This window comes from Ipomoea nil, unplaced genomic scaffold, assembly GCF_001879475.1.
Source record: "Ipomoea nil cultivar Tokyo-kokei standard unplaced genomic scaffold, Asagao_1.1 scaffold0164, whole genome shotgun sequence".
NCBI classification, from domain to species: Eukaryota; Viridiplantae; Streptophyta; class Magnoliopsida; order Solanales; family Convolvulaceae; genus Ipomoea; species Ipomoea nil.
In genome coordinates, this window is record NW_017616592.1 from 335,135 (window position 1) to 407,223 (window position 72,089).

General features: G+C 38.9%; 1 protein-coding gene across 1 annotated transcript; it reads left to right on the forward strand.

Annotated features, from left to right (window-relative positions):
* Positions 1 to 37,678: 37,678 nt before the first annotated feature.
* LOC109175380 (putative F-box/LRR-repeat protein 23) lies at positions 37,679 to 38,466 on the forward strand. Its single transcript, XM_019324647.1, has 2 exons — positions 37,679 to 37,980; positions 38,256 to 38,466. The coding sequence occupies exons 1-2, from the start codon at positions 37,679 to 37,681 to the stop codon at positions 38,464 to 38,466; spliced, it is 513 nt and encodes a 170-aa protein (XP_019180192.1).
* Positions 38,467 to 72,089: the final 33,623 nt, after the last annotated feature.

Genomic DNA, 72,089 nt, shown 5'->3' on the forward strand with positions numbered 1-72,089 from the left:
CAAAAAATCATAAGCTCTCCCTTCTCTCTAAAAGCTAGACAGCTTTCTCTCCAAGCTAAATCTAGGGCTACCAAGATCTTCCAAGTTTGTCTTCAAGATTCCACCTTTCCTACTTTTGAGCATCTAGGAGGGTAAGATCTAAGCTCCTTTTGTGTTTTTAGTGTTTTCTAAGGTATCTTTTCTAAAGGTGAAATCTTTATGATGTTTTGGTGTGTTCTTGAAGTGGGTGTGGAAAGGGGACCTTGTTAGGAGCTTGTGGAGTGTTGTAAGTGAAGGATAAGTCTTCAAGAGGTAACTCATGCTCTACAAAATCTATTTTGCTTACCTATATGATGATTTGTTGGATTCTACATGTGATTTTGCTATGAAATGTGAGTGTTTATGCATTGTCTTGTGAAAATGCATATCTAGAGCTTGTTATTAGGGTTCATGTATGTCATTGCTTGGTTATTCCTTTGATTCAAGTCATTTTCTTGTATTTGGTGAGATTTGGCATGTTTTGAACTTGAATTTGAGCTTGGAGTTGAAAATCCCCGAAGGGATTATTTGGTACAGGGTGTGTACCCGCGGGCGAAACGGCGGGTAGGCGTCCACCCGCCGCCCCACCCGCGGGGTACATGGCCGGTAGGTGTGGTACCCGCGGGCGGAACCACGGATGGGGGTCCACCCGTGGGCCCACCCGCGGGGTACATATATGGTGTTGGTTGGTGATTTGTTCCCCGTGATTCTTTTGACTCGGTATTTGATGTTTTGAGTTCCCGGTGTTCTTTTGATGAACTATTTGAGTGTCTTCTTGATGTTTCGTATGTCTAGAACTATATGGTAGGATTTCATGTAGGTTTTAGTGTCTTGAATCGTGCTAAGTGTTCAACATTGTGATTCGTTTGACCGTGATGAGTCTTGTGTGTTCTTCAGAACTATGTTCAGTTTACCCGTTTGATAAGCATGCTAGTTCGGAGTTTAAATACTAGCGTGTGTGTTGTTTGTCCTTTCCTACTGTGGATGATGACTTGTGTCAATCATCGTTGTTGTTGGATTGTGATCCATTCCTTGATTGAGTATGGTTTCATATCTTTGTTGTGATCTGTCGATTGATTCCTTTTGTGGTGTGGTGTGTGTGGCTGTACCTGGATTGCACGATTAATGGTATGGGACATTAGTCACCAAGGTACGACAGTGGTCCTCGTGGTGGCCATGACGTGATTATGGAGTTTGTGACCTGAGTAATGGGTTCACGTATTTCTTGGGTGGCATGTGTTGCTGTGTGTGTGATCGGTACCCTCGTGTACTATGAATCGGTGGTCTTGTTGGTGGTTGTTGGTGGGGGACGACGGTCCCAAGAGGGAAAAGGTTGGACTTGGTTGTACAGGGGTCCTGGAGGTAATGGCTGGAACTAGACATAAGGTTGGGGGTAGCCATAAGGTTGGAACCGGGCATAAGGAAGGCATATCAATTCGTGATAGGTGATGTCACAAAGCTAAGGCTTGTGTAGCCGTTGTTGTGTATTTCTCTATTTGTGACGTGTGATGTCACAAAGGCATGTGTTACCAATGGTTGTGTCTTTACTCTCTTGTGTTATGTATGTCGGGTGATAACCTACTGTGTGATGGTAGATTATGCCTTGAGCCGTTCTTGTGAGTTGTTATTACTTCTTATTTTCTTGGGATGTGTTCCTTGTCTTTGTTGTGAGCGCTTAGAGTCTTGTGTTGACTTCTATTCTTGGTTTTGAACTTATATATATATATATATATATATATATATATATATTCCGTTTCGCAAATGATTTTGTATACATATATCCTATCTATGTATCATATTTCACATGTATTAGTGGGTTACCAGCATCATTCGCTGACCGGGCGTCGTCCCATATTTTATGTGCTTCTTTCAGGTGCTGAGTAGACGAGAGCCCGGTCTAGAGATTGTTAGCATAGATCCCTTGAACTTGAGACGTTTTGTCCTGTGTGCCGATGTTAGACATTAGTTCTCTTGTCTTTGAATTGTTTTGGATAGTGGATTTTGTGCAGATGTTTACGCCTGTGCGTTCACCTTTGGGTGGGCGTGGCATAGCACCCTATATTTCCTATATATTCCATGTTTAGTCTTCCATTGTGTATGTTTTTATGGCTAGTTATCTGCATGATTAAGGTTTAATTTAGCATGGAAATCAGGGGTGTTACAACAATCGTTCCCGGGTTGGACACTTGCAAGTTACACAAGAATTGTGGGAGATCATTGTAGGATTGTTGGAAATTCCCGTACTACATTTCAATGCATTTTTGTCGGGCGTACCATGCCTTCCTGTACGAAATGTCCACACCGTAATGTTGTCGCACATATACTTGGATGTGTTTGATTTTGTACTGTGGGTCTGCAGCGATCTTTTAGAAAATCAAATCGCTAATTAGTGCGCTGCTGCACATTCTGTCTGCCCCTCCTTGGTTGTATTGTACTGTGCAGTCATGTGTATCAAAGAACTTTGTCACCATCCATTGAGAAGATGCCCCGTGCAATTTCCTTGCTGATAATGTCCAGCCACAAGAAGGTATTGCATGGAAATTTGGACACGAGACTTTCCAATACTGTATGTTGATACAGCTTTTTTTAGTGTGGGAAAATCTGGGAAAACCATTCCGATGCAGATGACATTTGTTGAGGGGTCATATGACATCATTTATTGGTCATCACTCTCTGTAAACCCGTGGCTGAATGTCGTTGTCATTTGTGGTGTTGGAGAATGGTAGAAAGGAATAGCAGAATCAGGGACAGTTGTACCTCGACCACCATATTGTTGAGCAGTTTGTCCCATAGTTTGGAAGTCAACTGCAACTGGTTCATCTATGTCCTCGTCCGTAGTATAGTCACTGCTTGATGGTATTGACTCAGGTACATAACTCTCATCTGTCTCCAAAGAAGTTTCCACGATCGTTGAAGAAGATTGTGTGGCATGAGAAGTATAACTCCCGAAATATGATGCCATAATAAAATATTGAATCAAATTGTGTTGGTGGGTATTGAAAAATTGGTTGTGGTGTGAAGGGTAAATAGAAAAATTGGATTTGGATCTTATATGCGTGAACAGTGGTGAGGTTGTAAAAATAAAATGAACACAGGCGGAAGGTAAATAAAGGGGAAGAAGCAAACGGACTCAGCTAGTCCAACTGTTTCATTTTTTTTAATTTTTTTGAAGTTGGACTCCCCTAGTCCTACTGTTATTTATTTTGTAAATTTTATTTGTAGTTGGACTCCCCTAGTCCAACTGTTTAAAGTTCCCATCCACTCAAGTAATCGCCGGGTTTTTATTATTATATTTTAAAGAGAATATTTTATGTTCAGTTAATGATAATAAGCATACATTTGCGCCATTTTTTTAGAGAATATTTTGTTTTAAATAGAATATTTATATTCAATTAATGATAATAAGCAATCATAGTAATTTTTTTTTTTAATAATACACATTGAAGTAATGATATAAGGATACATAGTAATTTTTTTACTTTGAAAGTAGATGTTTACATTCTTCAATGATTGCATCAACTCTCATAGCATGTTCATGAGTCTCCCATGTTATTTCCTGCTGCATACGCTCAAAAATCTCGGCATTAGAAGTTTTGTTTTACATTGTGATTTGTGGTACTACTTGAACTGCATTGTCTTCCGACATCATTTTGTTGATTGTTTATGAATTTGTTGAAAACTTGAATGGCTTCATCTTTATTTACTGGTATATGATTTATATAAATAATTGTCGCTAAATCGATGCACTTGAGCTTTTGCATCCTCCCAGTTTTCATATATTCCTGGTTGTCGACCGATAAACACAACATATGTCTTCACTTAATATTCAATATCTTGTTAGGGGCGTACTATTAATATAATGAAGACAAATAAAACTTAAGAGTACGTACCATTGTAGTTTAAATCACAAGCTTGATGACTTGGTTGAAGTGGTAAAACTACAAACGATATGCTTATTGATGAGCAAAATAGATGTTTCCTCCTTTCCAATATGGTATTCAGGAAAGACATAAATTGTATGGTCTTCACGAAACTAAGAAATTGATGGTGCTTTAAATAAGGCTATTTTATAATCGATATGGAGTAGTCCAACTACACTTCAATATTTATTGTTTTAAATATTTAAATATTTATTTGACATGCTATGATATCACACTGTTTTGGGAGAAGATATAAGGATAAAGTTGCACTTCCCTAGTCAAGTCAAACTTTACAATATAATCTGCAATTTTGTTTCGAAAAAAGTGTTGGACCAATTATGGTGAAGTAAAGTTGTACTCCCCCCGTCCAACTTTACAATACAATCACAATTTTTTTTTTTTCGAAAATAGGCATGCAGAGGCATGCACCAACTTTATTGTTTCGAAAATGGCATGCACAAAATTTGGTTAATTATATTTGTACTTCCCTAGTCAAGTCAAAATTCCTGTTTTTTAATTCTGATGTGGGTAAAATCAACGTCCTCGCATTCACGTTTTGTGGACCAGAAGCCTATTATCCACATTTGTGGGATTTTGATATTTATGATTACACAAAATGAGTGTATGTAGCACATGTCGTAATACATATTTCCTTATGTTTTTTGCTGCATGTAATAAAATATTGACTCTTGAAAGTGGAATACTGTATGCTTCATTTTATGCCGTTTAATATTGTTCCTCCATTTTTTATTATTTTGTATTTTTACTACTATAAGTTTCTAACTTCCTCCATTTATTTCCTAAAAGTTAGCAGTAGTAGGTTGGCGTAATAAATGAATCACCCCAGATAGGTTGGCGTTATATAATGAATGACCGTAATAAAACCCAATCGCTATTTAAGAATTGAAATCAAGTAAAGTTACACTTTGGGAGTGCAACTTTATTTTCCACTGACTTTTTTCATTCCACCAACTCTGTACGTATATATCTATATATATCCGAGAATGTACTAATTCATTGTCCTTCCATTTCTACTCATCTTTTCCTTCGACCAACTCTATAAATAATAGAAAATGGATCTTTTTGATGATTTTGAAATACTTAGTGAACTACTCACGCCGCTATGGTGTAAAAGACATTTGTATCAAGCGATCACTATTGCGGGCAGAAAAATTGCGTATGCACGGTTAGATCATACACACTCCGAAACTAGGTATTTAACTTATCCAACTCGTGGATGGCGTCGATATTTACACATAATGCTAGGCTTAGCAGTACCCGAAACAATGTATTTTTCAAACATAGATGATGCAAAACGCTATGCTACGGTGATATTTCATACTCTGTGACAAATAAACTATTTGTCACGTATGTATATTAGGTCTATTCAATTGTTGTTGATATTTCTTTTTCCGAAACTTTGTTATTAGTCATTTTTTTTGTGACTAGCTTGCGATGGTCATATTCATTTGCCTGATGTCAGTGAATGCACAATTACGTGGTTCACAATCGAAGTCACTGTTGACCCACATATTACAACAATGTTATTTTAGTAGATATTTAATTGTAAACAAATAATCGTGCGTTAATTTTTTTTTAATAGAGAATTCCCAATTGTATGCATCGGCATCTAATGCAACATATGACGACAAAAGCAATGTTGTGGCACCACAAGCAATGTATACGCGTTTCTGTCGAAGATATGCATTTTACGGAGGAAATTACAAATTTCTTAGTGGAAAATAATTTATACCTTGGAGACATTGTGTTATTTCGACATACCAGTTTCTTCACTTTCGAGACATACTTATATAGCAGTGACTCCAACACTCCAAAGAGGGAATGTAATCAATATGGTGACTGGATAAGTAATCGTCGTTTTGATCGAGGTATTTATATTTCTTCATATGTTAGCTACACTTTGTAATTTTATTTTGGTAGTCATACATTTTTTTAAAATACTAGATTTTATCAATGTTAACGCAAGATCTGCAATACGACTAACATACTCGTTTGAACAACTTGAGCCGTGTAGGTCCTTGTATACAAAATTCGGTACTGTTTTCGCGGTAAGAGTAGAAAGTACATTCTACTTGACTAGATTTTATCAATGCATTTACGTACTAACCTCATATTAACACTATGTAGCACGATCGATTGAGCAAATTTATACATGACTCTATCGAATTGGATGGACCGATAAATTTATTTATTGGTGATCATGGTTGCAATAGGCGCTAGGCGCTAGTCGGGCGGTAGAGTAGCGCCTAGCGCCTAGACGGTCTAGGCGGGGCCTAAGCGGCCTAGGCGGCTCACTGAAAAAATGAAAAACAGTGCACGTGTGTAGGTGCATATATGTCATATTATACATACATACATACATACATACATATATATATATATATATATATATATATATATATATATATATATATATATATATATATATATATATATATATATATATATATATATATATAAATGAAAAAAATTAACAAGGTTGAGTAGGTCGGGTTAACTCGGCTAACTCGACAGAAATTGACGAGTTAACTCGGCGTAATCGGCCGAGTTAGGCACTAGGCGGCCGAATTAGGCACTAGGCGGGCGCCTAGGCGGCCGGTCTCCTAGGCGGGAGCCTAGGGGGGAAATCGCCACGGCCTAAGGGCGCCTAGCGCCTAGGCGCCGATTACTCGGTGCCTAGGCGGGATTTTTGTAACCTTGTTGGTGATAGAAATCTTGAGCTGTCATTCGAGGAACAGTGAGAGCAAATATATGATCATTTTCATTTCGAGGGCTGTGACGGTGTGGTATGCTTTAATGTCGAGCAAAACGTCGTACTAATGCTACCTATTTCCACGGCGTGTAACGTCAAAAAGATTTATCCGTGGTCAGTTACATATCAAATTGTGGACAATAAATACGGTGCAATCCATCGCTTAACAAAGTTAATGAGACCACTTTGATGTAATACTTACTATTGATCTCCTAATATGTGTATTCTATTACAAGTACTAATAGTATGCCTTGTTTGCTGAACCTTCAAATATTAGTATGCATTTTAATGACCAATGAATTTTAAAAACAAACAATTTAATTCATTAAAAAGCAATTTCATTCAACAAAAAACAATTTAATTCAACAACATGCAATTTTAATTCATTAAAAAACAATTTAATTGACGGTGAATAAACTCACCGTTATTTCTCTCCACATTCTCCGCATTCAAGCATCGCTGATTTCCGTCTATGGCGGCGCCACCGGGGGCCGCCGTGCCCCCTCCCCGCACCTTTGCCGATATACTTTCGACAACAACGGAGGCCTCGCCCCTCCGCCCGCCCGGACGCTACAAAGGCATGCCCGCAGTCACCTTCTCAGATGACGACGTGAAGCAGTTCTCCCAGAAGCTCCGCTTCGCGTTGGTTGGCAAATTCGCAAAAGGACGCCCTCCAATGGCTGATCTCCGCAAGGCGTTTGATCTTATTGGATTTGGCGGCTCCTTCTCCCTCGGCTTGATTGATCAGCGACACATTTTGATTAATTTCGATCACGAGATCGATTTCCAGCGGTGTTGGCTTAGAAAGTCCTAGTCGATCAAGGGCTCTATCATGCGAATCTTTAAATGGTCACCAGACTTTCGCCCAGATGTGGAATCTCCCATCGTTCCAGTTTGGCTCGCTCTGGAAGGCCTGCCGGCACATCTTCATGACAAAAGAGCCATATATTCGATTGCTAACCTGGTGGGAAAACCGCTAAAAGTCGACACATCTACCTTGGTTCATAACCGCCCTTCGGTGGCCAGGGTGTGTGTGGAACTCAATGTCAATGTGCCTCTCGTCGAACAAGTCTGGATCAATAACGGCTCTTATGGTGGTTTTGCGCAGAAGATAGTGCATGAATTTGTCCCACAGTATTGCCTGGGATGTCGAAGGTTTGGCCACCTGAATTCTGACTGCCGGACTCAGGAACCAACCCGCGACGCTGCCACAGGTCCCCCGAGTGACCCAATGCCCTCACAGCCGCAAGTGGTACCTCCAAGGAAACTGTGGCGACAAGTAAATCATACTCCAGAGCAGGCTATCATTCCGCCTCCGGCGGCTCCCCCTGAAATCTGCATGGCAGAAGCTCCACCAATTTGTGATGCTATTGTGGACACGATCAGCTCGACAACTCCGATAGTCTTACCGGAGGTTAACCTGGGAGCCGTGTTAATAGATGACCACTGCCTGCGCCACTCAGCTTCGTCCGTCTCTGTGCCTGGGCACCTATCTGATGGTGATGAAGTCTAGGTAAATCCGCTTAACCAAGCGCTAATAGACTCCTGGACGGAAGACAGTCGACGCTTCGCCTCCAAGTTGGGCAATACCCATTCACAAGCTTTTATCACGGTCACCAAAAAAAGTCCCGGCCTCGAAAAGACTACTCGGCAAATGTTCCCGCTGTTACAACCCGCCTGGCTGCGGGTAAGATCAACCGTGTCACTTTCTCGCACCGGTTAAAATGAACTTGTTAAGTTGGAACGTCAGGGGCCTACTCACCTCACGGCGTAGGCTCAAGAGATTAATAAGACGTGAGCGCATTCATTTAATTTCGATTCTAGAACCGATGATAAATAATGACCGTTTGGACAGTTTTGTGATGGAGTACAATCTGGACAGTGGATTTGCTTCAGCATGTTCCAAAATATGGTTACTTTGGGCTGATTCATGTGAGGTGGTTGTTTTGACTGATAATGAGCAGTTTCTTCATTGTAAGGTGAAGTATTTGCCGTGGCAATTTTCCTTTCATTATTTTGCAGTTTATGCTAAGCACACCAGGTCGGAAAGGGCGCATTTGTGGGACCAGCTGACCCCGTTACTCACGGGCACCACACCGGCTTTAATAGGCGGGGACTTCAATGTGATCTCGAGTTTGTCCGAATACCGGGGCAATGCTATCCCAGACACTAACAGTCATCTCTGATTTTGCGAGCTTCATTATTGACAACTCTCTGGTTGATTTGGCAGTTATTGGTAATTAGTACACTTGGCATGGGGTGCGAAATACGGGGCCGGTTTGGAAGCGGATGGACAGATTTTTAATGACACCCTCTATGCGGGACTTCTTCACAGACGTCAGGATTAGTGTCCTGGCCAGGACAACTTCGGATCACGCGCCTCTTCTGCTCAGCGGGGAAAATAATGCCTTCTCCATCCCGAAGCAATTTCGCTTCCAAAACATGTGGACCACGCATCCTGATTTTTTGCAAGTTGTGACGCGCAGTTGGTCAGCAGCAGTAGACGGGGGGGGGGGGGGGGCATGAGAGCGTTAGCTTATAAGCTTAAGCGGCTCAAAATTGCGCTGCGGGTGTGGAACAAGGAATCTTTTGGGAACATCTTTAATAGAATCAAGCACCTGGAGGCGAGGGTGTCCAGCGCAGAAGGGGCTGAGGCTGTAAGTCCTACGGGCGAGAATCGGGCAGAATTACATAAGTTGCAGGCCGACCTCGCTTTAGCTCTTAAGCAGGAGGAATGCTACTGGAAACAGAAAGCCCGGGTCAAATGGCTCAAAGAAGGAGACGCAAACACCTGATACTTTCATGCGGTTGTAAGGGATAGGCACCGGAGTCAGAGAATTAGTGCTATCAAAACAGAGGGTGGAATACTTCTCACCACCCAGCCCGCCATCCAAGCAGAGGCAGTATCCTTCTTTTCTTCTTTATTCACAGCAGAGGACTGTACAGGTATGGATGTCGTGCTACAATGCCTCCCGGACATGGTGACCGCTCTGGATGCTATTTGCCTGACGGCGCCGGTAACCCCGGCCGAGGTGAAAAGCGCCGTTTGGAATCTGGATCCTGACAGCGCAGCCGGCCCCGATGGTTTCTCCGGATCTTTTTTTAGACATTGTTGGGAGGTGATCAAAGATGACGTTTATAATGCGGCTCTGGACTTCTTTGCTGGAGTGCCTGTACCCCGGGCGATGGCGAGCACCCAAATAGTGTTGATACCGAAAAAATCCCATCCTGAAACCTTTGCGGACTACAGGCCCATATGCCTCTGCACGTTCATCAGCAAAGTGTTCACCAGAATTATTGCTTCGAGGCTTAGTCCTATTCTCCCGTCTCTGATTTCTAGAGAGCAAGCCGGTTTTGTGGAGGGGCGGAGTATTCAGGATAATGTTCTCCTAGCTTTTGAGCTTCTCCAGTACATCGACAAGAAATGTCGGGGTTCAAACGTGGTCATCAAGCTTGATATGATGAAAGCGTTTGATCGTGTTGCTTGGCTTTTCCTCCGGGCTGTCTTGTCTAAGCTCGGTTTTCCCCCGGCCTTCAGCAATGTTGTTATGGGTAATCTTGAGGCAACTCGGCTATCAGTTTTGGTCAACAGTGTTAGCTGCGGTTTCTTTCAGCCTTCTCGAGGGGTCAAACAGGGGGACCCGCTCTCGCCGCTGCTCTTCATTTTGGTTTCTGAGGCCCTGTCCCGCTCCTTAATTTTGAAGATTGGAGTTGGCATGGTCTCGCCTTATTCCTCGTCAATCGCCTGCCCTATAGTCTCTCATCTGGCCTTCGCGGATGATATAGTCATTTTTGCAAATGGGGCTTCGGGCTCCTTACGGACGCTGACAGGGGTTCTGGATCAATATCAAAAGGCATCAGGACAAAAGATTAATTTTAACAAGAGTTTTTTTGTTACAGCCAGGGCGTGCCCGAGCCACAGGGCAAACGCCATGTCCCGCATTCTTGGTATGCAGCGTTCTACGATTCCTTTTCGGTATTTGGGAGTTAATTTGTACAAAGGCCGGAACCGCCCCATTTTTTACCATCATCTCTTGGAGAAAATTGACAACAAGCTAGCCGCCTGGCATCGGAAACTGCTTTCCCCGGGCGGCCGTCTCACCCTTATCAAGCATGTTTTGTCTATGATCCCTCTCTACACAGCGGCCTCGGTCTTGGTTCCGCGCCAAACTGAGAGAGCTATTGAATCTAAATTCGCAAAATTCTTTTGGGGATCAGTGGATGGACGTCAGAAGCGCCACTGGGCGGCCTGGGGCAAGCTTGGACTACCAACTGAGGAAGGCGGCTTGGGCATCAGGCTACTAGCCCCCATGCAGCAGGCTTTCTCAGCTAAATTGTTCTATCATTTTTTGCAAGGGGGCACGTTGTGGAGCGAGTTTATGCGGGCTGGTTATCCAGAGGGCCGTGAGCGCGCAGCACCCTCTACCACATGGCGTCGTATGCAGCAGGCCAGAGACTTTGTCACCGAGAACATTGAGCACAGTGTCGCGGGCGCTCCAGTGTGGACTCTATCGACTTATGGGAATTTCACCATCTCATCTGCGTATGATGCCCTCAGGCCAAGGGGCGGGCACAGCTTATCGTCCACTTGTATTTAGGGCGGTGGGTTACCTTCGAAAATATCTATCTTTATGTGGAAGCTGCTCCGCCGTCTGCTACCTTACCCGGATGTTCTCCAGTCCTTTGAGATCTCTCTACCGTCGGTCTGTCCTTTCTGCTGGAAAGCCTCAGCCTCCTTGGATCATTGCCTTCTCACATGTGAAAGCATACACGGGGTCTGGTTCTACTTCGGGGATATTTTTGGCCTGCCGAGGTCCATCGCCAGTACGATCCGCTCACAGTGTTATTCCTGGTGGTTGCTGACTCCTGCGGACTCCGCCATGCAAGTCTATGCCCAGATGTTTCCATGTCTCATCCTATGGTTCCTGTGGAGAGCCTACAACGAGTGTCTCTATGAGGGTGTTCCTTTCTCGCAGGTCGCTGCCGTCGCCAAGATTAGGAGGGAATCCTTTCTAATCTCGCTGTCTCGCCCGCCCAGGAGCAGGGGTCAGAATGATTATGCCTTGGTGTCAGCAAGCCTCATTGCGGGCTTTGTCGCGCCACCTAGACAAGTGACGGTTTGGGTAAAGTGGCTTGAACCGCCGGTGGGTAGATTAAAGCTGAACACGGATGCAGTCTTCACTGAAGCTGGGGCAGCGGGCGGTGCTTGCATTAGGGGCTCTCGAGGCGAGCTGCTAGTGGCTCTGTGCTTCAGGCTAGAAGCATCCTCGGCTATGGAAGCAGAAATCATATCCCTCAAGCTGGCTATTCAGTGGTGTTCTTCCGTTGGGAGAATTCCTTATACGGTAGAAGTTGACTCTCTTGCTCTAGCCACGCTGGTCTCTTCGCGCGAAGCGATGGTTCCATGGAAATTAAAGGCTGCCATATCTTACATTCGATCTACGCTAGCCCTCTGGGGTTCGAATATTAGACATATTTACAGGGAAGCTAATCATGTAGCTGACGCTCTTGCAACAGCTAGTCTAAATTGTAACTCATCGAGAATTTTTACCTCTCTGCATGCTTTGCCTACTCAGGCAAAGCTGGCCTTTTTGTTTGATCTCAAGGGTTTTGCCACGCGACGGGCTATTCGTTGCCAATAAACGTTTGTTGTCAAAAAAAAAAAAAAACAATTTAATTCATTAATAACGGTTATAAAAAGCAAATTAATTCATCAAATAATACATAGGTTTCAGTTACTAATCCAATATTGCCGATCATAAAAACAAAAACAAAAACCCGTTACTAATCCAACTTAACCGAGCCATAGCACACACCACCCGTTATTCACTTCATTCATGACTATTAACAACAATAAAAGAATATTAGTTACAAAAATATTTAATAAAAACAAAAAAAAAAAATTGTATACATCGGTTTACCTAGTATGTCGAGTACCGGTTCCACAGCCAGTTGGACGTCGTGCTCTTATTGACCTTCCCAGCTGTTGATTCTCTCCTTCCAAATGTGCAAACGACTCTTGAGTTGACTGAAAAATGTTTCCTTCATTAGCAAGAAAGTCCATGAACTGGTTTCCAACTGGACTAACATTGTACGACGACCGATGATCTTGGTGATGATATACATCCTGCACTGGTTGAAAAGAAGAACCGTGTTGTGTAGGATCATAAACCGCACTTGATGGGGTTTGAAATGCTTGTTCACCATATACAGTTCCTGTAAACCCGGAATGTCCAAAACTGCCGAATTGGGATGTCGATGCGTATTGGGCGAAACCTACAGACTCTGCCGGATCTGGGTTAGAATGAATGGGAAAATAATCAGTGTTATTGCCCCCATAATTATATCGACTGCTCTGCCCATGTTCAAAATTCCGGTGCTCAGGTGTCATCTCTCTAACAACAATGGCCAAAGCAGACTCATCAATATCAACATCTGCATCTGAACCGTTACCCCCGGAATCATGTCTACCGGCTTCCGCCTCCTGTTGAGCTGTTTCAGCTAACTGCTAAGATAGCTGAATATTAGTTGCGTGCCTACCCCGACCACCCGTTGCTCGACCACGACGCAAATGTGCCCTATCTCGCCGGCCATCACTACGGGGTGGACTTAATGGTTGATCCGGCAGAGGGGCAGCCTCAATTTCCTCAAGGTTCATGTGCAATAGAGGCTCATACTCGGGCCGACCACGAATTGACGCGAAGTGTCAACAATATCCCTTAACGCATGCTCGTGCTCATCCCGATTGTTAAGTGCTTGAGTGCCACGTATGGTCAACCTTGTAAAGGTATGCATCTAATCATAAAAACCAAAATAATCAACTACTATTAAAAACATCATAACCATTTAAAAGATATGTATTCCAAATATTAAAAAAAATTAACATACTAACCGCTTCGTTGAGTGAAACCGCACACTGCACAAAACCCTCGTTTTGGTAATGCATCGGGTTACCAATGACACGGCGCCCATGCCGGTAATACCAAACCCGGTACGTATCATGCGCTTGCGGTTCAGCAGTAAGATTCATTTGTACGACATATTCATATCGTAAATTCCAAACAACAATATGCTCCTGATGTTTCTCTAACCAATTTGTACCTGTATTCCCACGTTGGTCAATGTCGTGCAACGCTTGCGAGTATACCACAGATGGTGGGATAACTTGCAACCCATGGAACTGCCTGCAAAATCACTCCGGATAATGATATTCCACAACATGATAGAAGATAAGTGGCACATGGGCTGTCCAAATCGCCGATCCGGCCTTGCAGTATAATGACAGTTCATCGATCAATCCAGCATATGGAGTAAACACGAACTGGAAACGAATATTGTAATTCCGGATTACTAACTTACGAATATATTATCAATACAAAAAAAATATGACTTTTTAACAACTTACCTTTGTTCCGATAAGCGATCGAATTGATCACGATATGCGATTGTGGTGTGATTTGGCACTATACCCCATGTGTGTGCGCACACCCACCTATAACAATAACATTGCAAACAAAATATAATATAATTCTAAAATGATTAGTACATGTAATAAGTAAAAGATACTTACCGATATGCAAGAGGGTAATCTGAGATCTCTGTGAGTGGCAGAACACGATGTGGCCGTACCATTGGCAACCTCTCCCATGCCCATATTTGTAGAAGAAGAAAACAACCACAAACCGTTGAAGTTCTCTGCTTAGCACCTTTGCACAAGGAACGGTACAAATATCCCAAAACAACCGATCCCCAGCTGTATTGTCCACATAAGTCAAAATTTCTAATATACTCTAGCAAGTATGTTTTATAAAACACCTTGCTTGTGTCCGGAAACAAAAAAAAACCATTTAATAAATGATAAATTAAACGCCGTGTTTCCAAAATCACCGATTCCTGTGTGCTACCCTAGTTTAACTAGCCAACCGCCGGAACCATAGTGCCATTAATCTTTGTTTTAGTCATGAATTGCGGTGCCAAATAAAATCCAAGCAGTTCAAAGCAATTTCTCACAACTTCAGCTGGTTCATAAACAGTATCGTCCCCTGACACTGGCAACCCGTCTACCTTCAGCCCAAATAACACTTCCGCATCTTGAAGTGTTATTCCAACCTCACCAAATGGCATATGAAAGGCAGGCACTTCCGGCCGCCATCGCTCAAGAAGTGCAGTAATTAGCCCATGGTCCAATTTAATGGACGTCAAACGAGAAATACCGTAAAATCCGGCAGTACGGAGATGTTCTTGCACTCGAGGATCAATTGCGGCATCGCACACTGTTACCATATTGTACCGTGCAACATTCACTTCAAAATCGTAGTTGGGTTCGGTCCAAATTGCCCTATTACGATGTTGCCTTTGAAACATTAGCACACTCTGATCAATAGGTCCAGGATTCACTCGGGTTGTTGTGCCGTAACTATCCTAAATAACAATCAATGATTAAACATTTTTAATCATGCCATATATTAGTATTTGTATCTAAATTATTATCATGAATTGTATTAATTTTTATTCATGCCATATATTAATATTATAAATTTGTATTTATGATAATCAAATTGTTATAAAAAAAAAATCACAAATTACATAATGATAAACTACATTATCTCTAATATTTATGTAATCATACAACAATTACACTACAATCATAAACATAAATTATGCCACAATCATAATAACAATCATGATATAGAAAAATTACACTAAAATAATAAACATAAATTATGCCACAATCATAATAACAATCATGTAATTAAAGGGGATCGGAGGAATTAAAAACAATCATGTACATAGCCACAATCATAATAACAATACAATCATGTAACCACTTAAGAGATGTGAAAGTTAATTACTTGGTGACAGGGGATAAGAACTGGGATTTATCTACGGTTCAAGACCTTCTGCCGAACCATATCTTGGACAGTATTCGTGCAATTCCGCTGGCCTATACCGAAGGTTATCACGATGCCCTCACATGGCCATACTCAGGTACGGGCTCCTACTCGGTGAAATCTGGCTATAACTTCCTTGCAGGTTACGAGGGAGAGGTGGAAGAGCATGGATGGATATGGCGTACTAGGTGTGCCGAGAAAATCAAGATCTTCCTATGGAAAATCTTGAACAATGGCCTCCTGACGAATGCCGAAAGAAACAGGAGAGGGCTGACAAACGACGATTTGTGTCCGCGATGTGGAGAGCAAGACGAAACATTGGACTATATCTTTAGGAGTTGCACTTTCGCGGCAAGCTGCTGGAGCATGTGCCAATCGCCTTCGACATTCAACTCCGCGGCTTCACTCCTATCCTAGGCTGGATCAAAAGCAATTGCAGCATGCTTGGAGACGACTCTAGAAAGGGAAGCTGGACACTTGAATTTCCTTATGTGCTCTGGAATCTTTGGAAAGCACGTAATGATTTAGTCTTCAATCACAATTGTATGCAGGCTAAAGATGTGGTCTCTCGGGCTTGCTACGAGGCGGAGGAAGTAGAGAGGCTTATTACCATCCACCACGGTGTTACTCTTGGTTGGCAGCTCTGGATTGGGTTGTCACCACCCCGAGGATGGCTCAAATTGAACACGGACGGAGCGCGAAAAGCAGGTTCGGGGCTGGCAAGTGCAGGTGGTGTTATTCGTGATCACACAGGCGCTTGGATTGTGGGCTTCATAACTAAGATTGGGCGTACCTCAAGTTTCATGGCGGAGCTATGGGGGCTGCTGGAGGTCTAATCCTTGCAATCAACAGAAACGTTTCACAGCTGGTGGTGGAGGTGGACTCCGAGGCGGTGGCAACAGTGGTTAAGGGAAACACGGTGTCACGTCCAGAAGCCAACACCATCCTCTTGGACTGCAAATCTCTCATGGACAGGTTTAGTGCTTGTGCCCTCATTCACACCCTTCGTGAGGGAAATCGCTGTGCGGACCACATGGCAAACCTCGGTCAAAGTGGCAACTGGGGGTCCATGATCTTTGAACACCCCCCAGACGACGTTAGGCACATCCTGGAGATGGACGGCCGCGGCGTTGCAACTAGACGAATCTCCTAATCCTTTCTGGGACCTACGGTCCCTCCATTACACCAAAAAATACAATCATGTACATAAACGGCCTAGTCTACGCGCGTTTCTGATTTAAAAAAAAAAAAATTAGAACCGGCATGGTTCGGAATGAGCAATTAGGAACGTTCCAAGCCAAACAAAACAAATAACAAAATGTAGGTTGCCTCATGAGTTTGATCAAACAATCAAAATAGTTCTTATAATCAAATAGCCCGATGTAGCAAAAATCATTTCCTTAAGATCACATAACAAAGTTCATATTTCCAAAATAGATAATAAGCTTATCAAACTAAGAAATATGCAAGGTATAAACCATTCTCAAAATAATAATTTTCTTAGTACATAACTCTTTAAAAATCATAAAATGGTATATTACCAAAGTAGTTTCAAAGGGATTGAAATGGCTTAGGTGGAAAGAACTTAAGTTAATAAGCATGAGGTTTAGAGTTCAAGTCTCACTTTACACAAATAATCCATTTTATAAAGCATATGGTATAGAAAAAAAACACACAATATGCTGCAAAGAGAATCAAACCGACGACCTAATCCCTGCACAACAGCCATAAACCACTCTATCGTCTCAACACATGTGTACAATTTCAGTCAGAAATAATTTAGCTTAATATCCATTCCGAAAACACAGTTCCAACGAACCCAAACACAATTTCCATCCAGACTTCAGTTTAGCATTTCATACCCAAAAACATATCATAGTCTAAAATATTTTTAACTCATACTAACCCTAAAATGGGTATCCAAAGTAGTAGAGATTCCAAAATAGATAATATATGGGTTTTGCAAAATAAGGAGAGAAGAATTAACCACTTACCTAAAAACATCCAAATCTTAGCTATTAAACTCGCCCAAATACTCCTAATATTTTCAAACATTAATCTTAGGGCTCAAATGATAAACCCAACTCAAAAAGAGTGAAAAAAATGGAGATCAAACTCACCTAGAATACTCCCATTAACTTGAGACCTAAACTTGAAGAAGATGGAGATCAAAGCTTCAAGATTTTTCATTCCCCTATCTCTCTAGTCAATTCTCCTTATCTTCTTTTAAAAGAGATCTTTCTCCAAGACCAAGGGATTCCTTAATCTTTAAGGGTAGAGAAGGGTAATTTAATAATTTTATCTAATATCAAATTTTAATAAGCTTTGACTCGTTGACCTCATTTACTAAACATATATATTTTTTTATTTATAAGGTTGTGGGTATTACAATCTCCCCTCCTTACACATAGGTCGAGAAGTATAGGAAGAATCACAAACCTGATTTCTTGCTATTGAACAATAAAATGCTTGCTTTCAAGCTTTGGCTTAGCTTTAATTGACAATGGTTTCCAGATCTGTAGCTGGGAAATTTGGAGCAAGTTTGCGAACTTTTGAGATACAGCGACGAGATATAGGAAATGAGAGGCTAAATCTCATTCTACTTCCGAGATAGAGAGACGAGAGATGAAGAAATCAGAGGCTAAAATCCCATTCTTTCTAGAGCTTTCTTATGTGTGTGAGTATATATATATAATATATACATATATATATATATATATATATATATATATATATATATATATATATATATATATTCATGTGTTGTAGGTATACATGAAACGTAAGTTTGTACTATTTATTATATACAATAATTATATATAATATATAATATATGCAATGACTATAAAAAATTCAAGATAAGAAAATTCATGTTAATGTTTTCATATGCAATGATCATAAATAAAAATTATTACTTCATATACCTGATATCAGACTTCTACTACTAAAAAAATCAGTCTTTGTTCATGGATGAATAATTATATGTAGCGACACCAAGAGTTAATAATGCAAATGGTCTCAACGAGATTTACAAATAAGTTTTTAAACTAGACTCAAAATGTAGTTTACAAAGAAATCTTTAATAATGTGTAATTTTTTGTTTATGAAACGCCAATAAATTATATTTTGTCTTTTTATTACATCTAAAATGTTAATGGTCCTATATCCCCAATATACCAATTTATTATATATTGCATCATAATATCATGGCCGTGCAACGCACGAGTGCAATACTAGTAATAATAATAATAATTATTATTATTATAATAATAATAATAATAATAATAATAATAATAATTAAAAATAACAATTAAAAATTAAAATTTTAAAATCAAAATCACTAAAAAAATTCTATTAATTATGTATGGGTAAAACAAAGTAGTTTGAATTTAAAATCAAAAGTATTAAATATGTTGAATTCAATGCTAAAATCGAGCTCGAACTCGAACTCGAACAATCAAGCTGTAGCTTGGGTAGACGGATTGTGAGCACTATATATACTTCCATTTCCTGATTTTCACTCTCAATTGTATTCTTTTTGTGGACTCATCAGGACCGTTTTTAATTTTACGTCTAAAATGGTACGTTTTGACTCATTATTTGTTATAAAATTATAGATTTGGTCAGGGCCGGATTTTAGGCTGTGCAAGCTGGGCTACCGCACAGGGCCCCCAACTTTAGAGGGGCCCCAAAGTTTAGAGGTCCAATGCTTAATTTTTACCTAGCTACTTTATAAATAAAAATTAAAAGTTTTCAATTAAATTTAAAAGGTTCTATGAAGAGATGGTAAAAATGTGTATTTGTTGTATTTTAACTTTAAGGTCAAAGGTGATTTTGGTAGGGCCACATTTATTTACTAGAACAGGGCCACCAAAATTTAAAATACGGCCCTGGATTTGGTTCATTATTTATTAGGATATATAGTGTTATTCGTATCCCACATTTCACAATATATTAATATATCTGCTTTGGCAACACATGTACATAAAGCCCTCAAAACAAGCTTAGCTTAACGTCTCACATGCAACTTTCATTCTTTTTTTTTTTCAACAGTTTGACAAGCATTTAAACATACACAAAGAGAGAGGACTAACCCGACGCCACTGGGTTTTCTAGTTCCACCCATCGGGAAGTCGACGGCGCCAAACATTCGGCCGTTAACGGCTTAGGTCGTGGGCCCTCAATCGCTCAGGTTGGAGCTCTCATGTCCGCCATACTTATGGTGCAAGTTCAACACCAAGTTGCTTGAATATCCATAGCCCAACAAGCACAAAGCCAGTACATACAGTCTGGAGCTTCATTGCTATCTGCTACAATTTCCTTCAATTCTCTGCAATTTCAATTCCCACATAAAAACGGATGTATATACACCCACATCAGAAATCGGTGAGGAAGGAAGAGAAGAAGAAAACGATTTTGAGACACAGACAATGCACGGTCGTTGCACGCTTGCCGGCGATGCTCACTTCCGCCATGGCTCTTCTTCTGCCACACCATCTACATTCGCGGAACACTATATTTAGTGACTCCGGAGAAAGGGGACGAAAGATACTCCGTATTTAATAAGAACAAAAAAAAAAAAAAAAACTCAACCAAAGCCCTTTAAAACTTCAACATGGACATCGAGGGACTTACCCCTTCGGTTAACATAATAATAATAATAATAATAATAATAATAATAATAGTAATAATAATAATATATAATATAATAATAATAATAATAATAATAATAATAATTATTATTATTATTATTATTATTATTATTATTATTATTATTATTATGCAACATTCATTTTTTAACAAAGTATTTCATGTCGACGGTTCGAGTTCCGCCGTGGGTGGAACTTCCAAGGGAGTTAACGGCAAACATTCTGCACAGGCTGAGGTTAATTGGACGATTTTTTCCAGAGCACACAGGTGTGTACTGCTTGGTGGAGGCTATGGCAAGACCCCTACATGTGGCGCTATGTGGACTTGTGGAGTCGAGTAACTCATCGGAATCAACCACGGGACTGGGATAAAATTTGCAGAGAAATAGTGAATCGCAGTGAGGGGCAACTTATTTCTATTAACCTAGGGCACTTTGCTACTGATGATCTGCTCTTCTATATTGCACAGAGGTATATATGCGTTTTATATTTTAGGGTAATAAATAAAGAAATATATATATATATATATATATATATATATATATATATATATATATATATGACAACATTTCCTTAGGTGAGAATGTGCTTATAAATCCTGGATTCCTGGTTCTTAGCCTCCAATTATATGTTTCTTGTTTTCTTTTAATCCGATCCCTTGCTCTTTCTGTATGTGTTCCTTAATCTTACTATGTATGTACGTACTTTTGTTGTTGTTATACAGAGCAAAACAGCTGAGACATCTTGGTATTAGTTGTAGCTATGTTTCTGTTGAAGGCTTTAGTCAAGCTGTTAATGAGTTCCCACTGTTGGAGGAGCTACAACTTGAATACACTGACATTTCTAAACAAGGAATTGAAACTGCTGGACTGTCTTGCCCTTTCCTCAACTCATTTTCCTTTCTCAAGATTCCTGGATACCGAAACGAACCATCTGATGAGGAGGCTTTTGCTATTGCAGAAAACATGCATAGGTTGAAACACCTTAAACTTAATGGAAATGACATGACAGATAAAGGCGTGGAGGCCATCCTTGATGCTTGTCCTCGCCTTTGATCTCTCAACTTAGTCCACTGTGATAATGTTCGCCTTCAAGGGGAGTTGGGGAAGAGATGCTCTCAACTGATTAAGAACCTGAACCACCACATTCATCACCACCACAGTTGGGGAAGTTCTGCTTATGTTTTGCACCATAGTTGACTATGTATTATGACTTAATTAGTTATTATTATGTTTAACAAATTACAAATGCATTAATATATATATTTAAATTGTTTAATTTATTCTACTATAATATTTATTAACATTTTTATATTATCTTTTATTTAAATTTTAATTTTTAAAATTTGATGAGAGCCGACCATGGCCATTGGCGGGCAGGTTTAAGGTAGGGCGGACCTTGTTAGGAGTCAAGTTGTACATGGCTTCAAATGCGGGTTATATTAAGTAGCAAATGGTGCTTGTCTTTTGAATCAATTAAAATAAACATTGAACATTATTTATATTATAATTAGTTTTAACATGAAAAATTCTCTATTTTCAAATTTAAAAGATTATACTAAGACATGCCTTTTTTTTTTCTTTTTATATTTCTAATTTTCCATTTATTTAGAGAAACATAAAAATTTGTCCAATTACTCTAGGAGCGGATCAAAAAAAAAAAAATTGAGTGGGGCCGGGTGAGATTTAATTGAATTTAAAAATGTTCATTACAAAATATCAAACACGGATAATGTGATTTAAATATAAAATACATTATAAATTACAATATAATATTTATGATGAATTAACTAGAGTATAGTTAGGGACAGAACCATAAATATACTTTAATTAGGACGAAATTTTAAAATGCTATAAAAAACATTTATGACAAAATATGAGCCATAATCAATTAGATAAAGTATTTTGAATATAAAAGACACTATAAATCACATATCTTCTCTATTAATATATGCATTAATGCTTTTTTCTTTTAGTTGGATAAACTTTAAATTCTCTTATAATTGATTCAAATACGATAAAATATCATGTAAACTTGTAGACAATATTCATTAAATGATTCATAAAAAGTAGCTTTAAAACAAACATTTGTGAATACTAAATCACAAACTATATTTTATATAAATTAATTAATCAATTTAAATAATTATTACCACATATAACACCCATGAGAACAGAACAAAGATTGGAAGGTTCATGTGTAAAATATGTCATCGTCTATACAAACTGTAGTCAATTCAAAGACATCAAGTTCTACAGTACAACTAGTAAAGTAAGCATATAATCACAAGGTAAAGTTCGAAGGATAACACACACCTATACTATGCAGGATTCATGTCGGGTTTTCATGTCCCGAATATCAATTTTCATTCATGTGCGGAATTGTTGGAATTTTTAGTATAAAATGACAATTAAAGTTGCTATTTGGTAAAAAGTTGCTATTTTGTGATACAAATATATGTATGGTCAACTTTCAATTTGGGTCGGGTCAAAGTGGATTTGCTCTCCTCATAGTGAGACGAAATTGATATATTGTATACTAAAAATTAATAATAGGAGAATGAGAAATTGATACTCAAAGTAAACTTATTTTAGAGAAGTCAAAACATAAGCTTAAGTAAAATGCTAAATAAGATTAGTGATTTAAAGTGTCAATCAGGCAAAGTAATGAATGTTAAATTAAGCTTAACGAAAGCAGTCGTCGTTATACCGTGAACCACGACGTACATAGTAATATGTGCTCCGCGCCTCTCAAAACGATGTCGTTTTGTTAAGTTGTGTGGGGAGTTGACGTGACAGAATTTTTGTGTATTCTGTTCTAAAATTCCGTACATTCTGTTATACAATTCTGTACATTCGAAATATGAGATTTTTTTTATAGAGTTAAGAGTTTATGTGTATTATGTTAAGAGTTTATGTGTATTATGTATTATGTTAGATTATGTGTATTATCCTTTCAAAAAAGATTATGTGTATTCTGTTATTAAATTATGTACATTCTATTATATAATTTTGTACATTCGAAACATGAGAATTTTTTTTTAAAGAGTTAAGAATTTGTGTATTATGTTAAGAGTTTATGTGTATTATGTATTATGTATTATGTTAGATTTTGTGTATTATCCTTTCAAAAAAGATTATGTGTATTCTATTATAAAATTCTGTACACATACAATTCTGTACATTCTATTATACAATTATGTACATTTGAAATATGAGAATTTGTTTTATGAAGATTTGGGAATTGAGCACCATCCCGCGCTCATTGCACCACTCGGTGTTAATTGCACCATTCGGTGTGGCTTTTCGGTCCCAATTCTAAAGGTTCGAAGGGTTAAATCTTTTGGTTTGTATGAACTTCTCAGCCACTCATGTGTTTTAAAATAGATCATTAATTATGGTCGATAGGAATTAATTGTATATTAGTTTCGTAATCGTAAATATTATTTCAATAATAAGTGTGACCGTTTCAAACGTTATAATTTAATTATTAAATTAGATTTATGTGTCATTCCTTAGAGCATCTATATCAGAGGGGAAAGGGGGGGAGAATTCACTACTTTTGAGGCCAAAATGCCATGGTCGCAAAGAGAGAATCATGAGAGAGAAGGGGTGGGGACCATCTGCAAATGTTGGGATATTACTCTCTCCAAGAAAAAGAATTAATGATGGAGGAGAGAGAACCAATAGAGAAATGACAAGCACAAAGCCAGCAGCAGTACAGTCTGGAGCTTCATTGCTATCTTCTACAATTTCCTTCAATTCTCTGCAATTTCCCACATCAAAACGGATGTATATACACCCACATCAGAAATCGGTGAGGAAGGAAGAGAAGAAGAAAACGATGACGGAATCCATTTTGAGACACAGACAATGCACGGTCGTTGCACGCTTGCCGGCGATGCTCACTTCCACCATAGCTTTTCTTCTGCGGCACCATCTACATTCGCGGAACACTATATTTAGTGACTCCGGAGAAAGGGGAAGAAAGATACTCCGTATTTAATAAGAACAAAAAAATAACAAAAAAAAAAAAAAAAAACTCAACCTAAGCCCTTTAAAACCTCAACATGGACATCGAGGGACTTACCCCTTCGGTTAACATCATAATAATAATAATAATAATAATAATAATAATAATAATAATAATAATAATATTATTATTATTATTATTATTATTATTATTATTATTATTATTATTATTATTATTATTATTATTATGCAACATTCATTTTTTAACAAAATATTTCATGTCGACGGTTCGAGTTTTGAATTTTAGGGCCTGTCAAAATGGTGGGATTTTTAACCAGTCTTATCAAATGGAGAACTTTAGCTTGGTGTATATGTATATTACTAATATTAGTGTTAATTTTACAAGATGTCTTTTATCTTTGGTGGCAATTCAAAATTTAGTCACATATTTTGGCTATTAATTGGACAATTATTTTCTCGAATTCAATCAATGATAACATGAGAAAATACAATCGATCTAACTCAATTCTTCAATTGCATTATATAATATTCGATGTTATAATTTATATAATTGTATATTGATCTCAATATTCTTAAAATATTACTGCCTCTGTCCCATTTTATCTGTCTTACTTACTATTCATTGGTAAAACCAACTCTTTCTTTTTTGTTTATTTTTTCGAACATTTTTACTTATTTTTAAATTTGATTTTTTTTTTTTGTGTTTAATAATACTTTTTGTGTAGCTTTTAAATATATAAATTTTGTATACTAATTCTAAATTTAATATTATGAAAAATTAAATTAAAAATAACTTTATTCAAACCTCGTTAACCGAATCTATCAAGTAACAAAGAGGATGATGCACAACAGTGAAGGGCATTCTTGTATTATCCCACAAGGGCTTTCTTGTAATCCTTCTCCTTGGTTTGTTATAACCATTTTCACCGCCATGCTTTCCAACATATATCCACTGTGTAAATCAGTTACTCCTCAATAATGAAGATACACTGTTCTTACTTTCTCACTGCCATATCTCCTTCTTTCCCTCTTCAAGCTTCCCGTACCACAATTCATCATGGTATCAGAGCGGCGGCACGGTAGCTACGCAGCCGCCGTCTCCGACAGCAGAGAATCAAGCCAAAAGACACATCCGATGACGCCGATCAACCATTCTCCTGCTCGCAATACATCTGTGATCAGTCCACAAAAAGATTTGGCTTCGCAGAGAAGCAATAACCTGGAAAATATAGAAAACATCAGTCCACAGAAGAATTTGGCTTCGCAGAGAGGCAGTAACATGGAAGATATAGAAAACATCAATCCACAGAAGAATTTGGCTTCTCAGAGAAGCAGCAACCTGGAAGAAATCGGCAGTTCAGATGAGCAACTCCAGAAGCTCATCCACCATCTACAAGCTCAAATAGGGCAATGTCAATCATCCACTTCTGCTGCAGTCACTCTCACGCTTAATGCCAACATAAAATCACAATCATATGAAGGCAAGTTCACTAATGTCAACTCTGTCTCTCTACATTCTTCTACATGGATACTGGATTCTGGGGCCACTGATCACATAATCTGTTCTTTGGATTTCTTTGAATCTTATCATCTTGTGAAAGGAACAACGGTTAATTTACCCGATGGGAAACAAGTAAATGTTACACACATGTGAGACATAAGATTAAGGAACAATCTGTGTCTAAGAAATGCCTTGCACATACCATCTTTTAAATTTAATATCATTTCTGTTAGCAAGCTTCTTCAAGAATCTTCTCTTGAGCTAATTTTCACTTCTGATCAATGCTTTCTTCGGGGAAATCATGGGAATACAGTTAGTTTTGCTAAGGAAGGAAATGGTCTATATCTACTGCTTGAAATACCAGAAGTGCAGTCAGCTAGTCACTTTGCCATGCCCTGTAGTACTGAAGTTTGGCATCAACGGTTAGGCCACTTTCTTGTGAATAAAATGCATTTGCTTAGCAATGTGCCTCACTCTAGTTCAAAGAAAACTGCTTGTGATGTCTGTCATTATGCAAAGCATAAGAGATCTCCATTCCCTTTAAGTAACACAATGTGCAGTGTTTGTATTGAATTGATACATGTTGACATATGGGGGCCTTTTATGGTTAAATCTCTCGGAGGGGAAAGGTATTTCTTGACGATTGTGGATGATCATTCACGATATACATAGATCCACTTGATGAAGAATAAGTCTGAAACACAAAGCCTAATTAAAATGTTCCAAAAGATGGCTCTTACACAGTTTGGTCTCAAAATTAAGACCATTAGCAGTGACAATGGATTGGAGTTTAATATGAGAGAGTTCTTTGCCGAGAATGGCATAATTCACCAAAGGACTTGCGTCAACACACCACAACAAAACGCAGTGGTTGAACGCAAACATCAACACCTATTGAATGTGGCCAGGGCATTGCGGTTTCAAGCTAATTTACCATTGGAATTCTGGGGACAATGCATCTTGCATGCGGCATTCCTTATCAACCGACTCCCATCCCCTACTACTGAATGGTTAAGCCCTTACAAAAGATTATATGGGAAGGAGCCAGATCTCAGCACACTCAAGGTCCTTGGTTGCCTATGTTATGCCTCCACTCTACCTCAGTCAAGGCACAAAATGGATCCCCGAAGCAGAAAGTGTATTCTCATTGGAATGCCTGCAAATATAAAAGGTTACTTACTATATGATATGCATGATCAATACATTTTTATCTCACGTGATGTGGTTTTTTATGAAGGACAATTCCCCTTTACTGAGAAGGAACACCTATTTGATGACACTAGCCGTTTGCATGCTGGTCCCCCCTTGCCCATTATTCCCACGCACAATTGCGAAGAGTTCAGCTTTCATCAACAGCCAACCAGCATACAACCCCAGGCAGTAAATATTCCAATAGATAATAGCCAGTCCATGCAGAGTGCACATGGCAGCAATGCAGCTCGTGAACCTATGGAAAATGAAGCCTATGAACCTATGGATATTGGCAACTCTCGGACCAACACTACTCCAGTCAATAGTCCTCCTAGAAACTCTTTAACTGATGGTCCTTCAGTTGATAGTCCTCCAACTGACAATGCTAGATATTCACATCTCGTGCAAAATGATAAAGTTGACAGCATAAATATATCTCAAGAAGTGTCTCCTTTATAGCCTAGAAGGTCCACTAGGCAATGCCAGGTACCAAGTCGTTTACATGATTATTATTGTGAGACTGCTATGGTTCATAGAAACACTCCACATCTTCTATCAAAGGTCATATCTTATATTATGACTATCTTGAACCACCACACAAGGCATTCTCAATGGCAGTCACTGCCATTAGTGAACTAAAAACATACTGCTAGGCTGTGAAACACGAGTGCTGGAGGAAAGCAATGGAGGCAGAAATAGATGCATTGCAGCAGAACCAAACATGGGAGCTGACAGACCTCCCTCTTGGCAAGAACCCCATTGGGTGCAAATGGGTCTATAAGACCAAGTTAAGGGCAGATGGAACAATAGAGAGGCACAAGGCAAGGCTGGTGGCGAAAGGGTATACTCAACAACTCGGTATAGACTACTTGGAAACCTTTTCTCCGGTGGCAAGAATCACAACCATCCGCACGTTCCTTGCAATAGCAGTCTCCAAGGCCTGGCACATCCACCAAATGGACATCAACAATGCATTTCTTCATGGGGACCTCAATGAAGAAGTGTACATGGTGTTGCCCCCGGGATTTCAGAATGAAAAACCCAACAAAGTATGCAGATTATTAAGGTCATTATATGGCCTCAAACAAGCTAGTAGACAATGGAACACGAAATTAAGTGATGCCCTGTGTCATATTGGATTCAAACAGTCCAAGGCAGATCCATCTTTGTTCATTAAAGGACATGCCGATACCTTTATTGCCTTGCTCGTTTATGTAGACGATATTCTAGTCACAAGTGCAAAGTTTGACCTAATTCAAGAGCTAAAGTCTTTCCTCGACTCCACCTTCAAAATCAAGGATCTAGGAGCTCTTGGTTATTTCTTGGGAATTGAAGCGAAAACTACTGGCGATGGAATAAACCTATGCCAGCGCAAATATGCACTGGAAATTTTGGAGGAAGCTGGTTTTTTGGGATGCAAGCCAGCAAACACACCTATGGTGAAAAATTTGAAGCTCAAACATGAGGGTGAACCCCTTGCAGACTCCAATAGCTATAGAAGATTAGTAGGGAAACTGTTGTACTTGACAGCTACAAGGCCTAATATCACCTATGCTATTCAACAACTGAGCCAGTTTGTGGATGCTCCTACAGATTTACATATGACTGCAGCACACCGGGTGTTAAGATACATAAAAGGCTCACCAGGTCAAGGCATCTTTTACCCTAAAAATATGGACATGCAGCTCAATGTTTTTTCAGATTCAGATTGGGCATCATGAAGTGAAACTAGGAGATCAATCACAGGTTATTGTATATTTCTTAGACCAGCCTTAATATCATGGAGATCCAAAAAGCAAGCCACGGTATCAAAGTCATCATCTGAAGCTGAATATCGCGCCATGGCTGCCACAGTTTGTGAGGTCCAATGGCTCACTACACTTCTTCAAGATATGCAAGTACAGATGGACAGACCAGCCACCATGTTTTGTGATAGTAAATCCGCTATAGCCATTGCCGAAAACCACGTGTTCCACGAACGCACTAAGCACATTGACATAGACTGTCATATTGTTCGGGAGAAGCTAAACAAAGGACTTATCAAGTTGCTATCCGTGTCATCCTCAAATCAAATAGCAGATGGATTCACCAAGCCACTGCCGGTTTCTCAGTTTCGACACTTCATATCTAAGCTAGGCATACAAGACCTGCACGCTCCAGCTTGGGGTGGGGGGGGGGGGGGGGGTATCAAGTAACAAAGAGGATGATGCACAACAGTGAAAGGCATTCTTGTATTATCCCACAAGGGCTTTCTTGTAATCCTTCTCCTTGGTTTGTTATAACCATTTTCACCGCCATGCTTTCCAACATATATCCTCTGCGTAAATCAGTTACTCCTCAATAATGAAGATACACTGTTCTTACTTTCTCACTGCCATCTCTCCTTCTTTCCCTCTTCAAGCTTCCCGTACCACAATTCATCAGAATCAGACACATAAAATGGGACGGATAGAGTATAACAAATCCATCACATGTATGGCATTGGTGAAAATACTAGTTTTCTTCTCTTGGAGGGCACACCCATATTTTCTTCTCTTCCTTTTTCCAAAAAACTTGGGGTTGCTCATCGAGAACAGTACCGGCGGTTATTAATACTAGGATAAACAGAAATTCTTGGAGGGCACAATGTCTCAGCACTTTTGAGAGAAAACTTTAATTTGAAGCAAATATCCCGTGGATCCAGTTTGTTTCCGTGCTAGTATATATAGATAATGTTAGATATACAATAGTCTAACTAAAACTGAACAATAGTATACGAGAAACCTGACCTCGTATGATAGCGGAAGCGTAGCCGTGTTGATCTCCAGCCATAGTTGATGTTCCTGTTGTATTGCCTCTTAACGGTAGACCGTCAAGCCATGTTTTGTCTCAGACCTGACTCAGAACCCTAGATGGTGTATTGGTATCTACTGAGCGGTCTGAGTACCGTAACTGAATGTGCTATCTAATCCATAATCATGTATCCCATCAATCCAGGTTATATTAGGCACAGAGTTTGGTTGACTAACAACTACTAGTTATTAAGTCCAACCAGACTACTTAATAAGCCTAGTCAACTTGCACCACTTAATTAAGGCCCTAATATATAATATATAATATATAATATATATTATTAGGGAAAATCTTACATTCTCCCACTTGGTGCAAGTACTAGCACAACCATCATTAAAGAACAAAACACACGAATCATAGTGGTATGTCCTCTATTTAATCAGAGTAGTATCCATTATGGTTACATGCATTTTAATTCTCCAACTTAGGTCCTTAATGAACAAACCCTATGTTTATTCTCGGTACCTTAAGGGATGTTTCTCAAAATACATTATGTGCACAACTGAAGGAGAAAACGCATCCAAATTGTACAAAAGAGTACACTATATGATCTCTAAAACTTTATAAGCATGCCTTAAGTAGAGATCTCTTCATGTTAGCATAATGCTAACTATATTCCATGACTTCTTTATAAGTTAACTTTAAGTACTATCTCTAACAGCTAAGAGCTTGAAGTTGACACGTCTGTCACTCCCACTCATCAAAAATAGTCAAAAGATAGTCAAGTCACAGAAGCATTCCAATAACTTAGACAATAAACCAAAGGTCTAAGTCCATGAATTTGGAATCTTAATCATACACCATAACTTCCCAAATAACTTCAATGTTCATTTTAAATGAACTGAACATAATGAGTCTTACTTATATGTCCCACAAAATTGTTCTGAGCCTTACAACTGAAATGACCCAGGATCAATTTTGAAGAAACTAAAGACTCTATTAATCACTGAAGAATTTATTAAATGACAGTGGCCCACAAGTTAAATGCTTTTGTTCTAATAAATTTCATAATATTGTTGCAACATTTTCATAAATATGTTGCACAACCGAATGTTCAATAATTTGAACTTATGAATTTATATGAACAAATACAAGATTAATACTTGTGGAATCTTATGGACTTATTGTGTAACATACAATCCAATTTGAAACGTATGTAGCCAATTAAAGCTTTAGTGGAGTATCTTAATGATCTTTTTCTAAATGATCACTCCCACTGATTAAAACATTCTTCAGCGAAATTAATAAAATGAACTTAATAATATACATACTCATAATTGATTTATTGACCAACTAACAAATGAAGACATAATTCCCCACCATTAGTTGGACATACTAAATAATCAATTTTTGGTTCCAATTAAAGTCCAACTAAATAATGAAGATATAATTCCCCACCATAGTTGGACATACTAAAAAAAAACAAAATACATCTTTCAAAACCAAGTTAGAATTTGGCTCAAAAAATACATTTTAACATTATTGGAATCCAAGAGGTCTGTCAAATCACGTAACTTACTACAGTTAGTCCGTAGAACCGAGCAAGATTCGTGGATTAATTAATAGAAGTGACTAAATTTTGGGAAGTGACTGAATACATGTTTTGCCAATGCAAACCATGAAACTTAGAATTATAATTGAGCTAAATTTATAATTTCTAAGAATTGTGACAAAATTATTATCTAATGGGTTTAAGGATTTATTGACATAAAACTTGCCTGTGGGCTAAAGTTTTAATTCTATTAAATCCAATTAAGAAACCCTTATGATAATATTTTATCTCAATTACTAAAGAGCCAGAAGAATCTAGTGACATAAAACTTGCCTGTGGGCTAAAGTTTTACTCAATTAGATCCAACTGAAAAATTTATTTATGATGAAACTATTATCAAATGAGTTGAAGAATCAAATGACATAAAACTTGCCGGTAGGCTAAAGTTTTAGTCAATAAGATTCATTGCTATCATTATGATAAAAAACTTAAGAGATCATGTTCCTTTTCTTAATCTCTGTGGGCAAATTAAGAAATATGATCTAAAGTTTACATCATAAAATTTAAACTTCATGATAGAATTGAAAATTATTTACAAATAACCATATAGTAAATAAATAAATTTATTTCTATCATCACTGATAAAACTACTAAACTACATTCCGATACATAATTGCCTGTGGGCTAAATTATGACTGTAGTCCAGTATTTCATCCTGATTAATTATACAAATATAACGAAATTGCTTGTGGGCTAAATTCCATCATATTACATACAATTAATCACAAATGATATGTCTAAAACTTTATGTGATCAAAATAAACCGCTTAATATATAATTTTAACAGATTAAGGATGCTGTGGCTACTCCCAAACCAAATTAAAATTATAAGATCACTAGACAATTATCAAATTCTTGCCTAAACTTTATGTGATTAAAGCTTAATAATCTTAGGTAGCTGAATATGCTGTAGCATTTCCTTAATTAACCAAGATTGAAAACTTAAGAGACTTCAGTAAATTAAAGATGCTTTGGCTATTCTTTAATGAACCGAAATCAAATCACATTGGCAAAGAATACTTAAAATTTTGACAAACAGATTATACCAGATTGTGATGGGAAAATCTAAATGTACTCCAATAAAGTTGGCTAAAGACAAAGTCTCACTGAAAACCAATTCCTTAGATAGAGTATTAATCTAAGGAGACTAGCGGCACAAGATGTTCTTAAGTCATGGCCATTAAAACTAGTATGTCTCCCTGATTCATATATACTTAATGTATAACTGTTTAGGTGTATGAACCTAAAACTGTAGGGTATACACCAGAAAACTGTAGGGTTCACCTATGATTAAAGCTTAAATGGTGAACTAAAAATAGCGGACTAAACGTGCTTAAATTCAGGCACTACCGCGACTAAAGTTTATGCATAAGTCCCACTTAAAAAAGGAACTAATATAATTCCATCTCAAAGTATGCATTGCTAAAGGCATAATAAAATTGCATAATTTAAAACATAATATTATGCTTAGGACGAATATGCATAAAATTAAACATTAAACTCATATATCCCAAATAAATTGCATAACTTAAAGCAATTTACAATATGAGATTTTAAAGTATAAACTTAATATTCAAACACCGATGAGTCCAAACCAAAAGAGACTCAACATTTTGAATAATAATATACTGGATATATACTTTAAAATTTTGTTAAACTGTAAGCCCATGACAAAATGTTTGAATGCATAAAGATCAAATTTATGAGAAATAACTGAATTTACAAATTCAAACAATATCAAACCAAAAGGATATGCTAGCATTTGTAAATCAAAATCTCACAAACCCTAATTGCATAATTAAACTTAATATTATGCACTTAATGTGATCGAATGCATAAAACAATCTAAAGAGTATGAACCAACTAAAGGATATGAATTTAAACAAAATATTCATTTATTCATACTTAACCAAATATGGGCAATCATAATTCAAAGAACTAGATGAATTATGGAATTAATGGCAAAAGTCAATTGCCTAGCAAATATGTTTTTCCAAGATTACTAAATTGATTCAAAATAACTCTCAATAACCCAGTTGATAATATTATTATTATTAATGGCAAAATTGCAAATAACCAAAATAGCAATAAATAGCCATAATAATATTATCACATTAAGTAGGAGACTAAATATGAAAAAACAATGGTCAAAACCACTAACACTCATAAATGTTTTCGGATAAAATTTTGAAAACTCAATAAAATTTGAAGTCCGAAAAATATTAATGTCCAGAAAATTATTTTCTGAACTGGAATATTGTCACATAAATTTATTTGGAAACAGTTCAAGGTACATATCTGAATACCATAACAATACTAATGTCATCATTAATTAATCATTAATAGCAATAAGTAGAGTGAATTCCATTTTTGGTCCTACTGTTATATGGGTGTTTCCAATTTTAGTCAACCTTAATTTTTTTTGCCACTTTATGACCACTATTATTGAATGTGTTCAACTTTTAGTCCACTGTTAGTATTTTCATCAAGAGGTCGTATAATCTAGGGGTATTTTGATCTTTCTTCTCATCCAAGACTATGTTTGACTAAAAGAAATGAGAACATTAAACATAAAACTTAAGAAACCTCGTCGACCCATGTTGGAACGAACGAAACGATGTAGCTTTGGCTTCCCATTCTCGTTGTTCGAAGAGCTATCTTCGAATATCGGAGGAGGAGGACGAAACGCTTGGATTAAAAGAGAAGAGACAACCATAAAAAGACCAAAATACCCTTGGATTATACGGCCTCTTGACGAAAATATTAACGGTGGACTAAAAGTGGAACACATTCAATAACAGTGGTTGTAAAGTGGCAAAAAAAATTAAGGTGGACTAAAATTGGAAACGTCTCTATAACAGTAAGACCAAAAATGAAATTCACTCCAATAAGTAACATTATAATCACTATTAACATTAATAATAACGACAAATTAAAGTATGGCGATGCACCTTTTAAATGTTTTCATTTTTCTAAAGATAAAATATGTGACTAGTCCAAATTAGCGGTTAACTGTAACTGTAGCACTAATTATCAATAATAACCATAAAAGATAATTAATGACTAACCTTAATGATGCAAACCGCATCTGCCCATTGCGCTAACAACGATGACGATCCACAAGAGAAGAAAAAACTCCAGAATTCTCCCAATCTTCACTATCGGTGTCAATAAACTCGATGCAGCGTCAAATGGTACGTTAAAAAATTTATTGGTAGGACTTAATTACCAACATTAATAGTCATGTAAAATGAAGTGGTAACCATGCCAATGTACCAAATATAGCAGATTACCATTAAATGATAATTATTATGAAAAGTAATAAAATGAGATTAGCCCCTAAACTTAATAACAGTAATTAATAATAATTACAATAAAGGCAAAACTGTAATTAAGGGATGCCAAATACTAATCTCAATTTTACCACATAATAATTAACCATGACTATTATGATACTTAGGAGACTAAAGTTAAGGTAATAACCAAATTACCATTATATACAATATACCAACTATATCGCTTTTGCCATAAAATTAAAGACTTAATATTATTATTAAGGCCCTGAAAACTATTGATAGATTAAAAATTAATCAACTTAAACAATAGTTTGTAATTCTTAATGGCCAAAATAACAATTAAATCCTTAATCCTTAATGTCTCAAAATAGATCAAGACAATAATTATAACCCTTAATCACTCAAATTAGGCTCATAAATCGCAATGGCCCAAGTGAATTATAACATGAATGATAAATGGTCTAGTACTGAAGTAGACCCAAAACTTAATATTATTACCAACGATGAGTACCAAAATATGGTAGTTAGTAATAATTAAAACTTAATAAACATGTTATAATCAAATAAAAGTGCTACAATTATTATTTAAATATCAATCAAAATGATGAGATCTATACTTTAATGACCCAAGATAGGTCCCAAATAGCTTGTTCAAAATAGGTTCTAAAGTTCCAAAGACACATAAAACTAAATTGTGCTCAAAATTAAGGGGAAACCAAAACAAGCTACCTTAATAAGCCATAATGCCTAAAATTGGCCTAAGGATCCAAAATTGAGTGATAATTAATAATGAATTTATGGGTTAATAATATGCTAAATCCAACCTTAATGCATGCTATTATTAATGTATAATTATAACAATAATCTATGAATATACGTAGCATGCTTGGATTTGCATATTAATATTATTAATTCATAAATTCTAAATACATTGTGATAATTCAGGCAATTTAATTTACACCTTAATATTAAATTAAAATTCAAATAGCAAATTAAAACTTAATATTTTGCTCCAAATTGAATGATAATTTAATATATAGTCTATGAGTTAAAAGAGTTCATTTGGGGAATAAACTAAAGACCCAAATGAAATAAGAGAATCATGGAAGAAAAATTAAATAGGCCCAAAATTCAAAATAGACCTAATATCAGAATAAATGGTCCAGGTCTAGCCACGGCCCAAGCTTTTACGGCAAATTATGCCCTGGACCCGTGTCCACAATGAATTGTGGACACGGGCCCAAAAAGACGTCGTTTTTCAAAAAAAACGCGTCATTTAGTTAAAAAAAAAAAAAAATTCATGCGCGTTTTGCTGTTAACGGCGTTATTATTATTATTATTTTTTTTGGATTATGAATGTACAGTTATGCCGTTATGAATGTACAGTTATGCAATTATGAAATTATGAACACAGAGCTCTAACATTATGAACTTACAATTATGAACATATATAGTGATAAAATTATGACCATGGAGCTTTAAAATTGTGAATATAGAGCTTCGAAGATTATGAATGTACAATTATGGAGTTATGAATGTACAGTTATAGAGTTATGAATCTACAGTTATGGAGTTATGAATCTACAGTTATTGATCGAATTATGAACAAAGAGCTCTAACATTATGAACTTACAATTATGAACATATAGTGATAAAATTATGAACATAGAGCTCTAAAATTGTGAACATAGAGCTTCGAAAATTATGAATGTACAATTATGGAGTTATGAATGTACAGTTATGGAGTTATGAATGTACAGTTATAGAGTTATGAACGTACAGTTATGGAGTTATGAATGTACAGTTATTAACATATAGTAATAAAATTATGAACATATACTCCTATAACGAAGCGGTCTGGAAAAAAAAAAAAAATAACAGTGCCTAACGGCACTGTTACCCGTGTCCAGCAAGCATGCTGGACACGGGTTCAACGCATAACGATTGAGCTTTTACCTCCCTTCATCTCCTTAATCACAAATAACCCACCTACGGCGCCGTTGAGAGAAGGAAAGAATAGAAGCAGCAGCAAGCAAGCCATTCGCTCAGATCGCATCCCCCCCAACAACTAACGCCTCCCAGAAAAACTGAGTGGCAACGCAGACCAGCCGCAGACGACCACATGTTCTGGACGAGGAATGGTGACGGAGACGGGAGAACACACCGGCAACATCCTTAATGCCGGTGAGGGGAAAAAATCGACGTAAGGGAAAAACAAATTAAAACAGAAGAACTGAATTTTTTTTTTTTTATATTAAATTTTCCACCGTCTCTCCATCCATCCACCGTCGCCGCCCTCATTGATAACACAGGGCAGGAGGATATGAACATGCTTAATGTTGATTCAGTAGTTCAAACAATCATAGATAATTCTACCAATACAACAATCAATTACAAATAATCTATCCAAATTCCAAAATATACATAACAGATTGCATAATTATATCAAGACCAAATTGACATATTCTGTATGCACATTTTGAAGACTTAAAAGATTATGATTGAAAGTTGGTCAGCAAAATATATACAATACTCATGTATATAACAATAAATTAAACGTCGTTGATTAAGGTTATTGGCAAAATAACCAACCAGGCAGAGATTATACAAGCTCTGATACCAAATGTTAGATATACAATAGTCTAACTAATACTGAACAATAGTATACGAGAAACCTGACCTCGTATGATAGCGGAAGCGTAGCCGTGTTGATCTCCAGCCATAGTTGATGTTCCTGTTGTGTTGCCTCTTAACGGTAGATCGTCAAACCATGTTTTGTCTGACTCAGAACTCTAGATGGTGTATTGGTATCTACTGAGCAGTCTGAGTACCGTAACTGAATGTGCTATCTAATCCATAATCCTGTATCCCATCAACCCAGGTTATATTAGGCACAGAGTTTGGTTGACTAACAACTACTAGTTATTAAGTCCAACCAGACTACTTAATAAGCCTAATCAACTTGCACCACTTAATTAAGGCCCTAATATATAATATATAATATATATTATTAGGGAAAATCTTACAGATAATCCATCCTCCATTAACACCACAGTACAGACAATGGCAAATCCAGCGCCGCCGTGGGTGGAACTTCCAAGGGAGTTAACGGCAAACATTCTGCACAGGCTGAGGTTGAACGATTTTTTCCAGAGCACACAGGTGTGTACTGCTTGGTGGAGGCTATGGCAAGACCCCTACATGTGGCGCTATGTGGACTTGTGGAGTCGAGTAACTCATCGGAATCAACCACGGGACTGGGATAAAATTTGCAGAGAAATAGTGAATCGTAGTGAGGGGCAACTTATTTCCATTAACCTAGGGCACTTTGCTACTGATGATCTGCTCTTCTACATTGCTCAGAGGTATATATGCGTTTTATATTTTCCGGTTTAATGCTGTACGTGCTTATTTTGGTTGTTTGATTAGTGTAATGAATTTATGTATATTCAGATCATATGACAACATTCCCTTAGCTGAGAATGTGCGAATAAACTCCATTAGGATGTGTCTAGCTAAATCCTGGATTCTTGGTTCATAGCCTCCAATTATATGTTAATTATTGCTATCTTTTAATCCCTTGCTAGCTCTTTCTGTACGTGTTCCTTAATCTTAGTACTTTAATTTTGTTGTTATACAGAGCAAAACAGCTGAGACATCTTGGTATTTTGAACAGCTATGTTTCTGATGAAGGTTTTAGTAAAGCTGTTAATGAGTTCCCACTGTTGGAGGAGCTACAACTTGAATACACTTTCATTTCTAAACAAGGAATTGAAGCTGCTGGACAGTCTTGCGCTTTCCTCAACTCATTTTCCTTTCTCAAAATATCAAACACGGATAATATAACTTAAATATAAAATACATTATAAATTACAATATAATATCAACTAGAGTATAGTAGGGTTTGAACCATAAATATACTTTAATTAGGACAAAATTTTAAAATGCTTTGAAATGCTATAAAAAATATTTATGACAAAATATGAAGCATAATCAATTAGATAAAGTAGTTTGAATAGAAAAGACACTATAAATCACATATCTTTTCTATTAATATATGTATGTATTAATGTTTTTTTTCTTTTAGTTAGATCAACTTTAAATTTTCTTAATTGATTCAAATACGATAAAATATCATGTAAACTTGTAGACTATATTCATTAAATGATTCATAAAAACTAAAAAGTAACTTTAAAACAAACATTTGTGATTACTAAATCACAAACTATATTTTATATAAATTAATTAATTATTACCACATATAACACCCATGAGAACAGAACAAAGGTTGGAAAGTTCATGTGTGAAATATGTCATCGTCTACACAAACTATAGTCAATTCAAAGACATCAAGTTCTACACTTCAACTACTAAAGTAAGCATATCATCACAAGGCAAAGTTCGAAGGATAACACATACCTATGCTATGCAGGATTCATGTTGAGTTTCTATGTCCCAAATATCAATTTTCATTCATGTGCGGAATTGTTGGAATTTTTAGCATAAAATGACAATTAAAGTTGCTATTTTGTGATACAAATATATGTGTGGTCAACTTTCAATTTGGATCGAGTCAAAGTGGATTTGTTCTCTTCGTAGTGAGACGAAATTGATATATTGTATACTAAAAATGGATAATAGAAGAATGCGAAATTGATTCTCAAAATAAACTTATTTGAGAGAAGTCAAAACATAAGCTTAAGTAAAATGCAAAATAAGATTAGCAATTTAAAGTGTCAATCAGGCAAAGTAATGAATGTTAAATTAAGCTTAAGGAAAGCAGTCGATATACCGTGCACCACGGCGTACATAGTAATCGGTGTTAATTGCACCATTCGGTGTGGCATTTCGGTCCAAATTCTAAAGGTTCGAAGGGTTAATTCTTTTGGTTTGTATGGACTTCTCAGCCACTCAAGTGTTTTAAAATAGATTATTATAGTCGATAATTATTAATTGTATATTAATTTCGTAATCGTAAATATTATTTCAATAATAAGTGTGACTGTTTCAAACGTTATAATTTAATTATTAAAGTAGATTTTTGTGTCATTCATTTGTGCTATTTAATTCTAATCATCTATATAAACACCAAGGTGCTGCCGTGTTGGCATATTTTGAGTTGTTGGCTTTTGAACTTATCAAACTTTTGTTGATTTTCTCCTCCTCTCTCCACAAAAATCATTTTGTTCTTAATTGAAATTTCAGCCCACGCTTCCGTAAAATATCGAATTGCTCGTCTTTGGTTCTAGTTCGTCAGATTTTAAGTTTGAGTGCTCAAACACTGAAGTCGTAATCCGTTTTATCCCGAGTGATTGACGTTACAACGCTCCTAGCACTCGAGGAAAGTAGCGAATCGGTTTTAAGGAGAGTGTGAGTACACACGAATCAGATTTTTCTTTCTTCTCTTTTCTTGTGTTGGGTTAAAACCTCAGGTTTGTGAAACCCTTTATCGGTTTTATTTATCTTCATCTACTATACTAATAAGAGTCAAAGAGAGTTAGACCTATAATGGGTAGAAAAAATAATGGTCAAATTTTCTACTATACTAATAAGAGCAAAAGAGAGTTAGACCTATAATGGGTAGAAAAAATGACGGTCGAAATTTTTAATCAAATTAATCGCTCAGATGGATAAGATTTTAATTTTTCCTTGAGATTTCCTAATTTATCCTTAATTATGTGATTATCCTTTAACTTTTCCGTTAAATATTATTTTCTCCGTTAATTTCTGTTAGTTCACCGTTAACTTACTCATTGATTTCAATAAAAAAAAAAAAGTCTTAGGTTCGAACTCCGTCCCAATCAAAGTTGGCATAATAAGTATTCTATTTTACTCTTATTAAATTAAAGAGAAAAGGGTCAAATAGACCCCTAAACTTTACTCAAAGGGGCAATTAAGCTCCTAAACTTTAAAAAAGAGCAATTAAACACTCAAACTTGTCATTTTAAGTCAAATATGCCCAATTTACCGGTAACCAACAGGTTACCGGTAAATTATTGCCGTTGACCACCGGAAATCATTGTTGACCGCCGCTAAAAACCTTTAAAAAAAAAGTCACCGGAGCAATTTCCGGTCGTCTTCTCCATTGGAGAAGACTGTCCGGTCATCTTCTCCAAGAGAAGACGACCGGACTGGTCGTCTTCTCCAATGTAGAGGACGACCAACACCTCTGGTCGTCCTCTCCAATGGAGAAGGCGACCAGATCTGGTCGCCTTTTCCACCGGAGAAGACGACCAGCCGAAAATTTTATTTTTTCGTCGGAATATCGCCGGAATTTTAAATGACCTATTATTTCAAGTAAATAATCAGTTACTGGGTTTAGATGTCCCAAAATGACAAGTTTGAGTGTTTAATTGCTCTTTTTTAAAGTTTAAGGGCCTAATTGCTCTTTTGAGTAAAGTTTATGGGTCTATTTGACCCTTTTCTCTAAATTAAATAATAATTTAGTAGATACAATAAAAAATAATAAATATGCATTGATTTAATTTAGAATTATGTGTCTACAATGTCTTTATTCAAAAAAAAATTATTCATTATCAATAAATTAATTAAGAGTAATAATTTCATTAGTTATATTGTCTTTATTTTTCTCCAATGTAAAAATTATTTACACTAAAATTCATCAATTGATTATATTCACTACATTATCTATTATCTTTTTTGTGCACTATTTTTTAATTAAATATCAAAGTTATAACACAAAATAATGATATATATTTCTTTACCAACTATTTTACTAATACCATGAAAAAATTAAAAAATATATAATTAAGCCAATCATATTATAATTACCAATCGTCCAATATCTTTGGGTTACATTATAATTAAAATTTTTAAATTTTTACTACTTCATCTAAATTCCTTACATTAGGAATTTCTTTATCCATAATAATTTATTCTACAATAAATGACTGGTATCGTGATTCATTCATTGATCTTGTATATATGTACATTCATTAAATATATTAGAACCCTTTTCAAAAAAAATACTTGGTTATTATTTAAAAAAAGTTTAGTAACAGTTATAACATGGTGGTTGATTCTCTCTTAACCTACATATAGTTAAGATAATAATTACTTCACTGACCTATTAACAATCAATGTTAAATGAAATGATTCAATATAATGTGCATAATTATATCGAACCTAATCATTCAAATGATACACAAAAGCATCTAACTTCAAACAACAGTATGTAATCAACCACCATAAAATGATCAAGTTCAAGAGTCCCCAATATAAACAATAAACACATTTCAAATTAAATATTACATTTAAAGAACAGATTTATAAGCATATAAGAACATACCTCCATTTAAACTATAGATGATTCAAACACTTCTTCTATTCTGCCTGTAGTACTCCAACACATTTCTGAAAGTCACACAAAGCCACAATAAAAAAGATGATCCGAGATTCATACTAAATATTTATGAAAATCAGTAAGTAAACAATCAAATAAAAAAGCCCTAATCCACACTTAGCTTTTCGTAGATCTCTGTGTTCCTAAGTGACCTTACAAGTTTAAAAAAATTAATTAATTAATTAATCTGTACTCAAATCTTACATGCATGTGTTCGGTCTTCTATATATATACAAATATATAAAAAATAAAATTCAACCAGTATAGGAAATTGTAGAAACTCAGTAAACAGTTACCCAAATCCAAAAGCCCTAATCTATTCTTATCTTTTCAATTAGCTCACAGACTTCACTCCGTTAGCGTTTTTAGGTGACTATAGCAGTTCAAAAGAGCAGATCTGTACTCAGATCTGACATGCATGATTTCGGTCTTCCTTATACAAACAATTTAGAAGAAATAAATTAGTCACGAGATATTACTCAATGCATATAAATGAATTTCAGCCTGAAATCAAACGAGAAAATCAGTAAATAAACACTCAAATCAAAAAGCTAAGCCATAAACCACACTTAGCTATAGATCTTCCAACATTCCCTCCGTGGTCATTCTTAGTCGATTCTGAGTTTGTAGATATCAATATCGCGAATGATGATACACTGCTACGAAGATTGGGTGAATCTACTAACATCGCACAAATGTGGACCTCAACATAGAACATATAAGGGTCGTGTTCGAAATCGGAGAAATAGAGTAGCTGAGATTGCTCGATCTATCTACGAATATCACTTTTCCGACACAAACGTGTCGGAGAAGGCACAAGGAAAAAAATGGAGAATGAATTTGGATGAAAGGAGTCGTGGTTTCCAGAATCAACAACGCCCTTCTCATCACACGCCCTTCTGGATAATGCAGACATCCATAATGTAATTAAATAATCCGTATTAGATAAATATATATTTGTTTTTGTTGGTGAGAATTGAATTATTATAGTTATTATAGTATAATCATAATTGTAATTACATATTATTATATTGTAAAATAAAATAATTATTATAGGTGTAATATTATGAATAAAATAATTATTAATAGTTCTCTTTAATTTTAATATTAATTTTGTTGGTGAGAATTAAATTATTATACAGAAATGAGTTTTTTTCACTTTTGGTCCTATGACTTTAGTGCCTCCGTCAATTTAAGTTCACAACTTTCGTTCCTGACATAAGTAGTGCTTGACTTTGATTTTTTTCCACTTTTAATCCTTCCGGTCATCCGAGTGACTACTTTTAATTGGAATAAATAAATTGTCATTTATATTTAGATTTAAGAGGGATAAATAAGTCCTTTACCATCTCTTAAACAATAAAAAAAAATTAAATTAAATTAAGCTATCTAATTATCCTCATCTTCCCGTATCTTCTCCCTCTCTTACTATAAGCACACATACGACTCTAGTTCATGTATTTTTGGGATTATAGCCATGCGGGGCTATCTGATCAAGGAGATACAGTTTATGGAGTCTTGAAGAAGAAGAAGAAGAGGGTTTGACGAGGTCTCTTGATACTGTTTCAACTTTTATGATCGCCATTTCCAATGCGCCTTAGCTCTCACCATATCGTTCCAATATATACAAAAATACTGGAATGTTACTAGAAGCATTACTTAAAGTCTCAAAAGCTTCTTGAGTGACAGTAACAAAGATCTCAAACCCGCACTTGATGTTATTATGATTGGGCAATCCTGTACTGGGCGACCAGAACCCATTTCCGGTAGAGTTACAGTTCAAGAGGTTGGAAACCAATGAAACCGGGATGTAACGTAGAACAAGGAGATGTTCTTGTCGGCAGGAGAAGCGTAGCTGAAGAGGTTGAAGTCCAAGGATACGTTTCGAGGATTGGAGGAAGTATATTTCAGTCTACTGCAATGGTGGACGGGGGGATTCAAAAATACATGAACCAGAGCCGTCCATTAAGAGAGGGAGAAAATACGGGAAGAAGAGGATAATTAGATAGCTTTATTTATTTTTTTTTTGTTTATTGATTAAGTGATAGTGAAAGACTTATTTATCCCTCTTAAATTAAAATATAAATAATGATTTATTTATTCCGATTAAAAGTAGTCACTCAGATGGCCGGAAGGACTAAAAGTGGAAAAAAAAAATCAAAGTCAAGCACTACTTATGTCAGGAATGAAAATTGTGAACCTAAGTTGACGGAAATACTAAAGTCATAGGACCAAAAGTGAAAAAAAAACTCTACAGAAATTTTTAATGTTCTTTATAAATAAATTTTTAGTAGTTTGTTTTCAATTTTTTTTTAGTAATTTGTAATTTGAATTTTTTTTATCTAACGTTAATACTAATTCATTAAGTACTTTTACTTTGAAACAATGATTACAAACTTTTATTAATATCCAATTCAATTCTTTACAAAAAACATAACATATTTAACATTTGTTAGGAACCTTGTATTAAGATTTTGATGATACCAATGTAATGTAGAAAAGTAGACCCATAACTATTAGCTTTTTCGATCGCTGCTTTCGTCATAGACGAGAGTTGCCATAACTCCTTTGTAATTCTTGTTAAGTTAGACAAACACACGAAAGTGAGTTATGATTAGATGTTAGGGTCTCCCAGACGAAAGAAGACACGAGGCATGGTGAACAATCAACGAAAGATAAACTGGAGTTGTCAAATATCACGAAAGGACAGTCTTGTTAAAAAACGAATCCTATCAAGCATTACTTCTCTTCATCAACGAGAAGAATGTTCTACCTGTCTGATTTGACAACATCCTAGGACAATAAGGACTTCATCTTATGGGACACACTTTTCAAGGAGCATTAAATGAAGATGTACCATCTCCTGGAGCTAAAGGACAAAACCCTAATGCTTTTCATACCTTCAACGGCTACATGGTACAACCTCATTAATGGAGCATTTAATGCATGAAGCTCCCCGGTCCTTGTCCACTGGTTAAAAGGTTCGAAAATTTCATCTCCCTCCAACGGATGAATTTTCATCACCTATAAAAACCCACCTTCATCAACTAAGAAGGTGCTGGTTCATTATCACTCGACACATTTACTTGCAAAAGCTCTTGAATGCTCTTATATTTCCAAAAGCTTTTGTGAACCAGTATTGAGGTGTTAAGTTACTTGAAGAAGAACTTTGATCATTTTCTCACACCTCAAAAGAAGTCTTGCAATCTGTTCGAAGCAATCATCTCTTGGTCAAGACTTCATCGTTGGAGAAATCAAGAAATCATTTTCTACCAACCTCAACTCAGAAGAAGAAGTTGATAGAGGCGGAGTAAACTTGTGAAGTTGAAAAACCTATGAAGGCTGTCCGGCTTAGTGATCAAGGAAGTCTTTGTGTAATTGTACTAAGGAGTGATAGTGCAATCCTTCCATAAGTTGTGGAAGAAGAGTGGAGTAGGCAACGTTGGCCGAACCACTATAAAAATCTCGTGTTCCTTCTATCTCTTTACTTACGCTTTTTACTTCTACATTCATATCATTTTTTTATCACCCCTATCCGAAAGCCTTCCTAATTTCGTAAACTCGTGCAAAGCTATTAAAACTAATCTGACTTTTCCGCTGCGCCAAAACACCGAAAGGTGACGTTTAGGGCACTTCACGAAGAGAGTCTATTCACCCCCCCCCCTCTAGACTCTCGTTACATTCTATCGGGACCAACAAGTGGTATCAGAGCCAATACCTTGTTCGGTAAAGGCTTTGAATTTACTGCCTGGTAGATCCCCTATCAAAAATCTCTTGGAAATCTTGCATATTTTCTTTGCACGCTTTTTATCTAAAATGGAAAAGGAACATGCACATCGCTCTAAGCAACTTGCCTTTAGTCTTGCCAAATTTGATGACTGGAAGTTAAGAATGCAGGCTCTCCTATGCTCTATTCATGATGAAATGTGGGACGTCATAACAACCGGACTAATTACGGTCATGATGGCGAATGCACAAGCAGCCGCACAAGGAGCAGGAGCTGCACAGATGATACCAAAGCTGAAAGACCAGTATACCACGGACGAGAGAACAAGGGCAAATTTGGATAATGTGGCAAGAAATATTCTCTACAACTCTCTGGATGATTCCTTGTTTCCCAGGGTCCGAAAGTGCAAGAATGCCATGGAAGTGTGGAATGTCCTAATGAGTTTGGGAGAAGGAGACGAGCAAGAAAAAGACAACAAACTGACAATGGCCATGAAGAAATTTGAAGATTTCAAAATGCTGCCAAATGAAACAATCATGGAGATGGAACTCAGATTCACCAGACTTATGGGCGCTCTGTCAGATCTCGGGAAAGAACCAACTGAAAAGGAGATGAATCTGAAGATTCTTCGTGGATTACCAAAATCATGGGAAATGAAGGTTATTGCGATGGGGGATAACCGAGATATGAAAACTACAAGCACGGCCAAGATTTTCAGTGATCTCAAAGCATATGAGTTCGAGCATGAACCGAAAGATGCTGAAGAATCAGAAACAAGAAACATTTCTCTCGTGGCAAATCAATCAGCATCAACATCCAACAGGTCGAAATCTAACACTTGTGATTTTTTATCTGATGAACAATATGCACTATTTGTCAGGAAAATGAAGAGGTTCATGAGAAAGAACAACTTTCAAGACCCACAACGGTCGGGCCACGAAAAGAAGCATGAGAATTCCCCTCAAAACTCAAAAACCGAAAACATGGACTCGCAACTATTGTGCTATAACTGCCGAAAGCCAGGACACTTCAAGGCGAACTGTCCTCATCCTATTGTGAGCAAATATCAAGATAACAACAATACCACAAGTCCCTCAAAAGAGACTGGAGAAAGATATAAAAGGAGCGATAAGCCCGAATCATCAAACTCTAGAAATGAAGGAAGAAAGAAGGCAATGGTAGTGAACGAAACTTCTGACACAGTTGCAACCGAGAGTAGCTCCTCAAGTTCGAGCTCAGAAGACGAAAACACTGATGAGGAGAAAGGACTGCTGTGCCTATTCAGTCAAGAGTCAGACGAACTGTGCCTCATGGCAGGTGAAGATGAGGTAAACTCTCATTCATCTTCTTGCTATTCTGCTGAGTCAAGTTCTGTGGGAAGTCAAACCTCCAATGAATCTGTCACCGAAATGATGAGGAGGTTCAAGGTGATAAATAGCACTTACTCCAAACTAACGGAGGAGAACTCTCGGCTCATGATTAGCTATAATGAACTAAAGCAAGTTCGTATTGAGAACAACATGCTAGTCATTGCTAAGGAGCAACTTGACAAAAATGTTCTCGCTTTAAAGGAGCAATGCACAGCAAAAGAGAAGAGAGAGCAAGAACTGCTTGAAGTCTTGGAGTTGGATAAATTCAATAATTCATCCAATCTAATGGATAGAATGATGAATGAGTCCAGACTGCCCGGGGAAAGAACCGGAATTGGTTTTAACCCCAGCTCCTCTTCACAAGTTGAATTGAACAAATCCACGAATGCATATTCACATGAAAGCTTCGAGGCTGCATTTGTTCAAGGACCCACCCAGATGTCTGAGCCTATGATGGTAATTAACAATGTCGAAACACCACAAACAACAAGCCAACCGAAAGGAACGGCTGTACAACGTGTTGTGGAATCTGGAAAAGAGAAAACTGTTAAAGGCAACCCTAGACAAATTTATGTCAGGAGGAATGGACCAAATGGCAATATACAAGATCTAAACCATAAAGGAGGTCAGCCTAACAGGAATACTCGATCCAAGAAAAAGACGAATGTTAGCCAGAGGCAATACCGTCCGAAATTCACACGAAAGAATCCCATTCAAGGAAAGTCAAAGAACGGACAAATCAGACAACCCGAAAGATCCTTCAAAAGATCTAGGTATGGCAATGGATGAACTGGACCATCAGAAGAAGATTGGTTTGATTACCCAGAGCCTCTCCCTAGAGCAGTATTTGAAAAGGTTCATCTGCGTAAACAAACTAATCATCTCAAGCATTATGAGAATCCTCCTCAGGAATATCTTCGCAAAAGATATAATGCTAAAGTCTTTGCCAGTATTCATTATGATTATCGTACATCTAATGGATACAGAGGACCAAGGATAGTCGCGGATACTCTAGGTTGATGTGGGTTCCAAAGTTAACTACTAACCCTCAAGGACCCGAAACTCAATGGGTACCTAAAAACACATAATCTTTGATGCAGGAAAAACAGGTCATATTGTATGTTGATAGTGGATGCTCGCGACATATGACTGGTGATAAAACAATGTTGAGCAACTTTATAGAAGTAGATGGACCCAAAGTTATCTTTGGAGGAGAAAACAGTGGCAAGACTCGTGGAAAAGGGGACATTATCAAAAAGGGAATAACTATACAAGATGTCTCTTATGTTGAAGGACTGAAGTTCAATCTCTTAAGCACAAGCCAATTCTGTGACAAAGGATACCATGTAAATTTTTCCAAAGATAAATGCAAGATCGTGAACACGAGAGATGGCAAGACAGCCTTGACAGGTCAATGAAAGAAGAACATGTACGTAATATCCTTAAATTCTTCTAACGCTAATGTTTGTCTTGTGGCCAAAAGTAATGCAGATCTCAATCAAGAATGGCACAACAAACTGAGCCATCTGAACTTGAAGATGATAAACAAGCTTGCCAAAAGAAATCTTGTGAGAGGCTACCCGAAGTATCTTACACGAAAGATAAAATATGTGAGGCATGTCAAAAAGGGAAGGCCCTCAGGTCATCCTTCAAGTCAAAAGATGTAGATACTAACTCTCGCTCTCTAAGTCTTTTACATATGGATCTCTTTGGACCAGTAGATAAAGCAAGTTTAAGTGGAAGAAAATATACTCTTGTTATAGTAGATGACTACACAAGATATACATGGGTGTTTTTCTTGAAGAAGAAGAACGAAACAGAAACAACTCTTCCAAATCTCCTGAGACAACTTCAAACAGAAAAGGAGACCAAAATAATTCGTATAAGATCTGATCAGGGAACGAAATTTGTCAATAACGTCATAAAGGAATTTTGTGCGCAAAATGGTATCTTCCATCAACTCTTGGCAGCACGAACTCCTCAGCAAAACGGAGTGGCCGAAAGAAGAAATAGAACCTTAAAAGAAGCAGCACGAACGATGATCTCGCACTCAGGTCTACCAAAGAGATTTTGGACCGAAGCCATAAACACGACATGCTATACACAAAATAGATCCTTGATCAACAAATCTCACAACAAGACACCGTATGAGCTATAGAAAGGTAAAACTCCTAGTATTGGTTATTTTCATGTCTTTGGTTGCAGGTGCTTCATACACAACAATGGAAAGAATCATCTAAGGGCTTTTGACGAAAGAGCTGATGAAGGACTATTCATGGGATATCCCTCAGTAAGCAAAGCTTTCAGAGTTCTAAACAAACAAACGATAGTAATAGAGGAATCCATTCATGTCAAGTTTGATGAACAATCTGAGAAGAATCCATCTGGATGTAAGACTCCAATCAATCCAAGTCAGATTCCTCAGCAACCTGTTGACGAAGACATCTCTGACGAAGAAGATATACTTTCGTCTTATACAAAATATCAGCTAAAGTTTTCAGAACCCGAATCTACAACACAAGAGAAGGTTGCAACTGAACAGATTGATCCCACAAATACCACAACATCTGAACCTATGATATACATTGATCTACCATATATCCCTGAAATGGATGCTCAAAATCAACAAGATGCATTTGAACCAGACCTTCGATGGTTAAAGGATCATCTATCAAATCAGGTTATTGGTAATGTCCAAGAAGGTGTGAGAACAAGAGCCTCAGTGCAAGAAAGTATGATGGCATGCTTCTTGTCACAAATGGAACCAAAAACTATAGAAGAAGCTCTAAGTGACCCTGACTGGGTAATAGCCATGCAAGAAGAGCTTCATCAGTTTGAACGAAATGAGGTATGGGAACTTGTTACGAGACCATCTCATCATAATGTAATTGGAACCAAGTGGGTGTTCAGAAACAAAATGAGTGAAGATGGGCTCATTGTTAGGAACAAAGCTCGTCTTGTTGCTAAAGGGTATTGCCAAGAAGAAGGAATTGATTTTGATGAAACCTTCGCCCCGGTAGCCAGACTTGAGGCTATACGCATATTCCTAGCTTTTGCAGCCTATAAGAATTTCAAAGTTTATCAAATGGATGTCAAGAGTGCATTCTTAAATGGACTTCTTGAAGAAGAAGTGTATGTTGAGCAACCACCTGGCTTTGCAATTGATAATGAGCTTGAAAAAGTCTATCATCTCAAAAAGGCTCCTTATGGCCTAAAGCAAGCCCCACGAGCCTGGTATGACACTCTCTCATATTTTCTTATCAACTGTGGCTTCACGAAAGGAGTGGTTGACAAAACACTCTTTCGTATAAAAGATAATGATCATATTCTATTAGTTCAAATCTACGTTGATGACATTATCTTCTGAAGCACGAATCCAACTTTATGTGAAAAGTTCTCCAATCTTATGAAGGGTAAATTTGAGATGAGTATGATGGGAGAACTAAACTATTTTCTGGGATTACAAGTCAAACAATGCCCAGATGGAATATTCATTAATCAAGCCAAATATACCAAGGATCTAATCCGGAAATTTGGCATTGATGGAAAAAGTTCGGTCAAAATTCCTATGAGCACATCTCTTAGAATGGATGTTGATAATGAAGGAAAAGATGTTGATCAGAAAAACTTTCGAGGCATTATTGGTTCTCTCATATACCTAACAGCAAGCAGACCTGACATTTCGTTTGCTGTTGGTGTATGTGCTCGATTTCAAGCCAAATCGAAAGAAAGTCACCTAAGTGCAACTAAAAAGATATTAAGATATCTTAAGGGAACGCAAAGTGTCGGACTCTGGTATCCGAAAGAAGGATAATTTGATCTTATTGGATACTCAGATGCAGACTTCGCAGGATGTCGTATTGATCGAAAAAGTACCTCAGGAACCTGCCAGTTCCTAGGAGGACGAATTGTGTCTTGGTTTAGCAAGAAGCAACACTCTATTGCTACAAGTACGGCTGAAGCCGAATACATAGTAGCTGTAACACCCCAGATTTTCAAGACATTTAAAACTTATAAAATAAAGGTATTATCTCATTAAATCCCAAAACGTAATACAAGTGTACGGGGTGCTATGCCACACCTGAGCTAGAGAACCCAGGTGCACAGGCTAACTAACTAATATCCTCGATAATGTAAATGCATAATATGGCACGCAGGCCGAAAAAGGGAACTATCTACTTCTACGTTCCGAGTTCTAGCGCGCTCCAGTGACTTATTCTTCTGTGCCTGAAAGCCAAATATATCTGTTCAGCGAGAGATGTTGGTAACCCACTCCAACGCGTTGAAATACAATACATATAGAGATATATATATATAGATATACGAAAACCATTATGAGCATGAAGATATATCCTACGAACTCTAGCTTTTCAAACCGGGAGTGACTCAACAGTTAAGGCTAGACACCAGCAGTAGACATAGCAAGCATATGCATTTCACAATAGATAAAGCAGTTACGACAAGGCACAAACGGTAATCATAATCCCATCATAAACAATCCCCAATATGAAACCCATATTCACATCCCAAGGCATCATAGTCACAACTCGTCCATATCACACATATAACGCACATTGTTGGCGCCACGGGACCGATCGCATGCCCATACATGAGGGTCAGCGCATATAGCTCTGACACAGCCCCGCAGCACCATGCCCCGTATCGCAACACGGGGAGGTCGATCGCAACCGACCGATGAACCGCAGCTTATCATAATGTTTGATCGCAACCAAACAGTGGACCGCAGCCCAAGAGAGTGTCATCTGACCGCAGCCAGGATAAAGGACGAACCGCAGCTCGTATAGAAACGTTTGATCGCAACCAAACGGTGGACCGCAACCCAAGAGAATGTCATCTGACCGCAGCCAAGAATACCAATCTGACCGCAGCCAGCTTCTGAACCGCAGCTCAGGATAACCAATCCGATCGCAACCGAATTGGGGTGGCACACACACATAACACATAGCAAGCACATGCAACCCACGTTTACACATTGGGAAGGGGGTAAAGCATATAACAAACCTATGCGTGATCCATCACATACTAAGAGTAGTCCTAAGGGGTTCATACTTCCTTCACCTAGGTCAATAGGATACCAATTCATCTAGCATGCGATATAATAGACTTATAAACCTACGAACGGTACCCGAAACATCAAACTAGACATAGGCACGACAAACGGGGTCCGTTGGGACACCACGGGGATCGGGGAAACATCAAACGGGGAAACCGGGAGCCCGAGGTAGTGTAATTTCCAGCGGGTAGCCGGTGGGTGGGGGTCCACCCGCCGGCTGCCACTGTTCCGGGCAGCGGGTGCCCGGCGGGCAGCTGCCCGCCCGCCGGCTGCCCGCTGCCGGAGTTGCCCGAGAATGCCGTGGGTAGGTGGCGGGTCCCCTACCCCCACCTACCCCCCACTGACTCTTTTCATCACTTTTCGCCCCGGGAGCCGTTGTGGAACCCGAAACCATGCTTAGACACTTTACAACGCAATTAACAACAACAAGTAGACAATTAACGGATCAAATACGGGAAACGAACGGTACATGGACTATCATGCTTTTCTAAACGTAATCAACACCCAAATATGCGATTTCCCACCCGATAATCCAAGAATCAAGCATACGGTACAACCTAGGGTTCTAATCACTTTTATATCAACAAGAATACGATTCGTCTTCTAATTGCAAGATTCAGTAGGAACAACACATAATCATCAAGGATACCAATTAATCATCAAGAACATCATAATCATCAAGAATCCCAATTAATCATCAAGAACCTCACAATTATCAAGAAACTCCCAATATCAAGATTACCAAGATTCCCCATGGAATCATTAAATCAACATCAATAATAATCATAGTAATTCGCCATTCACAATCATACGGGGGGGAAAAAACCCTAAGGGGAAATCATAGCTATGAAAATAGGTTTTGTTGAGACATGGGTTACCTCTTAGCCTTAATTAATTCCTTGGCTATGAAGGATCTTTCTTTAAGCTTTCTTGCTTTCTTGATTTCTTCTAAGGGAATTCTTGGAGCTCTCCTGGGGTGGTGGGGCGTCTAGGCGTGTAAGGGTTCTAGGTGCTCCCTAAGTTCCCTATTTATAGATCCAAGGGTTTATTTAGAGTTTAATCCTATTGGGGTTAGGGGTTGGGTTTATATAATTGGGCCCATGGGCTATGGTGGCCTTTTTCCCTAATTAATCATTATAATTTATTCTTTCTCCTGGGTTATTAATTAATTAATTAATCAGTTGGTTTTAGGATTCGTAACACGGGGTGTTACACTCTCCCCCCCTTAACAGGAAGCTTCGTCCCCGAAGCTTGGCCCCGAGTGAAAAAAAAAAAAAGAAAGTTTTCTCTTAGTTACCTGGAGTGAACAGCTCGGGGTACCGCTCCTTCATCGTGTCCTTAAGTTCCCATGTGGCTTCCTCGGTCCCGTGGTTGGTCCAGAGGACCTTCACCATTTCCATGACTCGGTTCCGGGTATTTCTTGTTTTGGTGTCCAGGATTCTTACGGGTTTCTCTTCGTATACTAGTGACTCGTCGAGGTCCACGGTCTCGTGTTGGAGTACGTGGCTTGGATCGTGTATGTATTTCTTTAGCTGAGATACGTGGAACACGTTGTGTACTCGTTCTAGCTCCACGGGTAAGGCGAGACGGTAGGCCAAGTCTCCGATTCTCTCCATGATTTTGTAAGGGCCGATGAACCGGGGGCTGAGTTTTCCTTTTCTCCCGAACCTCATTACCCCTCGTGTGGGCGAGATCCTTAGCCAGACCTTGTCCCCGAGGTTGAATTCGGCTTGCTTCCTCTTTAGGTCGGCGTAAGACTTCTGGCGGTCTTGGGCGGCCTTCATCCTTTCCTGGATGTGTTTGACCTTAGCTATGGTGTCTTGTAGGTATTGGGGGCCCAGTGTTACCGGGTTGACCATATCTTCCCAACATAATGGGGTTCTACATTTCTGACCATACAGTGCTTCGTAGGGTGCCATGCGAATGCTCGCGTGGTAGCTGTTGTTGTACGAGAACTCGATGAGGTCTAGGTGTTCTTCCCACGTCCCTCAGAAGTCGAGCGTGCAGGCTCTTAGCATGTCTTCGAGGGTTTGGATGGTTCTTTCGGTTTGGCCGTCTGTGGTGGGGTGAAAGGCTGTGCTTAGCTTTAGTTGCGTCCCCAACGCCGCTTGTAGTGATTTCCAGAATTGCGAGAGGAACCTGGAATCTCGGTCGGACACAATGTTTCGGGGAACTCCGTGGTATTTCACTACCCGGTTTACGTAAGCTTGGGCTAGTTACGTCATCGTCCATGTTTCTTTCATGGCAATGAATCGCGCTGTCTTGGTCAGTCGATCCACTATGACCCAGATTTTATCCTTACCGGTTTTCGTTGGGGGTAGCCCTCCGACGAAGTCCATGGATATGGAATCCCATTTTCCTTGTGGTATTTCAAGGGGTTGTACGAGTCCCTTGGGTTTGCATCGTTCGGCTTTTACCCTTTGGCAATTCAGACACTTGGCCACAAAGTCTGCGATTTCCTTTTTCATATTCGGCCACCAAAACGATTTCTTTACGTCTTGGTATAATTTGTCACCGCCTGGGTGGACGGAGTAAGGGGAGTTGTGTCCTTCCTCCAAGATCCGCTGTTTCAAGTGGGGGTGCGTTGAGGGTACACACCACCTCCCTTTGTAGCGGAGGCTGCCGTCTGGGTGTGCTTCGAAGGGGCCCTCTTTCCCTCGAGTTAGGTCGTGGCGGATTTTATCTAGTTCCGGGTCCTGTTGTTGTCCCGATTTGATTTCTTCGAAGAGGGTGGGCACGGCCTGCGTGTTGAGTAGATAGGCATTGGGGCGAGTTTGTCTCTGCTCTATTATTTCCAAGTGTAGCCTTTGGAAGTCCCTGTACAGATGGTCCGGTAGGACCCACATGGTGTTAAGGGAATGATTCGTCTTTCAGCTTAGGGCGTCCGCCACCACGTTGGCTTTTCCCTCGTGGTATTGAATGTCTAGGTCGTAGTCCTTTATGAGTTCCAGCCATCTTCGTTGTCTCATGTTTAGGTCTTTTTGAGTAAAGATGTACTTCAGGCTCTTATGGTCGGTGTAGATCTTGCATTGTACCCCATACAGGTAGTGCCTCCAGATTTTCAGTGCGAATACGATAGCAGCTAGCTCGAGGTCATGGGTGGGGTAATTCTCTTCGTGGGTTTTGAGTTGCCTGGATGCGTAAGCTATTACCTTGCCATTTTGCATTAGTATGCATCCTAACCCCTTCTTGGATGCGTCGCTGTAGACTTCAAACCCTTCCGATCCGGAGGGTATGGCTAGCACGGGTGCAGTGGTTAGTTTATCCTTTAATTCTTGGAAGGCCGAGATGCAGCCGTTGTCCCAACGGAAGGGGGTTTCCTTTTTCATGAGCTTAATGAGGGGTTGGGCTATCTTGGTGAAGTCGGGTACGAACCTCCTGTAGTAGCCCGCTAGACCTAGGAAGCTTCGGACTTCCGAGAGTGAGTTCGGCGTGGTCCATTCTTTAACGGCGCGAACCTTAGCGGGGTCCACCCTAATCCCTTCTTTGGTTATCACGTGGCCCAAGAAGGCTACGCTGTCTTGCCAGAATTCGCACTTGGAGAATTTAGCGTAGAGTTGGTTCTCCTTGAGGGTTTGCAGAGATATGCGAAGGTGCTTCTCATGTTCTTCTTTATTTCGGGAGTAGACTAGGATGTCGTCAATGAACACGATGACGAAGTCATCCAGGTGAGGTCGGAATACTCGATTCATGAGGTCCATGAATATGGCAGGCGCGTTAGTGAGGCCGAAAGGCATTACGGTAAACTCGTAGTGGCCGTAACGTGTCCGGAAGGTCGTTTTCTGGATGTCTGGTTTGGCCACTTGGATTTGGTGATACCCAGATCTTAGGTCGATCTTTGAGAATACCCCTGCCCCTTTGAGTTGGTCAAATAAGTCATCTATTCGGGAAAGGGGGTACCTATTCTTTATAGTAACTTGGTTGAGTTCTCGGTAGTCGATGCACAGGCGCATGCTCCCATCCTTCTTCTTAACGAATAGTACCGGTGCTCCCCATGGGGAGGTGCTGGGTCGGATGTAACCTTTATCTAGCAGTTCTTGGAGTTGCGTTTTCAGTTCCTTCATTTCCTTTGGTGCTAGCCTGTAGGGTGGTTTAGAGATCGGGGCGGCGCCCGGCATGAGGTCTATGGTGAACTCGACTTCTCTGGCCGGGGGTGCCCCGGGAATTTCGTCTGGGAAGACGTCGGTGAACTCGTTTACCACTGGGATGGCTTGTGGTTCGGGTGTTTTGGCGTTGAGGTCTTCGACTGAGCATAAGAAGGCCTCGTTTCCTTGGCCCAGATACTTCTTAATTTTCATCATGTTTATCAGCTTGATCCCTGGATTCTGGCGGGCACTGCGGTACGACACCCTCTTACCGTTTGGCCCTCGTAGGACCACTTTCTGCTCTCCGCACAGGATTTGCGCTTGGAACTTCCCTAGCCAATCCATGCCCAAGATTACTTGCATCCCATCTAATTGAAACTGGATCAGGTTACTGGGAAATTCCACTCCCTGAATGGTGATCATTACATGCTCGTACATGCGATCACATTTTATGACCTCGCCTGAGGCCACCTTGACTTGGAGTCGGACCTTGGTGGTGGCGTTAAGGCCGAGCTGGGCGGCGAACTCGGTTGCTATAAACGAGTTGGTAGCCCCTGAGTCAAATAATATGATGGCTGGGGTGGCGTGTACTAGGAAGGTTCCGGAGACTATGTTGCTATCTCCAATCCTGGCCTTGCTTAGGGTGAGGATCCTTCCCCGGGTAGTCGGCGCGATGGTTTGGTCAAGTGGGGCGGTTTTGGGGTTCTTAGGTTCCTTGGCGAGAATTGGACGACTTCCTTCGGGTTTCCTTTTATACCCTAGTTGCATCCCTGGAGGCGGGTTCGCTACCTGTTGTAGCTGACATGCCTTGGCATAGGCCTCTCCGAGGGTCTTCGGTTCTTGGGTGGCCAAGGCCCTCTGGTGTTCGGGCTTAAGGCCTGTTAGGAATTTCCTGACTTTGATCCCTTCGGTGGGTACTAGCTCGGGGGCGAGGCGAGCCAGTCGGCAGAATCGTTGGTAGTATTCTGAGACCGGGGCCGTCCCCTGTCTTAGATTGAGAAATTCCTCGCACATGGCGGCTTTCAGGTGGTTGGGGTAGAACTGTTCTCGTAACTGCGTCTTTAAACCCTCCCAGTTGAATCCGGGGTCTTGTTCGTACATAGGCCCCTCGCGGGCCCACCAGCTGTCGGCCTCGTGCCTGAAGTAGAAGGAGGCTATCCTGACCCGGTGGCGTTCGGGGCATTGGGTCGTCCTGAACACCTTGTCGAATGTCTCAATCCATTCCTCAAGGGTTGTGGGGTCTTCGTCTCCCGAGAGGGTGGGTGGTTGATGTGCCGAGACTTGGTGGTGGATTTCCAAGTTCTCGTCTGTTGGCAGAGGTTGGGGAACGATAGTACTTAGTGCCTGGGCAATTTGGGTCAGGCGTTGTAGGGTTTGAGTCAAGATTTCTTGAGAGGGGTGTCTCGGTGTTCCTGACTGTTTCTTCTTGGGTGCCATCCTGGTGATTAAAGGTTGATGTTATTTTGTGTTTCAACTTGATATAATAAGTGGGGGAGAGATTTCTAATATTAGGTTGGGATGAAGTGCGGGGTGATGTGTAGGTTTCACAATCTCACTGCGCATCCTACGATTCCTGAAGCCTATGTTCCTAGATACCTGGAGTTCAAGCCTAATGTCCTAAAGTCCGGTCTTAAGAGTCTTTTCCTAGGGTCAAACTTAGGCTCTGATACCAACTGTAACACCCCAGATTTTCAAGACATTTAAAACTTATAAAATAAAGGTATTATCTCATTAAATCCCAAAACGTAATACAAGTGTACGGGGTGCTATGCCACACCTGAGCTAGAGAACCCAGGTGCACAGGCTAACTAACTAATATCCTCGATAATGTAAATGCATAATATGGCACGCAGGCCGAAAAAGGGAACTATCTACTTCTACGTTCCGAGTTCTAGCGCGCTCCAGTGACTTATTCTTCTGTGCCTGAAAGCCAAATATATCTGTTCAGCGAGAGATGCTGGTAACCCACTCCAACGCGTTGAAATACAATACATATAGAGATATATATATAGATATACGAAAACCATTATGAGCATGAAGATATATCCTACGAACTCTAGCTTTTAAAACCGAGAGTGACTCAACAGTTAAGGCTAGACACCAGCAGTAGACATAGCAAGCATATGCATTTCACAATAGATAAAGCAGTTACGACAAGGCACAAACGGTAATCATAATCCCATCATAAACAATCCCCAATATGAAACCCATAGTCACATCCCAAGGCATCATAGTCACAACTCGTCCATATCACACACATAACGCACATTGTTGGCGCCACGGGACCGATCGCATGCCCATACATGAGGGTCAGCGCATATAGCTCTGACACAGCCCCGCGGCACCATGCCCCGTATCGCAGCACGGGGAGGTCGATCGCAACCGACCAATGAACCGCAGCTCATCATAATGTTTGATCGCAACCAAACAGTGGACCGCAGCCCAAGAGAGTGTCATCTGACCGCAACCAGGATAAAGGACGAACCGCAGCTCGTATAGAAACGTTTGATCGCAACCAAACGGTGGACCGCAACCCAAGAGAATGTCATCTGACCGCAGCCAGGAATACCAATCTGACCGCAGCCAGCTTCTGAACCGCAGCTCAGGATAACCAATCCGATCGCAACCGAATTGGGGTGGCACACACACATAACACATAGCAAGCACATGCAACCCACGTTTACACATTGGGAAGGGGGTAAAGCATATAACAAACCTATGCGTGATCCATCACATACTAAGAGTAGTCCTAAGGGGTTCATACTTCCTTCACCTAGGTCAATAGGATACCAATTCATCTAGCATGCGATATAATAGACTTATAAACCTACGAACGGTACCCGAAACATCAAACTAGACATAGGCACGACAAACGGGGTCCGTTGGGACACCACGGGGATCGGGGAAACATCAAACGGGGAAACCGGGAGCCCGAGGTAGTGTAATTTCCAACGGGTAGCCGGTGGGTGGGGGTCCACCCGCCGGCTGCCACTGTTCCGGGCAGCGGGTGCCCGGCGGGCAACTGCCCGAGAATGCCGCGGGTAGGTGGCGGGTCCCCTACCCCCACCTACCCCCACTGACTCTTTTCATCACTTTTCGCCCCGGGAGCCGTTGTGGAACCCGAAACCATGCTTAGACACTTTACAACGCAATTAACAACAACAAGTAGACAATTAACGGATCAAATATGGGAAACGAACGGTACATGGCCTATCATGATTTTCTAAACGTAATCAACACCCAAACATGCAATTTCCCACCCGATAATCCAAGAATCAAGCATACGGTACAACCTAGGGTTCTAATCACTTTTATATCAACAAGAATACGATTCGTCTTCTAATTGCAAGATTCAGTAGGAACAACACATAATCATCAAGGATACCAATTAATCATCAAGAACATCATAATCATCAATAACAACACATAATCATCAAGAATCCCAATTAATCATCAAGAACCTCACAATTATCAAGAAATTCCCAATATCAAGATTACCAAGATTCCCCATGGAATCATTAAATCAACATCAATAATAATCATAGTAATTCGCCATTCACAATCATACGGGGGGGGGGGGGGGGGGGGGAAACCCTAACGAGAAATCATAGCTATGAAAATAGGTTTTGTTGAGACATGGGTTACCTCTTAGCCTTAATTAATTCCTTGGCTATGAAGGATCTTTCTTTAAGCTTTCTTGCTTTCTTGATTTCTTCTAAGGGAATTCTTGGAGCTCTCCTGGGGTGGTGGGGCGTCTAGGCGTGTGGGGGTTCTAAGTGCTCCCTAAGTTCCCTATTTATAGATCCAAGGGTTTATTTAGAGTTTAATCATATTGGGGTTAGGGGTTGGGTTTATATAATTGGGCCCATGGGCTATGGTGGCCTTTTTCCCTAATTAATCATTATAATTTATTCTTTCTCCTGGGTTATTAATTAATTAATCAGTTGGTTTTAGGATTCGTAACACGGGGTGTTACAGTAGCTGGAAGCTGTTGTGCTCAAATCTTATGGATGAGACATCAATTGAGAGATTATGGCATAAATGCACGAGAAGTAAGCATTAAATGCGATAACACGAGTGCAATCGCCATTACACATAATCCTGTCTTACACTCTCGGACTAAGCATATTGACATCAAATATCACTTCATTCGTGATCATGTTGAAAAGAAAGACATATCTCTTGAGTATGTTAATACTGATGATCAACTTGCAGATATACTCACGAAACCCTTGGGTGAAGCAAGATTCTCCTCTCTAAGGCATGAACTCGGAATGATTGAAATGACATAAAGCCAAGAAAATCAAATCTGCAAAGATTCTTGATCTCGATATTCAAAAGATTTGATTCATTCTTACACGCAAGGATCTTTATAAAAAGATACACTACGTGGTTAAGAGTTCATATCTAACAAAAATTTCTAGTGTTTGTCTTTGCTTGTGCAGATATGAGTACAGGAAGCGAAAGAACAATCACTGAGGCACAAGGAGGGAAAAGTGAAATTCTCAATGAGCCACTCGTAACCAAGCAAGAGTTTAATCAGTTTCTTGAGCATTCTCAACACATACAAAGTCTTCTCCGTGACACAACCGATAATGAGTCAAGAGAATCATTCCACTCTATTGGCAACCCTATAGGGTATGTCAAGGAAGACAGTGTGCTGGAACAAAATGGGAGCTTTAACTCCTCACTGACAAGCACTCCAATTAAGATGGCATCTCATCTCAAGTCCACCGCAAGCAGCAAAAAAAGGAAGGCCTAAATAACTTTGTTAGGCCACGATGATAAGTTGTGATGTTATCATGATTGTGATCTTTTTATGACTCTATCTTTCGTTATCTTTTCAATATGGTGTCAGTATCTAAAAGATTTTATTAAGATTCTCACGATATCCTTCTGCCTATAAATTGTGTTTCTTTTTCATGAGCTTTACTCACTCTTAAACCCTTAGAAAAGGAAAAAGTTTGCAGGAATGGACAAAGGAAAAGGAAAGATCGATGAAGCTGAGAAAAGAGCTAATCGTCTAAAACATCATCTGTGAGAAGCTAGCAAGCTACCAAATGCCACCATCATTAGGCTGGAAGAAGATGGGGAAAGGGTCATCGTGACTTACTCCATGCCTAACACAGCACCAAAGGAGAAGGAAACTCTTGACAATTTGGTCAATGAGTCCAGGGCCAAGAAAGCATACTGCATGGAACAAGCCACACGACTTGCTAAAGAGAGATTTATGATGATGAAAAGCTCTAACAAGCACCCATCATCTTTTCTTACTTCTCCCTGGCCTCCTTCTTATGAAGTTCCCCAACCAAGTGATCAATCTTATGAAGATTTCACTATGGTTCACTCTCGGTCCTCTACTTTTTCACCCGAATCCACTCTCTCACTTGAGGAGCTAGATGAATATGCAAAGAAGACAAATCTGTCTGACGTGACCGAAGAGATGACTCGTCTGGAACTTCACGTGCCCTACCGCTTTCTCTAAACTTGTTGTGTACTGTACTCTCGTGACTTGGAACTCCCTGTCTCTCATCCTTATGATCCAATAAAAGTGTTATCTTTTCGTATTAAGAATGAATGCATTTCATGACTATGTTTAACTTTGTCTGATTCTTGTCTAAAGTCACAGGAAAACTCTTCACTCAAATTTAATCTGGTCAAAAAGGGGCCATATATTATTATGAGTTACATGACTATTAAGTTCATTAGAGTTGGAGCAATGCTCAATAAAGAATCGCTTAACAGTCAAAGTCTTGCCTGGAATTGATAACTCCTTGAACATATTTATGAGCATTTATTGCTACGTTGAAAAATATGTGTAACAGACACATGAACAGTATGCATCTCTTGCTATAAAAGGAGGAGAATTCTTCACATTATCTCCATCATCTCTTTTCCTCACCATGGCTCCAAAGAAACCTTTCACTAGAGGAGACTCTCACAAACTAAGAGAGGGTGCTAGACGTCTCAGGGAGGAACAGGGTGACCTTTATCCTGGCAACAGTCCACAAGCGCCAATGGAAATTCTCTCTGATTCTGACTCATCGCTTCTATATGATGATATGGCCGGTTTTATTGTTGAAAGTGAAGAGAAGCTCTCAAAAGATCCTACTCCAGCCACTCCTGTGGATCCTAGCAAGTTTTATGATCGAGACTATATGGCCTTTCTGAAACAAGAGGACTTAAAGGAGACATATGATAAGGAGGAAGAACCTGAATCCTCATCTGGCTCAAACTACCCACGAACCGGAAAGTGGTTTAAGCAGATGCTGGGAAATCTGAAAAAGGCAAAAGGTGAGCTGTCTGGAGTCAAGAAAAAAGAGAAAAAGAAGAATTGATCACTTGATCTTTGTAACTCATCTTATGTATTCTCTTCTCTCGGCTCTATGAATAATAAAACCTTGTTGGCTTTGCTTTTTCGATAAAGTTATTAAGCGAGACTTCACTTGTCTCATTTGTCCTATGCTTAAAATCTCGGATCAAGGACAGCCTTCTTGGAAATGTGTATATTCCCTAAGGCGTGCCTTGGTCAAGTCATTCGGGCACATCTTTTGAGAGATCCAAACCTCTATTTAATGGACCTTCTCACTTAACAATAGTCTTACTCCTCACATTCCTCAAGCTCATGGATAAAGGGAAGGAAATGGCCCTCACTCCCAAGAGCTTATCTGTGCCTGAAAAAATGTCTCACCCAGATCTCGGAAACTCGGTTGAAAAAGGTTCACCCTCAGGGAAGGAACCAGACATCTCAGACTTCTACTCTCTTGTTGAACTCACACCTCTTCTGAAGCACGAAGAAAGGTATCGTGCATTGTATGCTTTTGCTAAAGCTAAAGTCTTGGCTGAACTGGATGACATGGAGAGACGAGGTCTCTCTAGAGAAACATTGGGAGCAGATCACGAGACACTCATCGCTGAAGTGTTTGCTCATGAAATCCGAAAGAGGGAATACTTTGAGTACACACGAAAGAAGAAGGGTAGCAAAGAGTAAAAGGCAATCTTGCCTACTAATGCACGAGAGATCGTAAACGTTTATGTTACGTATTGTTCTGTGTAATAATTCTCTCGGGAAAAACATCTCTGTTGTTGTAAAAAGGACCTGTTTGACTTTATTTGTCTCACAAGTCTTATGTTAGGAAAATCTTATCTATCTTCGGGTTTGGAATCGTGCCTAAAATACTCAATGTTCTCATCTTTTAATCCCATCCGTTTAGATGGATTTTAATGGGATCATGTGGCCGAGAAAAATGGTCCACTCTCCCACTCTGTCTGACACAGGACGTGACGTGCATTTAATGCACCCATAAGCACTCAAGTGCTTTTCTCCCACCTCATTAAATGAGGGAATGATCGTTTTTGATCTGCACACGATCTTATCACTCCCCCACGATTGATCAGTTACCACATTGGAGAAGAGGAATCGGGAATACTTTTGAAATTCAAATAATCCATCTCTAAATGGGTTACCCATACCCGGTGATGCGTAGTATATTTGCAAACAAATAATTCTCGGAGTACGAGTTATCGATCCACAGGGAAGTGGTTGTATCAAGCACTAGTTACTAACTTATTCATTAGAGCTAATCCTAACAATTACTTAGATGATTGATTGGCATAAAATAAATAAAATAAAACAGAGGTTCAGGATTTTGAAAACAATTAGAGAGAAGTTGAGATTCATGGGATTCAAGTATTTAATCACCTAGTGCCAATTATCGTTTGCAATATTTAGTTTGGAATTAAGATTTGTGTGGGAATGCAAAGTGGAATCGAATTACTCCCGTAATCTCTATTCCTAGTGAATTTCCACTCCCATGGCTTAAACACCCAATAAGATCAAAGATCAGCATTCAATTATTCCTAATTACTACCATCTCCCGATTGGCAACAATCTAGAATAAACTTCCCCTAATGAGTTCCCCTTTCCCAAGGACCAACCATTAGGTGCAATCGTGTGTGCCCTAATTTATGCCCCAACTCCAATTGGTGACACAAACATGGCTATGAAGCTAGTAACTATGGCCATTAATTACAAGCATCAAACAATATTATCACGATTGCAACACAAGTATTAAACCCAAATAATAATATATTAAAGAAACTGAGAGCTCAGGCACATAGGTTCATAAACACTTTTACCCAAGAATCTCTAAAGAATTTAGCCAAGCATGACTAAATTATACATAGCAAATATAAATAAAGAATTACAAATCATCAAAAGAGTACAAGAATTAACCAGACGATTTTCCCAAATCTCCCTAGTCTTCTTCTTGCTTTCCAAGACAACTTGTGGCTCTTGATTTCTCTCCTTCTTGTCTCCAAGAATCTCTGAATTCTCTCGGTCCCTTCTTAGGGTTGAGGAAGGAGGGATTTTATAGTGGGTACAAAGTTGAGATGAAATAGGAATCTTGTACAAAATTGGACTCAAATTATAATTCCTATATTTAAATAAAGAATTGAAGTTGAATTGGAAGTTGTAGATGTTGAAGCCAACGCCCTTTTTGTAATTAATCCTGCGACTTCGCGCTTCGCTCGACGCGTCGAGCTATGGCTCGACGCGTCGAGACCAGCAGGCCTCGACGAATTTTACTTGCGCGACTTTCTCGACGCGTCGAATTGAGGCTCGACGCGTCGAGCCTCTTTGGCTCAGTTTTTCCGATGCTACTGGGAATTTTCGACGCGTCGAGTCCTCTGGGCCCCGAATTTGTCCAAAATTGCTCCAAACTCATCCTTGAACTCCCCTTGCTCATATCTTTGACCTAAAATGATTCAAAAACACTAACAAACACCGTAAAACATTCAAAACAAGTGTGAACCATAATTAAATGATTTGAGCAAGGAAAACATGTATTAAATAAGCAAAATTAAAGAACTTAAATGCTGAGATGATTCAAAATAACTATAATAACAAGCAAAGGTGTGATAACATCACCCGGCTACCCGGAGTTCTATAAAACCCTACTTAAATCTTTCTCTCATTTTACCTTACCATCTTCACATAGTCTTTTCCACCTTACTGGTGAATTACCCATACTTCTCTATCTCTCAAATCCTCAACAATGGCGGAACATTCACAAGCTTCACCCACTGACAAAGAACCAGAAACACCATCTATCCTGGAAATCCCAAGCTTTCCAACTGAAAACCTAAGGTTCATCGAATCCAGAGTACCTTTTATCGTCGGAGGTAGCATGTGGGATGCGCATGGTTTTCTTGAATACATTTTGGACAGAAGATTTGGCGAAAACATCATTCGACTCCTCACAGAAACAGGGTTGTATAATTTCATCACACATCTTTACACCATATGGCACCCTATTGACGTAACTCAGTTCTATATGAATGCTTCCATATCTTCTGAGTATCTGACCATTACTTCCAGAGTCAATAATCATCATGTGGTCCTTACCTCGGAAGACGTTCGATCTACATACAGGTTCCCACAGAGAGATGAAACCTACAAGTCTGATATTATCTATTATCATCTTGATCCAGAGGAGTTCTATGAATCTATCAAGAACAATCACGCACCTTCCAAGGCAGAAATCACATGGTCGTTGAAGAAGAAATGGTTCCGGCTAGATTATGAGTTCACCGTTGACATTTTCAACAAGATTGTTGATCACAAGACCTCGGGCACTGATGACGTGACGAAGGAGAAATTAAAAATGCTGCATGCATTCCTGAATGAATTCAAAGTTGATTGGTCCAAGATCATCTTCAACAATCTCGCCCACACCATCACCTATCACAGGAAGAGTCCAGGAGACATTGCAAAGAAGTTAGGGTATGGCTTTATGATAAGTCATCTTCTTGCCACGAAAGGAGTCCTATTGCGCCCAGGAATTCGACCTGGACAGAAAGCATGCCATATGAAACAGAAACCTTTCGGGTATGACAAGCAGAAGGCATTGGAGTTTGGGATTCCTATTGAGCTGGTTAAAGCCAAGAGGAAGTCGAGAACCCGTAGGGTTTCAGAGGATGATCAACCCAAGCCGAAACGACAAAAGCGAGAAAAACACTCCTCTCGGAGTAAGGCGAAGAAGGCAGAAGCTACTCCACCCGTTCCATTTCCTCCAAAATCTCCTCAAGAGAAGAAAGACCCTACTCCATCACCAGAAACAATCATTGTAAAGGATTCATCCGAAGAAGATAATCTGGTACTTTCTAGAATCATCAAAAAGGGTCACTTTCGGTCTCCTGTCAAGCCTAAACCTTTCCCGAAGGAACCCTCTTTGCCGAAAGCAGCTGACACGAGAGAAGCACCTCCACAGGGGGAAGAAGTTCTAAACGAAGTATTTTCTGAGGGGGAAGCTCAACCGAAAGTTGTTCTCCCTGAAAATTTCTCTGAAGATCAAAATGCTGATCAAGTCCCCCATCCACAAGAACCTACTCTGGCAGAGCAACTTCCTCAAGAGTTGACACAAGAACCTGCTGAAGTAGAAATGGAGGCCAGTCGCTTAAGTCTTCCACAAGAACCTGGTTCGCCAGAAAAGACGAAAGGAGCGACTGCTGAAGTTGTTGATGTTTCTTTTCTACCACACGAACCTACCAATGCAGAGCAGGTTAATCTGACACAAGAACCTGCGTTGGTAGAAGAGTTAGCTGTTGTGCAAGTCGCAACCCTCGTTATCCCGAATCCTTCTGTTCCAGCTCCAAAAGCACCAACACCAGATCAACGAGTTCTGCAGTGGCAAAAGTGGCGCACAGCGCACTGCTCCACTAAGAACTTTTCTTGAAACTTTTGAAGTCATACAAGATGAAGAAGAATTTGCACTGAAATGGATTGGCACAGAAAATGTTTCCAAAGCCCTTCGAATTGAAGAAATCAATCGAGTGTTCTCATACAAGATGACGAATCGCACTCTCGGAAGAGACAAAGCCCCAGTTTGCATTGAACTCAACAAGCCACCTTTGGATCCGGACTTGGAAGAAGAAATGAAGCAACTTCGATATGCCATGCTGCTATCAAAGATCAAGACCACGCTTGAAAAGGAACACCAGAATGATCCAAACTGCAATGTCAGTGGCACGAAAGATGAGCATGGACGAGAGATTGAAGAAGACGAAAGCGATGAAGATGAAGATGAAGATGAAAACGATAAGGATGATGATGTTGACGATGCAGATGACGAGAATGATGACAACGATGATGATGACGATGATGAGGACAATGATGATCAGTTGGGTAATGAAGGTGTTCAAGAAGACGAACCCGAAGACAGTGCTACAATTTTGATCGGCCCTGACTATGCCACCTTCCCTCAAAGATCTCCCTTAAGAAAATTACCCTCTAACAGTGATGACCAGGAAGAAGCTTCAACTGCACATCCCGAAGATCTGTCTCGTGCCATAGTTCCACATGTCCCACCCATGGACGAGACCCCGATCAAGCAAGTGAATGAAAATGTGCGTGAGGGCAAACTGGAAGCCTCACCAATTCTTCTTAGCTCAGCAAGTGGTGGAAAACGGGAAGCACCACCTCAAGATGAACACATGGACACGACGCCAACAAACATTGAGGAAGAATCTACTGCAGAGTTCCCACGGACTATCATGAACATCATGAGAGAAACTGTTCATTCAGCCGAAACCATTCATGTGCAATATCTTGCTTTACGGCAGAAGGACACGAAAGTTTTGGAGGATTTATGCAAAAAGGTAGATCTTTTGATGGCTGCCCAATCTCAACCTCAACCCCCACCTCCGGAACAGCCCCAACCGTCTCAACAAGCTCAATCTGATCACAAATTTCTTAAGCGAATAGCTAAGAGACTTCATGAACTGGACACCACCATGAACAAAGTTGCACGGCAACAACACGAGCTCAAGCACTCACATTATGGCCTAAAAGAGCGTGTTGACCTAGCCTGTACAAAGATTGGCACTTATCAAGATAACTCGTACCAACTGGGAGAATATGCTCTTCAAATTCTCGGGTATGCCCAGGATATCTTGCTTGCAATCAATGAGGTTTCCTCTGTTCCTCCTACCACCTGTGCTGATGATGCCAAAAAGGGGGAAAAGAGAGATGACGACAAGGATAAGGATGATGATCATCTGAGAGATCAGAGAGATACCACGAAAGATCAGTCTCCACAAGCAAGAAACTCGCCTTCTCGGACACCAAGAGACTCTGGCCGAAGGAACACAAATCCATCCCATCCTCTCTCAAGGTCTCGTGGTCACCATTCCTCGAAGCCAAGATACCATGGTCGATATCAATCCAAATCAATTAAGCCTCGCCAATCCTTCTGTTCTGAAGCCAAGTATATCTTCACGGGTTTGCCCAAGAGAGAACAGACGAAACTAAGGCAGAGACTTATGAAGGACAACAAAGTAACCATGGATGGCATAGGAAACTTTGTGGACTTTGTTCCATATGAAGAAGGAAGTGGTAAACGCTTTGAAGGTTGCAATGTTCCTACCTGGCTTAAAACTAGGGACAATCATACAAGGCAAGATCACATTAGCACCCAAAACGAGAGGATCAAAAGAGAAAATAGAGAACTGTGGAAGAAACATAATGAAGAAATCAAAAGAAGAGAAGATGAAGCAATGGAAAGAGAAAGGATCAGGAATCTCATTGAAGATCTTTCCAGTGTAACCAAAGACTCTCCACAAAATGTCATTCACAATGCAGCTTTCAAAGTGCACAAAGAGTCTGGAAAGAGTTATCAAGAAGGCATGAACTCTTTTGAGCTAATTTCGTGGTGGAAGGCTGGAATAGTCGAAGGGAGAAACATTCGCGAAGCCTATAACAACTACACAAGCCTGAACATCAAAGGAGAACATGAAGAGCTTGTCAGGTCAAATCCAATCAAGGTTTTCACGAAAAAGATTAATGAGGGAATAGATCTTAAAAGGATGCTCAAGCAACAAAAAGAAAAGGATGACAAAGAACTCAAGGAAGCTGCTCAATAGAAGTCAAAGCTCTTGGAAATGTAAGATATCTTTTATTTTGTTATTTTCATCATAAAGCTTTTGTAATCTTCACGATCTTATATATGAAACTCTCATTGTTACACATCTCGTGTCACTTGTCTGAGTTATTTGTCCTTGTCTCATTTGTTAAATGCTTTTATCCTAGAAAGGGCTTGTACACTCTCAAGTAAGACTGCTTTTATAATAGAAAATTCCTTATGGAATCATTTTTCAGTCTTACAAGAAGGGTATAGGTTTTGGCATCATCAAAAAGGGGGAAATTGTTAGGAACCTTGTATTAAGATTTTGATGATACCAATGTAATGTAGAAAAGTAGACCCCTAACTATTAGCTTTTTCGATCGCTGCTTTCGTCCTAGACGAGAGTTGCCATAACTCCTTTGTAATTCGTGTTAAGTTAGACAAACACACGAAAGTGAGTTATGATTAGATGTTAGGGTCTCCCAGACGAAAGAAGACACGAGGCATGGTGAACAATCAACGAAAGATAAACTGGAGTTGTCAAATATCACGAAAGGACAGTCTTGTTAAAAAACGAATCCTATCACGCATTACTTCTCTTCATCAACGAGAAGAATGTTCTACCTGTCTGATTTGACAACATCCTAGGACAATAAGGACTTCATCTTATGGGACACACTTTTCAAGGAGCATTAAATGAAGATGTACCATCTCCTAGAGCTAAAGGACAAAACCCTAATGCTTTTCATACCTTCAACGGCTACATGGTACAACCTCATTAATGGAGCATTTAATGCATGAAGCTCCCCGGTCCTTGTCCACTGGTTAAAAGGTTCGAAAATTTCATCTCCCTCCAACGGATGAATTTTCATCACCTATAAAAACCCACCTTCATCAACTAAGAAGGTGCTGGTTCATTATCACTCGACACATTTACTTGCAAAAGCTCTTGAATGCTCTTATATTTCCAAAAGCTTTTGTGAACCAGTATTGAGGTGTTAAGTTACTTGAAGAAGAACTTTGATCATTTTCTCACACCTCAAAAGAAGTCTTGCAATCTGTTCGAAGCAATCATCTCTTAGTCAAGACTTCATCGTTGGAGAAACCAAGAAATCATTTTCTACCAACCTCAACTCAGAAGAAGATGTTGTTAGAGGCGGAGTAAACTTGTGAAGTTGAAAAACCTACGAAGGTTGTCCGGCTTAGTGATCAAGGAAGTCTTTGTGTAATTGTACTAAGGAGTGATAGTGCAATCCTTCCATAAGTTGTGGAAGAAGAGTGGAGTAGGCAACGTTGGCCGAACCACTATAAAAATCTTGTGTTCCTTCTATCTCTTTACTTACGCTTTTTACTTCTGCATTCATATCATTTTTTTATCACCCCTATCCGAAAGCCTTCCTAATTTCGTAAACTCGTGCAAAGCTATTAAAACTAATCTGACTTTTCCGCTGCGCCAAAACACCGAAAGGTGACGTTTAGGGCATTTCACGAAGAGAGTCTATTCAACCCCCCCCCTCCCCCTCTAGACTCTCGTTATATTCTATCGGGACCAACAACATTCAATTGTTTAATTATTTTTTTAACATCCTTTTATTTTTGGTATCTACAATATAAATAGTTATAATCATTTGACATTGTAGGAATCTACATATATATTTATATATCTTTAATTATAACATATATGTTTGACCGTAAGAAATGATATACCGTTCTATCGATTCTATTTGTAATCGCTTCAGCTTATTATGATTAAACGAATGAGCTTCTTTATTTTCAAAAAAAAATATTAATTTATAATATATCAAGCAATAAATAACTTCGATTATTTAGTCTAAGTTTTTGTACCATAATAAATAAAGATTGTGCAATAAATTCATTTCGTATATAATATCAATATTATTATTATTATTATTATTATTATTTTGGTAACATATCAATATTAATATTATATTATCAATCTTCTTTATTGTGAAATAAAAAGATCATTTCTTGGATTTATGATTGTAGAGAATGGAGACAATTCATTTTTTTTAAGATAATAGAGACAATTCATCATTAACAAATATTACAAATGAACTCCCACAATATGGTAGTTCTAACATTTCTAGAAGATACTCGGTTGGAAGATATTCTACAGAAGCAATTTTCTTTGATTCTCTTTTATGCCATAACAATATATAAAAGTCAATGGCAAACATTCTCAAAAATAGGGTTGTTTTTGAAAATGTCTATTTTTAACTATGGTCAAATGTACGTAGGGAGTCTCTAGACTTAGTAATCCTAGGGGTTTGTGGCAAAAATGTAACATTTCTAAGTACGACTAAAAATGTTGTGTATAAATAAGTTTTCAATAATGTATAATAAAATTGCAATGTTTATCATTTTAAAATGATTAGATTTTCATATATTATATTCTTTTCTTACCAGGACTATGTGGTCCAATGGTACCCGGGTTGGACTTCCATTTGGAAGATTATGAGTTCGAGCCTCAGTGGAGGCGTTATTGGTTCTTTGTGTTTTAGTAGGTTGAGAAAGTATATGAACAGATACTACAATGTAATAGAGCCAGTAACTTTAAAAAAAATATTCTTTTCTTATTATTTTATACTGTATATTTTATATACCATATATATGGCCGGGCATCGCTTGAGTGCAAATACTAGTATATATATTAAAGTAAATAGTCCTTGACCATTTAATCCTAAGTTCACCAGGACTATGTTATCTAATGGTACCCGGGTTGGACTTCCATTTGAAAGATTGTGAGTTCGAGCTTCAGTGGAGGCGTTATTAGCTCTTTGTGTTTCAGTAGATACTACAGTTCACGCTCAGTTTTTTTTTTTTTTTTTTCCTGTCTTTCGGTGTTTTTTTTTTCCTTTTTTTTTCTGCTTCTTTGAATTTGAAAGGAATTAGAAGATTTCTTGGTGTTTAATGGTTGTAATTAAACTGA

Coding starts and splice junctions, on each gene's coding strand:
- LOC109175380 (XM_019324647.1), top strand. CDS start 37,679: ATGGCAAATCCAGCGCCGCCGTGGGTGGAACTTCCAAGGGAGTTAACG. Junction 37,981..38,255: donor CTCTTCTACATTGCTCAGAG/GTATATATGCGT, acceptor GTTGTTATACAG/AGCAAAACAGCTGAGACATC.